Source organism: Nicotiana tabacum, chromosome 15 (genome assembly GCF_000715075.1).
Source record: "Nicotiana tabacum cultivar K326 chromosome 15, ASM71507v2, whole genome shotgun sequence".
NCBI lineage: Eukaryota > Viridiplantae > Streptophyta > Magnoliopsida > Solanales > Solanaceae > Nicotiana > Nicotiana tabacum.
In genome coordinates, this window is record NC_134094.1 from 82,714,142 (window position 1) to 82,786,230 (window position 72,089).

General features: G+C 39.1%; 2 protein-coding genes and 2 long non-coding RNA genes across 5 annotated transcripts in view; 1 reads left to right on the forward strand and 3 right to left on the reverse strand.

The window, feature by feature from the left end:
* Positions 1-17,078: 17,078 nt before the first annotated feature.
* LOC107778004 (putative ribosome biogenesis protein RLP24) lies at positions 17,079-22,579 on the forward strand. 2 transcript variants are annotated; one of them, XM_016598178.2, is made up of 5 exons: positions 17,079-17,243; positions 17,483-17,578; positions 21,784-21,897; positions 22,019-22,155; positions 22,246-22,579. In XM_016598178.2, the coding sequence occupies exons 2-5, from the start codon at positions 17,498-17,500 to the stop codon at positions 22,406-22,408; spliced, it is 495 nt and encodes a 164-aa protein (XP_016453664.2). In that variant the 5' UTR covers positions 17,079-17,243; positions 17,483-17,497; the 3' UTR covers positions 22,409-22,579. The 2 variants fall into 2 exon arrangements, with proteins under 2 accessions (XP_016453664.2, XP_016453663.2); XM_016598177.2 differs by having other exon boundaries at positions 17,104-17,243; positions 17,461-17,578.
* An 851-nt stretch (positions 22,580-23,430) lies between these two features.
* LOC142169902 (uncharacterized) lies at positions 23,431-24,420 on the reverse strand. Its single transcript, XR_012699536.1, has 2 exons — positions 24,260-24,420; positions 23,431-23,950 (listed from the first exon to the last, which is right to left on the reverse strand). It is a non-coding gene; the product is annotated as an uncharacterized LOC142169902 (long non-coding RNA).
* Positions 24,421-26,783: 2,363 nt separating this feature from the next.
* On the reverse strand, positions 26,784-27,834 carry LOC107778003 (uncharacterized). The gene is made up of 2 exons (XR_001646303.2): positions 27,678-27,834; positions 26,784-27,238 (listed from the first exon to the last, which is right to left on the reverse strand). It is a non-coding gene; the product is annotated as an uncharacterized LOC107778003 (long non-coding RNA).
* A 32,517-nt stretch (positions 27,835-60,351) lies between these two features.
* The window catches only part of LOC107778002 (disease resistance protein RPS5-like), a 17,307-nt gene continuing 5,569 nt past the window's right edge, over positions 60,352-72,089 (reverse strand). The window contains 3 exon segments of the mRNA XM_075230927.1: positions 60,352-65,745; positions 66,064-66,149; positions 71,122-71,637. Coding sequence (XP_075087028.1) covers positions 66,132-66,149; positions 71,122-71,637 — 534 coding nt within the window. The 3' untranslated portion in view covers positions 60,352-65,745; positions 66,064-66,131.

Consider the following 72,089-nt stretch of genomic DNA (forward strand, 5'->3'; position numbering starts at 1 on the left):
TGAATCGACAACGACGCATAGATGCTCGTTACCTCACCTATACATCGTATTTAACAACCAAACACGTAGCAAATGAACACATAATACCTATTCCCTCATGCCAAAGTTAGACACGACACTTACCTCGCTCCGAAGGCCACTTAATTCTCAATCACAGCTTTTTCTTAGGAATTAACCTCCAAACCACTCGTATCTATTCAAAAGTGACTCAATAATATCAAATATTGCTAAAGAAATCAATTATATTGCGTAAGTTAAATTTTTTCAAATTTTCCTCCAAAAAGTCGAAAAATATCGACCCTGGGCCCGCTTGGTCAAAACCCGAGGTTCGGACTGAAATTCTTTTACCCATTCACCCCCGAGCCTGAATATGTAATTAGTTTTGGAATTGACCTCAAATTGGGGTCTAAATCCTCAAATTTCGAAATTCCTAAGTTCTACCCAAAAATCCGAATTTCACCATAAAAATTCTAGATTCTAAGTTGAAATCTTGTTATAAGATGTAAAAGATTGAAAGAAAAGAGTTAGGAATCACTTACCTATGATTTGGGGAAGATTTGGTCTTTGTAAAATCGCCTCTTAAGGTTTAGGGTTTTGAAAATATGAAGAATGAATGAAAAATCTCGTCTAAGTCAAAAGTTATCAGCTGCGGATGTCGCATTTGCAACCTGAGCTTCGCAATTGCGAAGCTCGCAAATGCGAGATCCTTCACATTTCCGTTGCCTTCGCATTTGCGAAGAATATGTCGCATTTGCAGCAACTGGCCCATCGCATTTGCGGGTAGAAATTCGCATTTGCGAACATACCCTTCCCCAGACCCCCATCGCAATTTCGAGAACATGCTGGCCCAGGCCTTCTTCGCAATTGAGATAAATACCTCGCAATTGCCAGGCCTACTTTGTTCGCATTTGCGAAGCCTGATCTCGCAATTGCGAGATCAGAGGCTTGCTACAGACACCAGTTACACCAGCAATTCTCTACGTTCTAAAATCACTCCGTAGCCTATCCGAAACTCACCCGAGCCCTCGGGGCTCCAAACAAAATATGCACATAAGTCTAAAAATATCATACAAACTTGCTCGCGCAATCAAATCGCCAAAATAACACATAGAACTACGAATTTAGCACCAAATCAACTAAAATTCTCAAGAACACTTTAAAATTCATATCTTCTCAATTGGACGTCCGGATCACGTCAAATCAACTCCGTTTCTCACCAAATATTACAAACAAGTCTTAAATGTCATAATGAACATGTACCGGGCTCCGAAACCAGAATACGGACCCGACACTAACAATGCTAAACATCAATCAATTCTTAAAAATAATTAATTTTCATCAAAAAATCATAACTTGTGCTAGGGACCTCCGAATTTGATTTCGGGCATACGCTCGGGTCCCATAATTCGATACGGACCCACCGGGACTGTCAAAATTTGGATTCGGGCCCGTTTACCAAAAATATTGACCGAAGTCAACTAAAATTAACTTTTAAGGTATAAATTCTTATTTTCATCAATTTTTAACATAAAAGCTTTTCGGTAACCTGCCCGGACTGGGCACGCAAATCGAAAAGGGTAAAAATGAGATTTTTAAGGCTTAAGACCGCAAATTCGAGTTTTAAAACATAAGATGACCTTTTGGGTCATCACAATAATTTAGCCAAAGCATCGGATCACATGAACTATCTTAGCTTGCACTTATTCTCTTAAAGTCAACCACTGTTAAATTTAAGAAAATTTTATCCTCAATGTTAGTAATTAAAGATCCTAAGTATGATAAATACTAAATTGGGAGGAATGGGAAGAAGATAGGGGTATAAATAAAAAGGAACACCGACACTTTCTTGTTGCTTTTAGAACCAAGTATATAATCTAAAAGAAAATGAAGATATATCGTTATAGCATAAATACTCATTGTTGGCAAATGAATAAATTTATTACAGTAATATTTGTACCCCTTTTTGAAAATGCATACAGATTAAAGACCCATTGGAGAAGTTCAACCTAGAATCCTTAAATTTTTAAGTTCTCGAGCTTTTAATCCTTTAATTTGTGCACATAGTCCTTTGGATATGACCTTATTTCCTAGATTTTAGATTAAAAAATTCCAAACCAACAAAATTGTTTCTTAAAGTATATAGAAGAAATTTCTATTCAACTATTTTAGTATAGGATGGATCGACCTGAAAGTTTTACACAGCCCCCAATTCTAAGAGAAACTCATAACTTTAATTATTGGTTCTACATTAGCTTTAAGTCAGTACTTTTAGGTTTGGTGGGTTTTCATAGTGCTGTTACTTTGTGCTATTTTTTATTATGCTAATATACCACAACTTCTGATTGGATTAAGATTAAGTTTTTGGTAAAGACAAACTCCTATAAACAAAATTTAAGAGAGAACAGAAGCATATTTGTTGTAGTGCCGGACCAAAAAATTAACATGCTTATAGTATATTATATATAAATAAAAATAAAATGAAAAAAGTAATTTCTGTTATATTTTTGCTATATTTCTTTAAAATCTCAGAGCTCCTACTCATGAGAAAAATGAAAAATCTTTCCCGCAAATATGAACGCAAAACAAAAATCAAAAAGAATATATATGATAGCCTCGAGAATTACTCAAGAGGAAGAGATAAAAAGAAATAAGAAGCTTGTGTTGGAAATACAGAGAGAACAACCTAATTAAATTAGAAAAGCAAAAAGAAATTATTAAGGAAACAACAATGAAGCAAAAGAGAGTGGAAGCAAAAACCTAAAAGTAGAAAAATCGAAGTCAACAGAAAGAAATTTGAGCAAAAATTTAAAGGAAAACATACCTGGATGAGAAGATTAAGAGAAGAGTTGTTACTGGTTGCGTCTGTTTTTTTTTTCCCGGTTAGAGATGAAAAACAAAATCGGATCCTTCTAGAGTTTCATTTTAACCATTGATGATACAATTACTATTTTGCCCCTAAATGAAGCTAGATTTGCAAAGATATCATTGGCCGACCATATTCTCTCTTCCATATAATAGAATTTTTTTCCCTGGTTAGAAATTCTTTCCCCTTCTCTCTTCTATATAATAGAAATTCTTTCCCCGATTAGAGATGAAAAACAAAATTGGATCCTTCTAGAGTTTCATTTTAACCATTGATGACACAATTACTATTTTGCCCCTAAATGAAGCTAGATTGGCAAAGATGCTATTGGTCGACCATCTTCTCTCTTCTTTATAATATTTAATAATATAAATTATATATTTAATACACACACACACACTGGAGTACTTTTTACACTATAAATTAAACTTTATCTATTTTTGTTCTGCATTTTCTTTTCCTTAGCAGCTTTATCTTTCATTTTCTTCTTTTAATTTATTGTTCTATTACCGTTCGTATCAGTGGTATCAGAGCAGATCTCGGGCTTTGCGGAATCCATGTCGACTGAAATGAATGAGGTCATAAATGCTTTGCATAAAATATCCATGGACGTGTCAAGCTTTGCTGCTCGGCAACAACAACTGGAAGCTACACAAGAACAAATTAGTAGAAATCAGGAGAAAGCTTTGAGGGAGATTAGAAAGGTACTTAATGAGGTAATACATGGTAGCAGACGATCTGAAAGAGATAAAAACATAGCTCTCAGTGACGTAGGACAACATGGAGGTGAGATCTATGCTCCTCATGATAACCCTTTGATGAAAGGTTATAATTACGTATTTTAGTCATTTATTACACTCTAATTTACTGTATTTTAATTGAGTTTGAGCTTTAATCCCTAGTGTTTTGTACTAATTGTGTGTTTTATGCCTTATAGGAGTGATTTCGAGCTATGTAGATGTTAGGGAATGAATTCAAGTGATTTGAATCTTTGAAATCTGAGTAAAAACCCAAAAAATTAATCCGAGATCGTGTTCGGGGATCAAATTTGATAGTTAAGAACGAACGAAGAATCGAGTAGGCATATTGCGCACTGTATAGTAAAATGCACATAACTTTTCACTAAAACTCCATTTGAGCTCTACAATATATGGTTGGAAATCTAATTCAAAGGAATACAACTTTCAAGTTTTACGTTTTTTCAAATTCCAAACATAACAGGATCAAAAGTGCGCGGCTGCGCACTGGCCGCGGATGTGAGGCAGAAACTGGCCAAAATCCGCGGCCAAATCCGTGGTTGAATCCGCGGTCGTGGACGTCCTGACCTGGAAAAGTATCCTTTTTCACGTAGGAGAAGGTATAATTATTTGGAACCGACCCTACTTGGTATATATACATGGAAAAATGGTATTTTGAGTACTTTTGATATATTTTTTGACAAACTTTAGACCTAAGGAGGCAAGAACACACTAGGAGCAAGGCGGAGAATTCTTTTACAAGTTTCTCATTTCCTTCTTCCTATTTCTATTATTGGTTATGAATTCTAGTATTGTAGTTATGCATACTATTATGAATAGCTAATTTTTTATCTACGGTTTTGATGGAACCTTTTGTAGGATGAATTCTTGTTATGTTTTAATATAATTTAGCCTTTGATTGACTGTGCCTATTTATTATGTGTTGCTTGAGAAAGGATACATATTTAGGTGGTTGTTGAACAACGTCACTCCTAACATATGTGAGAAATTAATACAGTGAGTTTAAAGGTAGGTTTAGAAATAACAAAGCCTTGACATGGTCATAATGAGCAGTTAGATAAAGCCAACTAGCGTAGTTCGAGAGAATATGTCTAGTAAATTATTATAGTTGTTCGAGAGAGAATTACGGCACCTAAAGTGCTCATGATCAGTAGAGAATACATAGGTGAATTTGTAGGAAACATAGCGGGAAGGATTCCAACATTTGGAAAAATCATAACTCTAGACCTCCTAAATTTAATCTCCAACCCTTAGTATCTTTAGTTGTTAATGTACTGCTTTAGTTTCTTAGTTAATTAGTTAGATATAAGAATCTTAATCTTTATAACTTAGAAATTTATTCAAGCTTGTCTTCTTAGCGATATTGAACAATTATAACGAAACCTTAGTTCTCTGTGGAATTCGACTCCGGACTTTTAGACCGGATTATATTTGCAGCGACCGCTTATCCTTTTTAGGACTAGAGTTGGGCGTGATCACCCTTCGATCTAGGTGAGCTTGCAACTCCTAGTTTCTCTAGAAATAATAGTACTGCTGTAAATGTCTCCCATTTCCCGGCTATTTCCCAAGTTAATTCTTTAGCCCCAAGCACTATGCCAACCGGAGCTCTTGTAGCTTCAGTAGCACCACTTAGTCACACTCTCATGACTCAAGGCTCCCAAGTTCACCCTAACTCTAGTAGAATACTAATGGTGCCCCAACCTCCTATACAATCCTATATGTTTTACACCCAAAGATCATAGAATTTCAAATCACCCTACCCTAGAGCTGAAACATTTCAACCACAACCCTTGAGCATTCCACATAGCCAGGGCATTAGCTACCCTGCTATTCAGCACTTGAGCCAAGGGTCACCAGTAGGATTTCAACCTCCATACACTTCTTTTTACCAAACACAGCCATACCCCACTACCTATTACACTCAGAACACACATATACCACCACCTTAATACCACCAAATTCCTTATACAACAACCACTCATCATTATCAGAATAATCCTGTTACCAATCCCAATGTACCCTTACCTAACTTACCCTTTACCAAATACAACAAGGTTGAATTTTTAAAGTTTAATGGGGAAGACTTGAGGACATGGTTGTATAAGGTAGAACAGTTTTTTGCTGATGAGGAAGTCACAATTAAACAGAAGATGAAGTGGTGTCATTGCACATTGAGGGTGATGCCCTACAATGGCATCTAGGGTACATGAGGAGTAGAGGACATATGCCTATTCCAACATGGGAAGAATACTTATGGGCTCCATGTGATAGTTTTGGAGCTGAATCTCAGACCCCAAGACAGAACTTATAAATGTTAAGCACACAGATTGAGTCAAAGACTATTAAAAAGTTTTTGTTAGTATAAGGACCGGGATTAATTTGTCTGTGGAGCATGCTATTAGTATCTTTTGAATAATTTGAAACATGAGCTTAGCAATGCAGTGAATATAGGAAATCCTTGTAGACTGCCCCAAGCTAACTATCTAGCCATACATGAAGCCAGCTTTGTTACACAAAGCAAGGCTATCAAAGGTGCATATAAAGGGCATGCTTCCTCAAGAGGCTCTCAAGGTCAAGGATCTGGAGGAATGTCTAGAAGTAATTTACCTAACTACAAGAAACCAATCATTACAGCTTTTGTTAATAATAGAAGAAGGAGACTAACACCAGCAGAAATGGATGAGAAGAGAGCCAATGGGATATGCTTTTTTTGTGATGAAAAATTTGTGTCTGGCCACAAATGTAAGGCAAAAAGGCAAATCTATTCGCTAGATATAGGAGAAGAAAGCTTCACTTCACAATAAGAGCCAGGGGATGAGAAAGAATGCCTTGAGGTTCAAGAGCTTGAAGAAGAACCATCTGAGAATTGTGAGATCTCTCTAGAAGCTCTTAATGGTTCAAAGGGGTATAGGACACTCAAGATCCAAGGATTCACTGAGCAAAATCCAATAAATATTCTCATTAATTGTGGTTCCACCCATAAGCTTATCAATGAGAAGGCAGCTATGAGGATGTGGTACAAAATTCATCAAATAGGATGTCTCATTAGCAGATGGGAGAGTCATTCAATCTATAAAGGAAAGTAAGCAGTTCAATTGGCTAATGCAAGGAACCATGTTCCAATATGAATTCTTAGTACTTTCTATAGAAAGTTGTGATGTAGTACTTGGTATCCAATGGTCGAGTAAGCTGGGAGACATCAAGGTCAATTTTGAGAAGCTGTGGATGCAATTTGTGTATCAGGGGAAAACTATGACACTGCAAGGGATCCAACTTTCTTTTAAAACTGTAGATGCCAAGGCACTTCACAAGATATCAGTGTATACTGCTCAGATTTTCATGATTAGAGTTTGCATAGAGAAAAATGTTGAAGTTGAGCAACCAGACATAGCTGCGGAAAGGACAGTGGAAATTCAACAGGTGCTAGATGGATACAAGGAATTATTTGAGGAGCCTAAACAATTACCTCCTTCCAGGGGAGTATTTGACCATCATATTCCCTTGTTAGAAGGCAACAACCCTGTGAAATCAAGGCCTTACAGGTACTCACCTATACAGAAAGATGTGATAGAAAAGATGGTGCAAGAAATATTAAGTCAATGCATAATTTAGTATAGTTCCAGCTCATATGCATCACCTGTGGTTCTGGTGGGAAAAAAGATGGCTCTTGGAGATTGTGTGTGGATTATAGGGTTCTAAACAAGGTCACTGTGAAGGATAAATTCTCAATATCCATCATTGAGGAGTTATTGGATGAATTAAGGGCTTCACAAGTCTATTCCAAGATAGATTTAAGAGCTGGTTATCACCATATTAGAATGGCTCCCTCAGATGTCCACAAAATAATATTTAAAACTCACTCAGGATACTATTAGTACCTAGTGATGCCCATTGACTTAACTAATGCTCCTTCCAGCTTTCAGGGGTTAATAAATCATATTTCTTAAGATTCGATTCCCTTCTTTCCTTTATTGAGGACAAGGAAGATTTCAACAAGGGGGATCTGATACGAGCTGAAGAATGTATAGCTTCCGAAGGTTGTACATTAGGTTTAAAAGATAGGGTGTGGCAGGTAAGTTAGTTATCGTTATATGTTGGGACTAGGTTTTGAGTTATTCACTTAGGTCTCTTTATATTTACTTTATAGTTATCAGTAAATGCATATTGACCGCGACAATTATCCTTGTCTGTTATTAATGGGGTCCGATAGGATGATAAGAATTGCCACACAGGAGCATAGGATATTTGTAGATTCCCTTTCTTCTTTCCTTTATAAGCATTGTATTGGAGTCCTTTTTGCACTATGAATTAAACCCTACCTATTTTTGTTCCACATTTTCTTTTCTTTAGCAGCTTTATCTTTTCTTCTTTTAATTTAGTGTTCCACTGCCGGTCGCATCAATGTAGAAGAAAAATCAAGCTTCTTTTTCAGTGAAGATCCAAAAACCTCCATACTTTGCACGAAGTATTTTAAATCGATCTCATAAGAGGTCCATATATATTGCCCTTCATTATAATGAATCATGCAGGATGAGATTCACATAAAAGAAAAGTCAAACCTTTGATTAACTTGATAGAATGATGGTTTTGAATTGGGGTGATTAGGGTTTTAAGAGGAGAGGAGCATTAGAGTTTCAGATGCGACTGAAAGGATGGGCTCGGATCAAATAGGTAACCGACCGGGTCAAGGTTTTGGGTGGTTTGGTTTGGGACTAAGGTATTGGGCTTTGGCTTATTGGACCATTTTGATCCAAAATTTGGCCCTTTTTTGGGCTAATTATAAAAATACCTATTATTAACATATAAATAATTTATATAATATCAAATAAAGATATAAAATATTATTTCATACAAATACTATGGTATAAATATAGTTCATTGGGACATAAAAATATAAAATCTTATTTTGTCAAAGAATGGTAAAAATTATAATTAATTGTAATAGACATAGGCTATTATTGTAAAATGATACGAATAATATAAATTATGATAAAATCATAAAAGTCTCATTCTTAATTTCATTATATATATATATATATATATATATATATATATATATATATATATATATAAAATACTTCAAATATTTTAATATTATTTTGTTTGACTAATCATAATTAATTTTAAAAGTACAATAAATTACTCTGATATTATGCAAAAATACTAAATTAAATCATTTATCTACCCAAAATAATTACATAGATATAGCAACTATTTGTAAGACAAGTTGCTTTTTTGATATTTTTGTTATTTAACCAAAAGTATCCATGTACAAAACGCTTGCTCTTTGGACTCTAGAGTCAGGACTAGTCAAAAATACCCAAAAATATATTAAGCATTTTCTATGACAAAATAGATCATTGGCCTATGACACCTAGTAGTAGGGATAACAATTCAACTTATCAATAATTGGTTTTCACTTGTAATAAACTTGCCCTACAACGTGAAGTTGTAGAGTTATTTCTCTAACTCTAGCGGCATTCTCTCCGCTTGTCTGCTGGAACTGACGACAATTTTTTTCCATCCATATATGATGAACTGCAGCTGCAAACACAAATGCCAGTATAAGAGAAATATAATTTCTACTTTTCACCTTGATGGATAGCTAGTTAACCTCATCATTCCATTGACCAATTTGCCTATTGATTTCTAGACAATTTAGGAGTTTCTGCCATATAAACCTGCAATAAGAGCACTCACAGAATAAGTGGGAATGTGTTTCTTCTACACCATCTGTACATAGGACTCATATACCAGAATCTTGATACCCCATCATGATAATCTTTCTACTGTGGAGAGTTTGTTGTGGATCACCAGCCACATTATAAACTAGTGCTTAGGGACCACTCATATACTGAGAGCTATTGCTTTCCAAGTAACTTTTGAAAACTGAGGGAGACAACTAAGGCATGTTTTTTATGCTATATTGTCCACCTATAGTATAAGAGTGTAGAGTTGCCAGGCCTCTAGGTAGCCAACTTTTAGCCTCAATGATCTTCCTTACAACCCAGATAGCTTGCTTTAGTATTTCCATGATATTCATTTTTTTTTGCCCTTTATGTAGTGCAAAAGCTTGTCTTTCTTATTTTCAACAGCCCATAGTAGCTTCATGATAGCAGCTTTGTTCTACAAGGCAAATTGAGAATGTTTAGACCTCCAATTGATCTAGGTTGGCATAGTATGTCCCAAGCATATGGGATTGTTTTGCATTATCCTTTGCACCCTGCCAAAGAAACTTTCTACATATACCAGTCTCTACCTTAATCACCTTCTTGGGGAGAAAGAAGATTTGAGCCCAGTAGATTTTATTTTCAAATAACACACTTTTAAAGATTTATAATATGACCTATGTTTACCCGAAAAACGGATGGAGTTAAATTTGTACGTAGTTCTAAGGATATGTGGCGCAACTTAATACAAATTATAAGGATAAATAGAAATAGAAATATGGATTGCAAAGAGTACAAAATAGATAAGGTTGTAAAGAAGATGAATTTTAGGACTTAACAAGTGGAATCAATTTAAGAAGTTTGAAAGAATAATTCTTTACTATGGGAGAATATAGTATTTTGATTACAATGTAAGCCTGAAAACTTGCCTTTACAGAAATGATAATCATGCCCTTTATAGTAGAGGGATCTTGCTCTAAACATAATTAAAAATACTTAGTGGGAGACCCACGATAAATCAGCTTTTCCACAATTTTTGCCAAGATTCTCTCTAGTGGGATTGCAACGGCTTTTGTCAGCGAGCTCGATCTTGACTTGAGCTCTCGATCTTAGTTTGACCTCGATTCTGACTCAAGCTCTCTATCTTGGCTCGATTCTGACTCGAGCTCTCGAATTGATTCGGGGTCAATGTTGGTTGGTCTGTGGATCATAAGCTTGATAGCTTTACTTTGCATCATAGTTTGATTTGGATCCGAGCTTGACAATGATATCGAACTCGACATTGATCAGCCCCTTGGATTCGAAGCTTGTTTGTACTATCTTCGGAACTCATATCAAGGTCTCACTTCGATCAATTATCTTTCGAACTCGATCAGACGTACGAAGGCTGAAATCTATTTCGACCGTATACAGATAGTTCCCTCGTTTCTCAGGAAGAATGTGGTAAGAAACGATATGATTTTTTAATGGCTCGATCGGATTATAAGCTGACGTCTTCATCAGGCTCGATCATGATGCACGCGATATCTGTCCCATCGATTTAGTCTTTCAAGGCATTTAATGCATGTCAGACGGTGGTCGGCCACCGTTGATACTAAACCGCCATTGCTTAAACCTATAAATAACCCTTTCTTTTATTATTTACCACTTTTACCTCTTCAATCTTCCAAATTTCTCAAGTCCTTTTTCGTATTCTCTGGCTTACCCGCAAATCTGTGATTTCTCTTTGCAAAAAGCCCCCCTTCAATTTTACCAAATCTTTGTCACTTTATTTGAATTCGAAAATGGCAAAAATGTCACAAACCATTCCTCAGAAAGAGAAGGCTTCATCTTCACAGTGTGTTGCCGATAAGACACCGGCAGAACCACAACCTGAGGAGTGCATTCCCGGGGTATGTGTTCTTACTTTTGATTTTAAGGTCGATAAAGGATCATCGGTCCCTGGCCGATGTGAGCCAGTATCGAGGTACATGTGTTTGAAAACCGAGAAGCACCTCAAACATCTAAATAAAGATTGCAATTGGGATAAAAAAGAAATAATAATTCCTACTTCTGGCGAAGATATCACCATTTACGTGAAAGGGTTTTTGAATGTGTATACTTACCCTTTCAAGTTAGGTCCCCTCGATTATGTTATTATTGATTTCTGTCGTCAATACCAAATAACTCTAGGACAGGTCCATCCTTCTTTTTGGCGGATCGTTATCTTGATCCGATACTTTGTGAACAAAATCGAAGGGATGTCGTTCACCCTCGACCATCTTATCCGATTGTACAGTCCTCAACTTTTTTGAGGAGGGTTAATAAAACTTCAGTATCGGGCTACCAAGGCTCTGTTCTCGAGCATTAACGAGGACAGGGAGCGGGGCTGGATGGGTAGGTTCGTTCGAGTGAGGACTTCGGACCTGATTCCGACCGAAAAGATGCCCTTTCCCGAGGAGTGAAATATGAAACGTAAGTGTGATCCTATTATTACTTCCTTCTATTTTGTTCTTTCATTTCTTTTCTCATCAATACTCTTCTTTTTGTGATGCAGCGGTTTCATGGATGCCTGGAGCAGTTCCCGATCTCAAGAACTAGGTACGAGCTCTTGTTTCGACCTCCACATACGCCGAGCGCTCATGGCGTGATTTGTCAAAGGGTCGGTAGGAGGCCAAAAATCACGGTAAGCCCCTTTCTCGTACTCTTTGATAATTCGAACGAGATGCCTTCCAAATGCTAAGCGTGAAAAAGGTCGTGGCCATGTTCGTGGCCGTGGTTGTGATCGTGGCCAAGCAATATTCTTTTTTTCTTATGTGCTAATATTATATTATTCCACTTAACATAGAAAATTAGTACCAAACAAACGTTGGATTTTTTTATGTCAACATGACTTAATTATTTAAAGTACCAACAGTATCAATGCCGCACTTTGTTCAAGCAATTGATTTGTAAACCTAGTAATATGAGTTCTAATAAAGCGTCATTAACCTTTTCTTCAAGAAGGATAACAATTAAGAGGTTACATGTATAACTTTGACCATTTTTATTTAGCATATTTTAGGAAATCTTTTTGATACTTAACCATTGTATAATATATTATTTATGGTAATTCGGCTATAATATTTCATCATTTTATTTATTATATACCTTAAGAACGTTGATCCTGTTTTTAACGTTTATACAATTTATTGTCTACTTTTGTGTTTAGTTACCTTTATTTGCACACTTATTATTTCATGTGTATTAATATGACTATAAGGTTTTCGTGTTTTAAAATCATATGAGAACCTAAAAATAATTGCATTATTTTTAGCTATGGAATAATTTGTATCATAATCAGAGTTTGCTCGAAATTGCATTAAAGGTCAATGTTGAGTTATTGATTTAACTTTATTTCTTTTTCTTTTCTCTAAAAATACTAATATTTATTCATATATTTCTTTTGTATGTCAAACCACGGGAAGAAAATATGGATATCTCACAAAGAAAACTTGAGTCAAAGTTTAATTGTAAAGATATTTATTTAATTGATTCATGTACGGCATATACAATACTCAAAGAGAAGAAATATTTCTCTTATTTAAATATGTGTAAGGCAGATGTTACTACAATTTCTGGTAGTAGTAATCTAATTAAAGGCTCTGGAAGAGTTGTTATAGGTCTAGGGGAACAATATTTATCATAGATAATGCAATGTTCTCCTCTAAGTCCAAGATGAACTTGTTGAGTTTTAAAGATATCCGTCGAAATGGATATCATATTGAGACAATAGATGAGAATAACCTTGAATATTTCATCGTTACCAAAAATGTCTCTGGATAGAAAAGGGTTATTGAGAAGTTCCCATCTTTATCTTGTGGCCTGTATTGGACAAGAATTAGTACAATTGAGGCACATCCTACCGTAAACCAAAAGGTTACTAATTCCAATATTTTTGTGCTTTGGCATGATCGATTGGGATATCCCGAATCAATTACAATGAGACGGATTATGAAAACTCAAATGAGCATCCATTAAAGAATTTAAAGATTATTTTAAATAATAATTTTTCTTGCACTGCTTGTTATCAAGGCAAGTTAATTATTAGATCATCACCAACAAAGATTGGGTTTGAGTCCCCTGTGTTTTTGGAACATATACAAGGGGGCATTTGTGGACCTATTCACCCATCTAGTGGGTCATTTAGATATTTTATGGTCTTAATAGAGGCATCTTCTAGATGATCTCATGTATGCCCATTGCCATCTCGCAACCTGGCATTTGCAAAATTAATAGCACAAATAATCCGATTACGGGCACAATTTCTCGATAATCCAATTAAGTCTATTCGACTTGATAATGTTGCTGAGTTTTCATCCCAAACATTTAATGATTATTGCTTATCAATTGGGATAAAAGTAGAACATCATTTAGCTCATGTGCACGCTCAAAATGGCCTTGTAGACTCTTTGATTAAACGTCTTCAATTGATAGCAAGACCACTACTCATGAAAACGAGATTACCCACTTCTGTTTAGGGTCATGCCATTTTGCATGCATCAATGCTAGTTCGCCTTAGACCAACAAATTATCACAAATATTCCCCGTTGCAATTAGTTTTGGGTCATGAACCTGATATATCCCATTTAAGATTTTTTTGGTGCGCATTATATGTGCCTGTAGCACAGCCATATCGCACCAAGATGGGTCCCCAAAGAAGGTTAGGAATATATGTTAGGTTTGAATCTCCTTCCATTATTCGCTACCTCGAAACATTAACGGGAGATTTATTCACTGCTCGATTTGCAAATTGTCGATTCGACGAGGTATTTTTCCCAAAATTAGGGGGAGAAATTGGTGAAATCAAACGAAAAATTTCGTGAAAAAATTCATCATTGTCTTATCTTGATCCACGTGCCACTATTTGTGAAAAAGATATGCAAAAGATTATTCATTTGCATAAAATAACAAATCAAATGCCAGGCGCATTTACATATCTGAAAAAGAATAACAAAATCATATATCCCTATAGAGAATATTCTAATCCGTATCGATGTCCATGTTGAACAATCTTCTAGTGTCATAGCTAATGAGTCAAAAACACGCCTAAAATGTGGCAGACCATGGGGTTCTAAGGATCGAAATCCTAGAAAAAGGAAAACAAATTATCAAGATGACACTACGAAAGTGCCTCACAAAGAAATCCACGATTTAACCAATCTTCAGATTCATGAGGAAATCATTGAGTCCAAGACTCAAGAAAATAAGGAACTATTAATAAATTCAATCGATATCGAGACAAATTTGAATCGATTGGATATAGTGGTGGATTATGTCTTTGCATATAATGTTGCATCTAGAATTATATAAGATAGTGAGGATCTTGTACCTCAATCTGTTGGAGAATGTCGACAAAGATGTGATTGGCCAAAATGGCAAGAAACAATCCAATCCGAGTTGGATTCACTTGCGAAATGTGAAATTTTTGGGCCCGTAGTCCAAACACCTAATGGTGTTAAGCTTGTTGGCTATAAATGGTCTTTGTACGTAAAATGAATGAGAAAAATAAGGTACAAAGATATAAGGCACACCTTTTTGCACATGAATTTTCACAAAGGCATGGTGTCGATTATGAAGAGACGTATTCTCTTGTTATGGATACAATAACATTTCGTTATCTCATTAGTTTTGATATCCATGAAAAGCTTAACATACATTTAATGGATGTGGTAATGACTTAACTTTATGGCTCACTTGATAATGAGATATACGTGAAAATTTCTGAAGGATTTAAAATGCTTGACGCACATAATTCAAAGTTCCAGGAAATATTTTCAATCAAATTACGAAGATCTTTGTATGGTCTAAAACAATAAGGAAGAATGTGGTATAACCACCGTAGTGAGTATTTATTAAAGGAAGGTTATATAAATGATGTCATTTGTCCATGTGTTTTTATAAAGAAAATAATATCGGAATTTGTTGTACTTGCCGTATATATTGATGACATAAATCTTATTGGAACCCCTATAGAACTCCAAAAAGCAATTGATTATTTAAAGAAGGAATTCGAGATGAAAGATCTCGGAAAGACAAAATTATGTCTCAGTTTGCAAATTGAACATTTGAAAAACGGAATTTTTGTTCATCAATCTACCTACACATAAAATGTATTAAAACGGTTTTACATGGATGGAGCACATCCATTAAGTATTCCGATGCTGATTCGATCACTTGATGTGAATAAGGATCCGTTCCGACCTCAAGAAAAGAATGAAGAGCTACTTGGTCCTGAAGTACCATATCTTAGTGCAATTGGTGCACTAATGTATCTTGCCAATACTACAAGATATGACATAATTTTTTCAATTAATGTATTATCAAGATATAGCTATACTCCTACAAGGAGACATTGGAACGGAATCAAACACATATTGCAATATCTAAAAGGGACTACCGATATGAGCTTATTTTATGGCAACGAATGTAGTCCCGATCTTGTTGGTTATGCCGATGTTGGGTATTTATTCGACCCACACAACGCTCGATCTTAAACAGGCTATGTGTTTACCTGTGGAGGAACTGTCATATCTTGATGATCGACTAAGCAATCAATCGTGGCTACTTCATATAATGATACTGATATAATTGCTATTCATGAAGCAAGTCGAGAGTGTGTGTGGTTGAGGTTTATAATACATCTTATTTGAGACAAGTGTGGTTTGAAATGTGACAAACTACCAACGATTTTGTATGAAGACAATGCAGTATGTATAGCCCAATTGAAGGGAGGATTCATAAAAGGAGATAAGACAAAGCACATTTTAGCGAAGTTATTTTTCACACATGAGCTTCAAAAGAATGGTGATATTAATGTGCAATAGATTCGTTCAAGTGATAATATGGCTGATTTGCTCACCAAATTTCTACCAACGTCAACCTTCAAAAAACTGGTGTACAAGATTGGGATGCAAAAGCTCAAGGATGTGAATTGATGCTCTCATCAGGGAGAGTTAATATGCGTTGTCCTTTTTTTTCCCTACAAGTTTTTGTCCCACTGAATTTTCCTTCTAAGGTTTTTAACGAGGCACATTATTTGTTGAATAGACACTCAAGAAGGAGTGTTATAAATAGAATTATATTTAAGGTGAATGTCTATATTTTAGAGATATCTTAGGGTTTGTTATTTGATGGCTAAGCCACTTTTTTTCCTATAAATAGAGGTGTTAATATTCTATTGTAATTCATTCCAAATCAATAATAATTTCCCTCTCTACTTTTCTCTGTAATACTTTTTTTCTTTAATGGTTTTATAACAAATCGTTGATTATAGAGAAGGGCACTAGAGAAGTGAAGTCACACTTATTATTCTTCACCTGTAAGAATAGGGCCCGTTTGGCCATAAATGTTTTTCGCTTTTTTTTTCGGAATCATGTCTAGCCATGAAATTTCAAATCCAATTTGAAGTTGAATTCCGTAATTTTTCCAAAAAACTATTTTTTATAATTTTCACTTTAGATCAATCACAAAAAATTTAAAAATAACTCCAATATGTATTCATATCCAAATACAATTTCAATTTTCAAATACCATTTTCAATTTGAAAAAAAGCTTCACTTTTTTTCTTTAAACTTCACAATTCTTATGTCTAAATGCACACTTAAAATTTTGAAAAGAAAATTTATCTATAACTGACACGGAAGTCCAAAATGGGAATAGAGAGGAAAAACAGATTATTCGTAAAATAAAAATAAAAAAACTGATTAGTCGTAAATCGCAATTGGACTTATATTTTAGTAGGATCGACTTATAATGCTAATGCGATTTATAGCTTGCATAATTCCGAGGCCTCAACCCTATATTAATTTCTGCCGCCATTCGGAGGCTCAGTGGTCATAGCTGCTCCGCTCTCCACTGCCCACTTGCTCCCCTCCGTTACCGCTGCCACCGCCGCCACCGCCACCGCAGTCTCTTCCTGTTTGCGTGCTCGGAGTAATTCTCTCTCTTCCATTCCCCTTTTTCTAAGCTTTTTACCATGCTCTTTTTCGCTTATTTTCTTATTAATGAATATCTTTGTATTTTTCATTCCCAGTAGTTCCTCAATAGTTGCGCTGGAACTATTTATTGAGTCGATGCTTTTATGTTATAAAGATCTTATCTTTGGTGTACAACTCCAGTTTTGCTTATTAAATCACTTTGTCCTTGTTAGTTTCATGGTTTTTATTTAACAGGAGGAGGAGGACACAATGAGATTGGAGAAATGTTGGTTTTGTTCCTCAAGTATATATCCAGGCCATGGTATTCAGTTTGTACGAAATGATGCAAAGGTAGGATATGAATCTTTCCTCCATTGTTACTTACTTTATGATATGCATACCATAGTTATGGTTTAAAGAAAATTGGTAATTTGTTGGACTCAATGTGTTTTCCGCTGCGAAATCATTGGATAAGTGGAGCCCTAGAGGCTCCGGTCTAGTGGTAAGAGCGCGACTCTGAATGTCTGGGTTAGACGCACGTGACGGGTTCGACACTTACCGTAGACTAAACCCTGGTATTTAAGTGGAGAAGAGTAGAGGGGTGAGCCCATTATCTATCGAGTTTCGAACCTATGCTGGCCCTTGGGATTTTTTTTTCTGTTTATAAAAGAATATCATAGGATACATAGATTTTAAGTTTTGAGTATTGCCAAGGATCTTTGACTTATAGCATGTTTGATCAAGCATCTTCAAAGCCAAAAGTACTTTCTTTTTTCCAAAAGAAGTGCTTTTTCCCCCCAAAGTTGAAGTGTTTGGCCAAGCTTTTAGAAGAAAAAAAGTGCTTTGAGTAGAAGTTTAAAAAAGTAGCTTCTCCCCCAAAAACATTTTTTTTTTGAAAAGCACTTTTGAAAAAAATAAACTTAGAAACACTTTTTAAAAGCTTGATCAAACACTAATTGTTGCTCAGAAGTACTTTTCAAACTAAGTAACCAAAGACAGACTGCTTCTCACCAAAAGTACTTATGAAAAAAGTATTTTTGAGAAAAAGCGCTTCTCAAAATAAGTTGAATTTAGAAGCTTGGCCAAACATGTTATTAATATCGAGCTATAATGCATACTAGTTTACAGTCTGATTGCTGATTATCTAGTCTGAGACTAGCTTTGAGTTTATAGAAGGTATAATCTAACTTTTCTGTGACTATATATTTAACTACTTTTATGTTTGCGCTAGGGTAAGTATGAACTTTCAGGCAGACTTGCACTAGGACCAAGTGTTCCAAATGTGCATCGATAAATTGAGCTAACCATTTCAATTTGCTATTACTATGCCCGAGCTCTTGTTTATGAAAGTTTGAAAAAATTGAAAAAAAAATTAAATCTTCTTTGTGCTAAAATCTTTGGGTGGTGGTGGTGGTCCTAAAGCGAGGCAGTCTTGACCTTTTTATTCATGAAAAGGACACTAATTTAAAGTATACTCTCATGAAGCCAAATTGAAACTCATTCATATAGGTCTGCAGAAAGAACGGTTCACTTCATCTAGCCTAACAACAAACATCAACAATAACATATCCCATGTAATCCCACATAGTGGGGTATGGGGAGGGTAGTGTGTACTCCTACCTTGTGGAGATAGAGAGGCTGTTTGCAATAGACCCTCGGCCATCTAGCCTAACAACTACAGGTTTTATTCCGCATCACTATAGATCAGACATAAGTACCATTAACATTTAGATTTTTTTGATTAAGTAAATAATTTATCGAATAAACAATTGAACTCTATAAAGGAAAAGAGGCAAACTAAGATTTAGGCATGTCTTATGAGAAGCTTAACATTCATATACTGTAATCATCAACAGTATAACATAATCTGTAAACATTACATAAGGATTATGGAACGACATAATTTTCATTCCCTGGGCACATAATCGGGAACTTAATCAAGAAAACATACCTGACCCGCCTTGTTAGTGAAGTTTACTTTGTTTCTTATCCAAAAAGTCACAAGGCTTCTTGGGGTGTGTAGGCGATAATATTGGCCTAGGCCGGATGTGAAGTAGGTATTTGTTGAAAAAGAGAACAGTATTCATGCTTTTTCTCACTGATTAGCGATTCCTATTCTCGATCTCGATCAGTTGGTTATATTCCTTTTGTGAGGAACAATTGTTGAGCAAATGTTTTACTTCTATCCAATAGACCCCCTATCCTTATCCATCAGAAAATGCTATTGGTATTTTTCATTGCTAATATCCTATTTATCATTGATGACTCCAAGGCTATACTGTGATCGGGGGCCAGGCTCCTACAGGACCTGGAGCCCGAATAAATCTTCCGACTACTAGTTCTTGAGTTGTAATGATCCTAGATGCCACTTTCTTTAAGTTGTGAGGAATTCTGATTTCTCTTCCTTTCCCTTTTCTCTTACAATTAGCATTTGGTGGTGCACAATAACTTGGTTTCTGGGCAAGAAGAAGTCTTTCTTTTTCCAAAAATCCTTTTATTTCTCACATTCCATCACGTGAGTAAACACTTAAATATTATTTCAGAAAATAACCGCTGTAGGTTTAAGTGAGCTTTTATTTGTTGGCCAACTTTAGATCAGATTAAGATAGATTTAGTCCCACAGTAACTATCACGTCACATGGGCTGCATCTTACGTGTCATTCCGTTAGTTATGCAGATTTTTTTTCTTCTTGAGCTTTTGCTATGGTAGCACCCTTTCAATTTTTCATTGTCATGGTTTTCATGGTGTTTCTCTAGTTTCTACCCAAGAAATAGCGTAACAGATGGAGCTTCCCTTCGTTCTCCTCTGCTGAAGATCCTTGAGTTTAGAATTAATACAACTCCAAATTAGGGTTTTGGAAAATCGTCTCCCTCTTTTGCTTCCAACCTTAATTTTGTGGCCATTTAAAAACTTAATGAGGGGTTTTCTACGAGTAGTACTGCCCTTGCATAGCCACAATTGGGCAGAACAGGGAGAAGTGTGAGGAGCAAAGCCTAGAACAAGAGAGGAAACATTGGTTGCAAGCTTCCATAACAACTGCTGATGTGGGACGGGTTGCAAAATGTTCCACCTTTGGGCTTTGGGTCCTGCCATGGGTCCTTTAATGTTTCTTTTCCACAGGCCCTATAATGATTTGAGCGATTAATTTTAGACAATACTCTACTCGGAAAAGGGCCAAAAAACCCCCTATTGTTTCATATATGGTTTATTTTTACGCTCCGTCCACCTATTGGTCCAAAAATGCACACAACGTTATTTCTGGGACTAAGAATACCCCTACGACTAACGGCAGAATTTGTGGACCCCACTTTTAATGCGTTGGCATCATGTAATTGGACCACGTGACAGTCCATTCATATGGGTAGAATATACCCACCTCTTTTCTGACCCGCCCCATTTATTTTAGTCCGACTTCATATCCTTTATCTCTCTTATTGAAGCAATGGAAACCACTCCCTGAAATAAAAAAAAAAACATATGGGCAATCCATCTTTTCCTGCAACCTCTAAAACTTTTGATAAACTTTGCCCTCATTTACAACACCATCTCTCCTTGTTCACTTCCTCAAAGTCTCAAACCCATAATTTATCAAAAAATCTTCACTGCCAAATTAACACCATCTCTCCTTGTTCACTTCCTCAAAGTCTCAATCCTAGAAACAATTTACCAAAAAATCTTACTGCCAATTTTTTTTTTTTTTTGACCGGCCTGTTTAGGGAAAGAAAAAGTACCCAAACCTCCTATAAAAGTACACTGGCACTTGTGTGATGATGGATTCAACTACTGCAATAAGTTGATTTTGCGAGAGAGAGAGTAGAAAACCAACTTCTTAGCCCATGTAAGGGCTATGGATACTTCTAGAAATTTTGATTCCTGGCCTTACTATTTTCTGTGCTATTCTCAGATTATATGAGCTTAAATGGAGAAATGTGCAGGTCTTCTAGACGAAGAAATGGAAAAAAGAAGAAAAAGAATAAAGAGGGCCCTGGCTATAATAGAGTTGGGGTGGGTCAAATAATGGGGCGGGTAAATCTGAATATAAGGAATAAAATAAGAAGCCATATGGTCCGATTACATGATGCCAGTGCATTAAAAGTGGGGTCCACAAATTTTGCCGTTAGTCGTAGGGGGTACTTTTAGTCCCAGAAATAACGTTGTGTACAGTTTTGGACCAAAAGGTGGACGGAAGGTAAAAACAAACCATTTATCAGACGATAGGGGTATTTTTAGCCCTTTTCCGTACTCTATTTAACCTTGAATAAACTGATGTACTGGGTTCGAAGCCAACTAAATAGCTGTTCAATCACAAATTGAGTCTCATGCAAGAATAGTAATTAAACTCTTTCACCTAATGCTCAATTGCAGTTGTGTCGAAGAGTGTTTTGGTACTAGTCATTGATTTATAATCTTTCTGGTTGTCTCTTTTATGGTACACCTTATTTTCCTCATTGCTTTTCTTTCCAGTTTCACGTGGTTTTCTTGAAAGGGTTGCTAGGAAATGAGTTCTGAATTCTAGGCTGTTCATCAAGTAACAGAAAAGCTTCTCTCTGTGCAGATCTTTCGGTTCTGTAGATCTAAGTGTCACAAGAACTTTAAGATGAAGAGGAATCCACGTAAAGTAAAATGGACAAAAGCATATAGGCGGCTGCATGGAAAGGACATGACTCAGGTAAACGGTGCCACTCTTTTTGTGATATGGTATATGCTCTGTGTTGAATTAAACTTCATTTACTTCTTTGGTTTTTTGTGATACTGAAATTTCTTTTCCTGCTGCTAATTCCTAATTGAAGGACTCGACATTTGAATTCGAGAGGAAGCGTAATAGGCCGGAGAGATATGACAGGAATCTAACTGAGAACACTTTGAAGGCCATCAAGAAAATTGATAAAATCAGAGTCGATAGGGAGGATAGACATATCGCAAAGAGGTTCCTTAGATTGTGCTTCATTAATTTCCATCACTTTTTATTTGTCATATGCCTTTAGTTGCAATTAACATTAGTTGGCAAATCGGACAGGATGAAAGGAAAGAAAGCCAAGGAGCAGAGAGAAGCAGCGAAGGAGCTCGAGCAGAGCATTCACATGGTCAAAGCTCCGGCTGCGCTCAACAAAGAGCCATCTCTTACACTGCCAATCAAGGTTTCGCAAAAGCAGTCAGAGGAAACTCGCATGGAGGAATGAACAATTCACTTCCTATATTCTATATTCTCAAACTAAAACATATAATGCATTCTCATTTCAGTATGTTTAACTTTTTTATTACATATAACTGTCTTAATCTTGTATCCATAAAAAAAAGAAAACTGCCATAATCTTGTACTGCCTTGAAGTATTAGAAAACTTCTCTGACTAGATACAGACACACACAGAGATTCTTGAATTTGGGTTGATCACAACTAGGATAGGTCGAAGGTTTGTCGGAAATAGTCTCTCTATCCTCTCCAGACCCCACCTGTGTGATTACACTGGGTTTGTTGTTGTTACAACTAGGATAGGTCCATCTTCTCTGACTAGATACAGACACACAGAGACTCTTGAATTTGGGTTGATCACAACTAGGATAGGCTGAGGGTTTGTTAGAAATAGTCTCTCTACCCTTCTCAGACCCCACCTGTGGGATTACAGAGTTTGTTGTGTTACAACTAGGATAGGTCCGTCTTTTGATCCAAGTTCTCACGTTTTTTTTTTTATAGATGATACTTCTCATACTAATATCGGCTAGATGAATTTTTTAGATTCATTTACAGGTTTGGGGTACAATATCTATTTACTCATGAAATTAACATAAAAGATCTCCCTTACTTTTCGATTTTGTAATGGTTTGGCAACTTGTCGAGTGAGGATAGCAAATTCTCACATATTATATTACTCAAGAAACAGAAATTTTTTCGCTCATGTTCTGTACCCCCAAGGAAAACTCAATTTTTTTTTTTCATAACAGCATTTATAATCGATATCTTTTAATGCCGGATAAATGAAATAGCATATATCAAATTCTAAAACTTCAAATGTTGCATTATCCATGAAATACTCTAAATAACTTTAAAAATATTGTACATACAACATTCAAAGTAATAAGACTTTCCCTCTCTTTTTACTTGGATGCAAGCCTATTAAACAATCATAAATCCTATGCTTTTGCTCGTTTACAAACTTACTATAAGAGGATAGGCAACGGAACAGAAGAACAATACAAGCACCTATGACAGAATAAAAGATCACACTACTAGTAATTTGTTGGGAGAAAAAGGGACCACTTTGTTGCTACTAGTTTCACTAATAATAAGCAGTTTGCACTCCACTAACTTTAGACTAATGGAGGTCGCATGTATCCATGAAATTAGTCACGGTGCGCAAGCTGACCTGGACACCACAATTTCTCCCAAAAAAAGGACTTTAGACTAATGGGAGTCAAAAAGTAGATTTTCATAATCATGGATTGTTTCTAGTTCTCATCATGAATGAAGCTCAATGATATTGAATCTATTGGTTACCATCTTGTCTGAAATCAGGCAAGTACAAATGACTTATTATTTTTAACAAGGTTCTTAGTTTGTCTTGACCATGGAATTATTGTCTTGGAGCATTCTGTTACCCTTCTCCTCTGTCATCAGAATCTCTTTCTTGTCTTTGTTTTGATCAAGAACTACTATGTTGTTTTGTGGTGGTTTAGTTTCTACTATTGGCCTTGGCGGCTTCCTTGCAGTTGTGTTTATGCATCTTCTGCAAATCAAACAATACAAATGCCAACAAATTCCAGAAGAAGTATCAATAAGAAATAACTCATAAATTTAAGGAAATGATAGAATCTTGCATGGCTGCATGCATGCCAGATAAAAATTTAACTTATACACACTGATAATGTAAAGAACTTTTGCATCTTCTAAATTATCAAATCAGTGCTACTATATGCAGTTACATTTTGTTCTAAGTTACTTTAACTTGACAGTATAAGAAGTTAAACTCAATAAGGATAAATGACTTGCACAATTACATGATGGGAAAGATAAAAGTAGGTAGTTGTTAGCTTACATGGCAATAGTTTTAAGCAGACAAGTTTTGGGGCTGGGAAATATTTCCATGATTTTGGGAACTAAGCGCCTAGACAAGAATGCCATTAGAAAAGAGTATGGATTAATTACTTGAGAATATGAGATGAAGCTATAGCTAGTCTTAATTATTAGAATGTGCCCTGACTGAGGCAAGGAGATGTGGTATATAAAGAGCAATCAGAGAATGAAATAATGTAGGCAACTCATGTTGACTTCAAAACTCAAAGAAGAATTTGACATTAGAATATCCGATTAAATTCGGATTCACATGGTTAAGTTTTACTATAAGGTAAAGCGCTTTCTATCAAATACGATTCTATATCCAAAACTTAAATTCGATACCTATTTTTAACGAAGAAAACCAGTGCTCCATCACGATCGTTGTTGGTAGAAAGACTTCAATTTAGTGAAAGATGACAAGTCTTCAGTTCACATTCTAAAGCATTGTTTTTTCTTCTTGTTTTTATATGCTTATGAATATTCTTGTTTTCACGATTCCTTATCCATCTATTGTCTTTTTTCTTTTTAAACTTTTCCAACTAATTTTGGTCAAGGCTACTTTTTTCACACATGGCTGGCTTATTGGAAGACAAGACAAATGAGATTTTTTTTTTCAGAAAAAAGAGGACTTTGAATATGCAATGAGTTTAGTCAATTAATTATGGAAGATAAAATTAAAGGAATCTTGTGTTGGTTTTGCTCTAAATATAAGTTGTCTTTTTCCATATATAAAAAGGGATAAATAAATCAATCAAATTTGATTCATGAAGTGATTCTTTAGGAGTTAAATTTTTATTTGTCCATATTTCAGAAAAAAATAAATATTTCAGGATTTTTTGTGTTTAAATTTCCATTTCTATGACTTCATATTGTTTTATCCAAATTCTGTGTTATCATCTTAACAACTTTTTGCGTTGTCCAAACTGTAAAATTTTGTCTGTCGTTCTTTTTCCGTTACATGAATATCTAGTTTCCACACTCGACGAAGCAAGTTGTTTGGACTGAAATCCCTCCTTTGATTTAGTACTACTCCCTCCGTTTCAAAAAAATTGACACTATTTCTTTATTAGTCCGTTAAAAAAAAATTACCACATTTCAATATTTCCTTAATAAAAAGTATTTATAACCACGCAATGCTCTAGCAGATTTAAGACCACAAATTTCAATAATTGATATGGCCTATTTAAGACCATATATCTCAAAATTAAAGTCTTTTCTTCTTTATTAAAGTTTGTGCAAAGACAAACTAGGACAATTTTTTTTAAAGCGGAGGGAGTAATTATATACTCTATAATTGGTTGACGATGAAATATTTTTATTGCATCAACATTCAGCGGGAGATCTAGAAGGAGTTGTATCGATTCAATCGAACTCCTTGTTTTTTTATCGAACTATGTAAATATTTGCAAAAAAGTGAAAATTAGTAAGATAATAACAAACCGGCTATATACCAATTTTATATTTTTAATTCGCTTTTTTCGACGTCACCGTCGTATATGCTATGTGAGTTCTTTTTGGTTTTTTTTTTTTCAATTTTAGCCCGTGCCAGAAACTATTTATATTCAGTAGCCGAATATATATATATATATATATATATATATATATATATATATATATACTTCATTGAAAGCGACTATACAATATTATTTTTTTTATCAGCATAGTACGCCTAATATACGTTTGTCTGTTCCTGCAACATCCTACACCTAATGCATTTTTGTCCGTTGTTGCTGTTGGGTGACAACCTCAACTTGAATTTTATCTCTTCTCCTCCTTATGCTTCTAATTCTTCTATACCTCACCCTTGTTATTTTTGTTTTTAATTTCTTTTATATATACGTATATGAATCCTTTCTTTTCTTGTTATTATCTTGCTGCATCTTCCAATTGATTGAAAATTTGTAAGTAAACTGAGCGTGAAACGTCTTTTTGCTAATAACAAGCTAATCTTCGTTCAAATAAGATTATTCCAAGTGCGGGATGTGTTATTCAAAGTAATTATTTGTAGAATAAAATAAGACAAAAGCTAAAGCAACTAACGGCCAATTCTCTTTTATAACAACTATATTTTATAATAAATGCTAGCAATGAATTTCCTCCCAGCTTTCAACTTAAATTTAATAAGAATAAAATGAAGTGTGATCGATCTAAAATAATTTAATTGCGCCACATATTTTCTCCTATATATCAGTTGTATAAACTCTAATCAGTTCCTATTCAATTTATGATGAAGGCCTCAAAGCCTGTTCGCATACGAAAGACTTTTCAATACCCGACGCTTATTATGCACATTTTCAATTTCTTTTTAGATGTACATTTCCATTTTCTTTTTCAGATGCACGTTTCAAATTTAAATGCCAGTCGTCGCAAAAAGTAGCAGTAAGATTTCATTGCGATTTTCGCCATTACATGCATAAGGATATTCCGCCAAGGTTACTATATACCCTTTCAATGACATTACGAGGTTGAACTTTTAGATCAGTCAATGTGTTACAATTAATATATGTCAGTAATCCATGCATTATAATCCGTATATTACAATTTCTGCATTACAGATCTTATATTACAACTTTTGCATTATTACGATCCATGCATTACAAACCCTATATTACAATCCCTAACATGATAACCAAAGGAAAATAGGAAACAAAAGGACAATACAAGCACCTACGACAGAATAAAATATCATACTACTCCTAAATTCTAATATGCTGCTACTGGTTTGATTAGTCTTTTAGCATTGTACTAGAGTAATAACTTTAGACTAAGTACGATTGACTTGTTAAGAAACAAGATTCCTAGCTAGTTTGATTTGACCGTGGAATTATCGTCTTGGAGCTTTCTCTTACTGTTCTCCTCTGTCATCAGAGTCTCTTTCTTGTCTTTGTAATTGTTGTTTTGTGGTGGTTTAGTTTTTACCGGTGGCCTTGGCGGTCTCCTTGTTGTATTAAGGCATCTTCTGCAAATCAAACACGAAAAATCCAACAAATTAATCAAGAAGAAACGTGAGCCAAAAGTAATTCATGAATTTAAATAAAGGAAATGCACAAATTTACTACTCTTCTGCTAGACGAAATAGCTTCCATTATAATTTGAGATCATTCATACCCTTTCTGTTAACATATTGTCTCGTTACATCTTTACTTTTGATTTATGGTTTAAAATTGTCGTCTGTTAAACTTCAGTTTGGAACTCCTTAATGATTAATATATGAGATGATTTTCTAACAGAAAGGTTATTATGAGTTATGACTCCAAAGTATAATGAAGGTAAATGAAGATATTTTATATAGTAGAGGAGTATTGTTACCCTTTTTCCTTTAAATAAAGATGATAAAATCTTGCATGTTGGCATGCATTTTTGAAAGAAAAAACTTAGGATGTTAGCTGTTAACTCACATGGTTATTATCTTGAGTAAACACGGCTTGAAGCTGGGAAATATTACAATGGTTTTGGACACTAAGCTACACGAAAAAGCCATTAGAAAGAGTTTCTGAAATTGACTTAGAGAATTACTGAGAGGAAGCAGTAATCTTGTTATGGTGTTCTGCTCAAGGCATGAAGATTGTGATATATAAAGAGCAATATCTCACACTGTGTGATCAATGTATAGGGCAATCATTCACCACTAAAAAAGAAAAGAAAGAATTACTCCTAAAGAAAGACTTTACTTTTAGTGAAAGAGACATTAGTCTTTAGTGGCTTTCATTTTCGAAAGGCTTTAAATTTTGTACAGCTATAATGTATAGATTTCTTACGCCATCAAGATATAACAACAGGTAACATTTCATATAACTTGACATGTAATGTTAAATCAAACTGATGGTATAAATTTTTTTACATTGTTTCGATATATATAACTTAAATTATTTGTCGACTACTTTCCCTTTGTTGTATTTATTTATACGTCCACATACCACAATTAAGGATAAGCATGTTTCACGAATCTCCTATCCATTGGTTGCCTTTCTTTTCCTTTTTATATCTTCCAAATAATTTTGGTCCCATGCAGCTCTTTCCAGACATAGTGGCTTACAGGAAGACAAGAAATTGCGGCATTTGGTCAATTATGAGAAGGGATAAGGTTTCATGTTTAATTTGGCCAACCGTGCCATTTTTCTTTTCCTAAAAAAGGCACTAGTACTTGTTTTGTGACAATAGTGGGTTCGATTGTTGTAGCTGTATGGGCTAAAAATTGTATTATAATTATATGTGGGCCAAGTTAACATTAAAAGAGCAAAGCTGTCACACGTCATCGATGCGCTTTCAACAGAGGACGAAGGCGAGGTCGAAGTGACTCGACAAAGGACGAAGACGAGGTCGAATTGACTCAGCAGAAGGACGAGGACGAGCACTTCCTTTAGCAAGGCAGTAACGACTAGTTTTAGAGATAAGACCTTATAGAGAATATTCTCAGGAATATTCCTCCCATTTGTACTATTAGAGTTTTTGTGGCCTATGTGCCCTTATAAATAGAATGAGAAAGAATGGTAGAGGGGATTGGACACTCATTGTAAAAAAATAATACATTGACATTCTCTGAAGATTCTTGTTTTATCATTAACATACAAAATATACCTTTTCTTTAGATCGGTGTCAATCCTTTCTCCCACGATCCAAGGAGGATCTGAATATTCTAAGGCTTAACATCATCCATCTTTGTCAGAGGGAATATCATAGAATCTTACCCCTTTCCGGGTGACTCACTTGTATTTATTTATATAAATGCCATTTATTATAATTTACTACTATTTAATGCTATTCTATTTGTTCTTTGGCTATTGAATATTGCTTTATTGTTGCTATTTATTGCTATTCGAACAGTACTCATGACATCTTGATACAAAATCCGTTAAACAATCTTTTGGATATTAATATTAGCTAAGAGTAACTCCATTCTATTAGAAAATTCAATTGTTTAAACCTATATCTAAATTTTGGGTCAAACAGTTTGGCGCCATATGTGGGGATTTTCTCAATCAATTTTTTAGTTTCTATTAGATATACAACTCACGCGACTTGTTAATCTAACAAACCATAAAGTTTATCTATTCTCTTCGTGCGTACAAAAATTTTCATGGCAGGTAACCAAGGAAATGGAATTAGGGTAACAAATAACGTTCCCCTCAACCTCATGGCTGTTATCAACGAAGGCTATGACACCCAGGGCAAGGAAGTGACACCCACTGCCTCCCCTAGATGGGAGAGATCGCCTACCCCTTTCTGCATCACAAAAAAACCAAATGGGAAAGGAGCCTCCGCGTCTACGGGAGAAGGGGCGTCACTTGCTATGAAAAAGCTCCTCGAAGCATGACTAACTTATACTCTAGTCAGCGTACTCAGTAAACAATCCATGCATGACCATAGAAACCACGAGAATCCATGCAACACAACGTGGCAATGAATAGGATGACCAACCAGACCCTCCGACTCCAGGTAAAACTCACACTATTACTGACAATGCAGGTGACAACGTCCTTGCCGCCGTGCTGAAAAGAATGGAGTAAATGAAAAATGAGAACAAGGTGCTCAAAGACTAAATGAAAGAGCACCAGGAACAGGTAGACAAAATACCAGGTGCCACTAAATTATTACCAAAAAGGGGCGCGTGCAGGTTTGTGGAACAAGTCGTATAGCGAGGAAGCAACCCCACATGCCATACCAAAGACCTTCAAGATGCCTCCATATCTTAGAATCTACGACGGGACGACCGACCCCGAAGATCATATGACTCACCGCGTTTCCGCTGTGAAAGGCAACAACCTTACCAAAGAGCAGGTGTCCTCCACCTTGCTGAAAAGATTTGTCAAAACCCTCACTAGAGGGGCGTTGGCATAGTATTCATAGTTACCTGCTCGTTCCGTAGAAACATTTGAAGAGATAACCGACAAGTTCGTGATGGCACACGCCGGGGCAAAAAAGCTGAAGCTAGAGTAAATGACATCTTCGCCATTAAGAAATCCCCAGTAGAGGGACCGAGGGACTTTCTCGCCCGATTCAACAGGGTGAGGCTGACCTTACCAAATATTTTCGAAGGATGGCCGTGGCAGCCTTTCAAAATGGGTTGAGCATAGAAGGTTTGAGGGCTACAGAAAGCTTCCGAGTCGGCTGATAAAGTATCCACCGGCCACTTGGGATGAAATCCATAATGCCTACTATGGCGAGGTCAGAGCAGATGATGATGACCTCAATGGACCAACTTGACGGCTCACCTCGGTACAGTCTGAGCCTAGGAAAGAATGCACAGATAGTATGAGGAAAGACCACCTAGTCTCACGGTGGGGCAGGGAACGACACCTACCCTATGTCAGGACACCCGTTCCCTACTTCCGTTATGAAGATGGACTGTCTAGTCCGGGATCAGACACTCACAGGAATGATCGAGGTATGCCCCTTTGTTATTTGCTCACAATATTTGTGTTTCGCCTACAGAAGTGGTCTACCCTTTCGAGAAGCTCGAAACAAAAGTCAAATGGCCACCCAAGATGATGTCGGACCTAAATACAAGGAAATATGATGCCCTCTGCGAGTTCCACCATGAACGTGGACACAAAATAGAAGATTGCATTGCCTTGAGGTTAGAGGTGGCAAACTTGCTGCAGCAAGGGCACCTCAAAGAACTGCTCAGCGACAAAGGCAGGAACACCTTGGCAAAGGGTCGAGAACGTCCAGGCCCGCCAAAGACCCCTTCACCAACTCGTACCATCAATATGATTATTGGTGGCAGCGACGACGCCTCTATCAACGACATCAAATTCACTACCACCCACAAGCTCAAAAGATTGATCACCCACGAACGGTATGTCGAATTCGAAGAAAGTATCTTTTTTATGTGTCAGATGCCGATAATTTGATTTTCCCTCATAATGATGCACTTGTTATTACTTTATGAATTTTAGATACCGATGTTAAGAGAATTATGGTAGATGACCGAAGTGGAGCGTGCATCATCCATCCCCGAGTCCTCGCACATATGAGACTTGAGGATAAGATAATGCCTCATTGTATTACACTAATCGGTTTTAACAATGTAGTTGAGCGGACTTCCTGAGAAATCACACTTCACATTCTCGCTAACGGAGTAACTCTAGAGACGACATTCCATATCATGGACCAGGACACAACATACAATGCCATCATGGGATGACCACGGATACACCCTATGAGAGCCGTCCCCTCCAGTTTATACCAAGTGATCAAATTCTCAACACCTTGGGGAATATTCAACATACGAGGGGAACATACATCTCGGGAATGCTACCGAATCACCATGGACAACACAACAACTCAACAAAAGAAAGAAAAGGAAAAAGAAGCATAGCAATCAGCAGGGTCGAGGTCGCCATAAGGCGATGAGAAGGAAGTCATTATGGATCCCGAGATGATCGAAGCCGCTGAATCAACCCTAGAAGATCTCTACCCCGTTCAACCAGATCACAACGACCCTAACAAAAAGGCCTACATCGGCTGGAAACTCTGAGAACCAGGTAAATTTAATCAATTCTTAATAACTAACGCATATTTGTTTGCCTTTAGTCATGAAAACATGCCAGGTATCCCCAAAGAAATCTCCACACACAAGCTGAATGTCAACCCCTTCTACCCCTCGGTAAGGTAGGTCCGACGAAAGTTCAACCCTGCTATCAATGAGGCCGTCCACAAAGAAGTAGAGAAGTTATTGGCAAATAGATCCATTAGGGAGGCGAAGTACCCCAAACGGATAGCTAATGTGGCGATACTTAAAAAGAAAATTGGGAAATGGAGGTTGTGCGTGGACTTCACAGACGTAAACAAAGCATTCCCAAAAGATTCATTCCCACCACGACACATCGACCAACTCATTGATGCGACGGTCGGGCACGAGCTATTAAGTTTCTTGGATGCCTACTCAGGTTACAACCAAATACTCATGGAAGAAGAGGACCAAGATAAAACCACGTTCATTACCCATAATGGAACATATTGTTATAGAGTCATGCTATTTGGGTTGAAGAACGCAGGGCCTACCTATCAAAGGTTGGTCATAAATATGTTCAAAGATCAACTCAACAAATTCATGGAGGTATATATCGACGACATGCTGGTCAATACCGCGAAGGAAGAGGATCATATTTACCGGTCGAATTGCCTCCCTATCCAGATTCATCTCGCGGTCGTCCGATAGATGTCACAGTTTTTCAGCGTACTCAAAAAGGATAACAACCTCAAGTGGACGCACGAGTGTGTACAAGCACTGCAAGAACTGAAGGCGTACTTGTGATGGTAGGTTATAATCATGTGTTTTAGTTATAGTTTGCACTCTAATTACTGCATTTTACTTGTGTTTGAGCTTAAATGTTAGTGTATTGCACTTATTATGTGTTTTATATCTTGTAAAAAGTGATTTCGAGTTAAAAGGATAGTCGGGAGCTAAATTGAGCAAGTTGGATCTTTAAAATCTGAGTAAAAGACCAAGAGATTAAACCGGGATTGCGTTTAGGGGTCAGAAACTAAGTCTGGATTTCAAGACGCGAAGAAAATGAAATACTCTATAAAAACTTCACTGCCGCGCCGCATGGAGAGGCACAACATTGTATTGCTGCTGCTGCCCGTCAGAACCTGCTCTCTGAACTTCCCAACTGATGCCCCGCATGGGGCGGCGTAAGGCGCAGTGTGTCTTTATAATTTTCTCAAAGTACTTTCCTGTTTCGGCTTGGAAAAGTTAATTTTGCCTAGGCCCACTCCGACAGGGTATAAACACATCAAAAAGACGTTTTTGAAGGGACTTTTGACCTGGGAATCTTTGGGAGAGTATTGGAGGCTACAAGACGCAAGATTTCATCATTTTCCCATCAATTCAATACGAGAGTTTGGATTGTAACGTTAGATTGATGCTTTCTTACTCTTTAATTATATTTGTGATGACTTCCTCCATGATTATGGAGTAGTTTACCTTAGGGTTTGACGGATATGGTGTTTTGATAAATATTTGTGGATTATAACTCTAGTTCTTCACATTAATTCGTTTATGGAGCTTTGAATTGTGGCAAATTTATTCACCAGTTTATTTAATCGAAAGAGGAATATTTTGGTTATTATCTTTGCATTATTTTATTTGATTTAATTCAGTGATTCTCTTAATTAATCAATATAGCTTGTTGAATTATTGATTAAATCAAGTTAGGAGAATATTCGAGAGACGTTTTCCTAAAGACTAATCCATTAAGCATGCTTGCAAATTTTTACAGTGCTTATATTAGTTCACCTCGTAGAGCTAAGATTTAATCGAGAGAGGATTCTTGACTACATGTTTGAACTAATCATTGAGTGAATTTGTGAGAATCACTAGAACATTAGAGTGAATTAAATTAGAGTTAAATCCCAAATAGCTATATTACACCTATCCTGTCAAAACCCTTATTTGTCACATTGATAAGAAACCAATTCTGCTAATAGTTCTTTGCAGTCAATTGTCAATTTCTTTACTTTAGTAGTTAATCATAGTTGTAATCATTTAACTCAAGTGGTGATCCCCGTGAATAGCAATTAAGCCAGAATTTACTCAAATATTATTTAAATCCAATCCATATGGAGATGATATTTTACTATACTATCTTTGATTAACGAACATTAATTTTGTGTTGTGTTTTGCGCTCGTCAAATTTGGCGCCGTTGCCGGGGATTGGCAATCAATAGTGTTCAAAATAGTTTTTGGTGCTAAATCAAAAATTTATTTTTATTTTATTCTTCACTTATGTGTGTAGGCAACAAGTTAAGTTCGTGGTGTATGACGATCTTCTTCAAAAGAGGTAATATCCTACAAACCGGAGTTGGAAAAACACCTGCGGCAACTGAGGAAAGAGAAAGAGTTCACTGGAAAGTTGTTGGGGCAACCTTCAACCCCAGAACACATGGCTAAGAACGGTGAGGATGAAGTAGATTTAGCTTCAAGAGAGGCAGCACAACAGAGACAAGAAGATGCACGGATAACAACTGAGGCAACCCGTAGAGCTACTGATGAGACCATCGACGATGATGGGGGTCGAAGATTCAATCTAAATCGTCCCTTGGCTGAAGACCAGTTCGAGAATGCGGTACCCAGGCCTGGTAGAACATTGGGTGATTATGCTAGACTAGTCTATAATAAGGAACTGTCTAATGTCAGAACTCCACCAGTAGCAGCGAATAATTTTGAGTTGAAGCAAGACTTGCTTCAAACTATTCAGAACAACTGTGTCTTCAGAGGGAAGGTGAATGAAGATCCTAACACTCACTTGATGGATTTTGAGGAAATCATGAACACCTTCCAGTACAACGGAGTATCAAAAGATGCAGTATACTTAAGGGCATTCCCATTTTCACTGAAGGATGACGTGAAGCACTGGCGTCGTAGCTTACCAACGGGGTCGATCAAGACATGGAAAGATATGACTAGAAAGTTTCTTGACAAATACTTCTCAACTGCAAAAATAATGAAGTTCAGAAGGGAAATTCACAACTTCTGCCAAATAGACACCTAAATAGCTTTCAAGGCTTGGGAAAGATTCAAGGAGATAGTGAGGAAGTGTTAGCATAATGGGATTGAATTGTGGATGCAACTCCAGGACTTTTAGGATATACTGACACCTCCCTCACGACGAACTCTGAACACTGTAATCGGAGGTCCTTTAATAAAGAAGACTCCTGAGGAGATTGTGGCAATTTTTGATGAGCTCTCTGAAGATTCTAACCAGTGCCCTGCTGTGAGTAATGATAAAAAAGATCAGTTGGGTTCATGGAGTTCACCAAGTGGTGGCCTAAACTCATGGACAACTAGACGCCATGGACAAAGAGATAAGAAAGTTGACCTTAGCCAAGGTCTAGAGCCAACCATCATCAGTTTGTGATTTCTGTGGAATGGGTCATCCAACACATCCTTAGCTGCAAATGAAGTGGTAAATATTATGGGAAGATTTGATAGAGGCAACTACCAGAGTGGTAATAATTTTAATTCTATGAGACAGAGGCACCCAGGCTTTCCTTGGAGTTCACCAAGTGGTGGCCTGAACTCATGGCAGTAAAATAACTCCAGATCCTAGGGACAAGGAGCTCCGTGTGTTAAAAATCAGCAGAGGCAGCAATATCAGCCTCCACAGTCTAATTAGTCTAGCATGGAAGATCTAATGAAGGCCTTTATTATTAAGACAAATGAGAGGCTTGAAACCCATAGATCAGCTATACGAGAACATGACGCAACTATCAAAGAACTGGGCACGACTTTTTGAAACCTAGAAAGAGAGGTTGGGCAACTAACTACTCTATTGTCTGAGAGGGTTCCAGGGACACTCCCTACTGATACTGAAATAAATCCAAAAGAGAAAATAAATGCAGTGTCTTTGAGGAGTGGGCACGAGTTGGAGAATTCCATAGCAAAATAAGAGGATAAGCCGATTGAAAGATATGTGGAGATTGTGGAAGAGCAGAAAAATGATGACATGCAAAAAGGTGCAGGAATGATGGATGGTGGTCTGAAGAAGAAGGGGAAGACTAGATCTCAGAAAAAGGAGAAGGATGACAATGAAACAAATAATGAGACTGAAGAGAGAAAATACATGCCTGCTCTACCTTCTCCCAAAAACAAAGAAGAGAAAAGCTGGACAAACAATTTGAGTGCTTGATAGAAGTGTTCAAGCAGGTGCATGTAAATATACCTTTCACAGAGGTGCTTTCACAGATGCAAGCTTATGCTAAATTCATGAAGGAGATATTGTCCAAGAAACTAAGAGTGGAAGAGACATCGGTGGTCAAGCTCATGGAGCATTGTAGGCCATCTTGCAGAATAAGCTCCCTAAAAAATGTGGAGATGCAGGAAGTTTTACTATACCTTGCTCTTTAGAAAGTACTAAATTTAAAAAATCTTTGTGTGATTCAGGTGCTTCCATTAATCTTATGCCTTTGTCTATTTTCAGGAAATTAGAGGGAGAGATTGGAGAGATCAGGTCGGTACCTATGTCCCTGCAGCTGGCGAATCATACCACAATTATATCGGAAGGAATAGTGGAGGATGTGCTAGTTCGGGTGCACAGATTTGTGTTCTCGGTGGACTTAATTATGGTGAACATGGAGGAGAATATGGAGGTCCCTCTTATTTTAGGAAGACCTTTCTTGGGTACGGGCAGAGTAATTCTAGATATTCAAGAAAGGCAGCTCATGCTTAGAGTGGGGGATGAAAGGTTGATCTTCAAAATGGAAGGAGAAAGGGGGGCCCTAAAAGAGCAAATTGGAAAGAGTGAAACTGATAATTATGGGGTGTACCCAAAGAAGGCAGAAAAGAAGCTCTCAGTATGGATGTGTGCATTCGGTCGGGCGTGCAAAGGAGATCCCAACTTCGATTCAGATCCCAACTAGATAAATCAGGGAAATTTCCTTTACCCCTTGCTTTTCATTTGTGTGTCATGGGGACATGCCACAATTTAAAATGTGGGGTGGGGGATGATGTAAATATGTACATGTGTGTTTTTTATTTCGTTTTTTTTTTACTTTTCCCGACAATGGATTTCCGCGATTGTCTTCTTGATGGATCAAAGTCGAAGAAGAAAAATAGTTTGCTTTTCTTAGGTAGTGTAATAATTTCTTCTTGGTTTTTCTTTGTGCCATGATTCTTTTCTAAGGGTTTTGCTTGAACCGTGTGTAGTTGATTTTTCTTTTAGTAGGAGTAGTGAAGTATTGTGCTATGTATTAAATGGATATGACTTTTGACTTTGTTGTGCCTTGAGAGGAGTGAGTGCCTTAGTTGTGACACCTAGGCTTAGTTCTTGATTCTTAAATAAGTACCTTAAATTGTTTGATTGTAACTTTGCTTAACTGCTTTGACTAGATTCGATCCTAAGTGAGTTATGTGCCAATGTGTGTGTGAGATTTTGTTGATATTTTGTGCATGTCGGTTGATGGCTAGAACTTTCCCCGTGTGTTTACAAAGCAAAATAATAGTCTTGTTGAGTCTAGAAAGTGATATAGGCATTTCTTTGTTGAGCCAGATATATGCTTTTACCCACCTAATTGTGAAGTATCTTAATTAGCCCTATTGAGCATGTATTCCTATTTCTTTGGCAACCACACTATAAGCTTGACCCCTTTGTTTGAATTGTCTATCTATTTAAACTTTTTACCTCTCGTGGGCACTTGAATTTGTATGAGCTTGTAAAATCTAAGTGGGGTATGGTCGGATTTTGAGTGGAACTATAAAAAAAGGAGAAAGGTAAACTATTTGAAAAAATTGTGAGAGCCACTTGTAGAGAATTGAAAATAAAAAGAGAGTTTGATTGAAAAGAAAAAGAAATCAGAACTTAGAAAAGAAAAAAATGGATTCCATGCTAGTGGTAGTTCTCATCTTGTTTGCGCTTAAAGATATTGGGAGCTTGATGCTATTATGCATGAGGGTTGGGGTTTGGTTTAACATAAGTGTGGGGTTTGAATTGTTAATGTATATGTATTAATGTGCTCAGGGAGGTGTAGTCACTATATCCAAATCTATCCTACCCGTCCCGCAGCTCACATTACAACCAAATTAAGTCCTACTTGATCCTTGATTGAATGAGCTCAATTAGTAGAGTGTTATACTACGGGCAAGCATATGATACATTCTCTATGGCGCACGAATTTTATTCCTGAGAGTGAGTTAATCCTGTTTATCTTGAGTTCCTATTTGTTCCTGAATTTCATTGTGTGCGGAACTAATCTCTATTGTTTGTGTGAGGGCACATGACTTGCGAAGGTAAGGTGAAATCTTTGACCTCTGTGTTAGAGTAAGTGAGCAGGTTGTGAAAAATGTGTGGTGCTCTTGTGTCGAGTCTTAAGGTTAGAATGTTATGAAATAGTGCTTAGTCTATTTTAAATATTCTTGGTTAGCGTTAGGGAAGTTGTCACATAAGAGGGCCATCTCTATGTGAAGTGCAGTTTGATTGCTCAAGGACGAGCAATGATTTAAGTATGGGGCGTTGATGGAAGACTAGAATCACATGTTTTAGTCATAGTTTGCACTCTAATTACCGTATTTTACTTGTGTTTGAGCTTAAATGTTAATGTATTGCACTTATTATGTGTTTTATGCCTTGTAGGAAGTGATTTTGATTTAAAAGGATAGTCGGGAGCTAAGTTGAACAAGTTGAAGTTCTGAAGTCTGAGTAAAAGCCCAAGAGATTAAACCGGGATCGCGTTCGGGGGTCGGGAGCCAAGTCTAGATGCCAAGACGCGAAGAAAACGAAACACTCTGTAAAACTTCACTGCCGCACTGCATGGGGCGGCACGACATTGTATTTCTGGTTCTGCTCGTCAGAACCTACTCTCTGAACTTCCCCACTAATGCCCCGCATGAGGTGGCACAAGGCGCGACGCGTCTGTATAATTTTCTCAGAGTACTTTCTTGTTTCAACTCGGAAAAGGTAATTTCGCCTAGGCCCACTCCTATAGGGTACAAATACATCAAAAAATATTTTTGAAGGGACTTTTGACCTGGGAATCTTTGGGAGAGCATTGGAGGCTACAAGATATAGGATTTCATCAGCTTTCCATCAATTCAATACGAGAGTTTGGATTGTAACGTTAGATTGATGCTTTCTTACTCTTTAATTATATTTGTGATGACTTCCTCCATGATTATGGAGTAGTTTACCTTAGGGTTTGACGGATATGGTGTTTTGATAAATATTTGTGGATTATAACTCTAGTTCTTCACATTAATTTGTTTACGGAGCTTTGAATTGTTGCAACTTTATTCACCGGTTTATTTAGACGAAAGAGGAATATTTTTATAATTATCTTTGTATTATTTTGTTTGATTTAATTAAGTGATTATCTTAATTAATCGAAAGAGCTTGTTGAATTGTTGATTAAATCAAGTTAGGAGAATATTCGAGAGACGTTTTCCTAAAGACTAATCCATTAACGCATGCTTGCATATTTTCACAATGCTTATATTAGTTCACCTCGTAGGGTTAAGATTTAATCGAGAGAGGAGTCTTGACTACACGTTTGAACTAGTCATGTGAATTCGTGAGAATCATTAGAATATTAGAGTGAATTAAACTAGAGTTAAATACCAAATAGCTATCTTGCACCTATCTTGTCAAAACCCTTATTTCTTACATTGATAAGAAACAAATTCCGATAATCTCTAGTTCTTTGCAGTCAATTGTCAGTTGATTTACTTTAGTATTTAATCGTAGTTGTAATCATTTAACTCAAGTGGTGATCCTCCTAAATAGCAATTAGGTCAAAAATTACTCGAATATTGTTTGAATCCAATCCCTGTGGAGACGATGTTTTACTATACTATCTTTGATTAGTGAGCATTAATTTTGTGTTGTATTTTGCGCTCGTTAATTTGTCATCACCACCCTTGCTCTCAAAACGATAACCAGGATAGCACCTCCTCGTTTTCCTCGCCGTCTTGGAAGTACCAATAAGTGCGGTCTTGGTTCGAGAAAATAAAGGCACACAATCTCCAATTTATTATATCAGTAAAACACTTGTCGGTGCCGAGATGAGGTACCCACACCTCGAGAAACTAGCCTTGGCCCTGATCGTAGCTTCATGAAAGCTTAGACCCTATTTTCAGTGTCACCCTATCTCAATCATCACCACTTTTCCTTTAAGAAGTATATTTCATAAACCTGAGCTGTCGGGGAGGCTAGTCAAATGGGCCATCGAGTTAAGCGAGCACGACATCACTTATCAGCCTCGCACAGCCAATAAAGTCGCAAGTACTCGCCGACATCATCGCAGACTTTAGCACAAAAGTAATGCCTGAGGCTGAAAAGGAAGCCACTCAACCTTCTCTTCAGACACATGACCTTTGGGTCCTGTACACCGATGACACATCCAATACATGCGGGTCCGGGATGGGACTCGTACTCGAGGTTCCCGGCGGTAAGATAATTTGCCAATCCATAATATATCCGAACATGACTAACAATAAGGCCGAGTATGAGGCCGTAATTACAGGATTAATACTGGCACTCATGTACGGAGCGAAGCGATTAAAGCTTCATTATGATTCTCAGCTCGTAGTCAACCAGGTTAGTGGGACTTTCCAAATTAAAGAGCAGAGGTTGCAAAAATATCAGACCGAGATCTGCATATTATTACCCAGTTTCGATGAGTGCCAGCTGAACCAAATTCCACGAAATCAGAACGTCGAAGCAGACGGTCTCGCTAAGTTGGCCACCACCACCGAAAGTGTAACCCCTGGGGATAAGAATGTAGTTCACCTCCTCAGCTCGACATTGGAACATATCGATGTAAAATTTGTAGATCTAACTTGGGACTGGCACAATTGTATTATAAACTATTTGCAGAACGGCACCCTCCCAACAACAAAATGGAAGCCAAAAAGTTGAGAATGCAAGCTTCCAGGTACAACCTCCTTCACAATGACTTATACAAGAGTACGTACGGCGGTCCCTTGGCAAAATGCTTAGGCCCAAACCAAACCCATCGCGTCCTCGAGAAAGTCCATGAAGGTCATTGTGGCAGTCACTCCGGTGACCGAGCACTCGTTAGGTGCCCCATACGGGCCAAGTATTATTGGACCACCATAAAAAATGATGCTCTAGGATTTGTGAATAACTGTGAGCAATGTCAAAAATACGTCCCGATAATTTACCAGGTAGGCGAGCACCTCCACTCCGTCATTTTTCTGTGGCATTTCATTAAATGGGGAATGGACATTGTGGGACCACTTCCACCAGGACGAGGTAACGTAAAATTCCTTTTAGTTTTAACTGACTATTTCTTCAAGTGGGTGGAAGCAGGAGCATTCACCCAAGTGCTTGAGCAAGAGGTAATCTCCTTTATATGGAAAAACATCATTTGCCAATTCGGCCTACCTAAAGAGATAAGCTGTGACAACGGGCCCCAGTTCATGGGAAGAAAAACCACCGAGTTCTTCGAAAAATATCATATTAAAAGGATACTTTCAACTCCTTACCACCCAGCCGGCAACGGACAAGCAGAATCCTCCAATAAGTCTATACTGAACATCATGAAAAAGAAACTCGAAGAGGCTAAGGGAATGTGGATAGATGTACTCCTAGAGGTATTATGGGCGCATAGAACTACCTCGAAGACGAGCACACGAGAGACACATTTTTCTCTAGTCTTCAGAATAGAAGCAGTTATACTAGTCGAGCTCGGAGAACCTAGCGTGAGGTCAATGAGCGAAGATATATGGCATAGATAAGGATGGTCGCCCAGAAACAACAAGCAGAGCGTTACTACAACAAAAAGGAAAAGGTCCAATTGCTCAAGACGGTCTCGCTAAGTTGGCCACCGCTACCGAAAGTGTAGTCCTTGGGGATAAGAATATAATTCACCTCCTCAGCTCGGCATTGGACCATATAGATGTAATATCTGTAGATCTAACTTGGGGCTGGCGCAATTGTATTATAAACTATTTGCAGAACGGTACCCTCCTAACGACAAAAAGGAAGCCAAAAAGCTGAGAATGCAAGCTGCCAGGTACAACCTCCTTCACAACGACTTATACAAGAGTACGTACGGCAGTCCCTTGGAACAATGCTTAGGCCCGAACCAAACCCATCGCGTCCTCGAGAAAGTCCATGAAGGTCATTGTGGCAGTCACTCCGGTGACCGAGCACTCATTAGGTTCCTCCATACGGGCCAAGTATTATTGGCCCACCATGAAAAACGACACTCTAGGATTTGTGAATAAATGCGAACAGTGTCAAAAATACGCCCCGATAATTCACCAAGTAGGCGAGCACCTCCACTCCGTCACTTCTCTGTGGCTTTTCATTAAATAGGGAATGGACATTGTGGGACCAGGACGAGGTAACGTAAAATTCCTTTTAGTTTTAACTGTCTATTTCTTCAAGTGGGTAGAAGTAGGAGCATTCGCCCAAGTGCGTGAGCAAGAGGTAATCGCCTTTATATGGAAAAATATCATTTGCCGATTCGGCCTACCCAAAGAGATAAGCTATGACAATGAGCCCCAGTTCACGGGAAGTAAAACCACCAAGTTCTTTGAAAAATGTCATATTAAAAGGATACTTTCAACTCTTTACCACCCAGCAGGAAACGGACAAGCGGAATCCTCCAATAAGTCTATACTGAACATCATGAAAAAGAAACTCGAAGAGGCTAAGGGACTGTGGACAAATGTACTCCTAGAGGTATTATGGGCGCATAGAACTACCTCGAAGATGAGCACATGAGAGACACCTTTTTCTCTAGTCTTCAGAACAGAAGCAGTTATACCAGTCGAGCTCGGAGAACCTAGCGTGAGGTACTCCCATGAAAGCGGCACCAGCAATGGCGAGAGTAGGAGGAAATATCTCGACCAGGTCAATGAGCAAAGATATATGGCATAGATAAGGATGGTCGCCCAGAAACAACAAGCAGAATGTTACTACAACAAAAAGGCAAAGGTCCGATTGCTCAAGATCTGGGACTACGTACGCAAAGCCAAAACCCAAGCAAACAGGGATCCACGAGAAGGCAAGTTGGGATCCAACTGGTATGGACTATATAAAATTATAGGCAAAGTAGACAAGGGTTCATTCCAACTGGAAACCATGGAAGGGAAACCCCTGCCAAACAATTGGAATATCAGCCATCACAAGTACTTCAACTTCTAAAAAATAAGAAATGCCCTGTAAGTCATACTATTTTTTCCCTCACTTGAGGTTTGTCCCAATTGGGGTTTCTCAAGGAGGGTTTTAACGAGGAGACGAGTGGGACACTTCGAGTTGAAGTACACGAGAGCAGACAAATGTTTCATTGCTCGACTCCTCAAGATTCTCCAAGTCGAACAATGAAGGGACTAGATATACTGAGACTGGGACTGGAACACCAGCCAACACCCGAAACTTGTAACTTTCTCCAAATATTGCACAAAGGCAAAATAATGTAATCAGAGCAATGCCGTCAAAATAATAGAAATGCACGTTTATCGAAACTGCTCTCATGAATGGTTAAGTTCGATCAAGCTCGAACAACACCTATCGTCCCTCGGCCACGACTTAATAAAAGATTAAGTTCGACCAAGCTCGAACAACACCTATCGGCCCTCGACCACGACTTAATGAAAGGTTAAGTTCGACCAAGTTCGAACAACACCTATCGGGCCTCGGCCACGAATTAATGAAAGGTAAAGTTTGACCAAGCTAGAACAACACCTATCGGCCCTCGACCGTGATTTATGAAAAGTTAAGTTCGACCAAGCTCGAATAACACATGTCGACCCTCGACCACAATTTAACTTAAAAGTATATTCAATCGAACAAATGCCGATACACCCATGATTAATCAACTCCATGGCTATCGCGACTTAGAAAATAACAATGAAGAAAACACAAAAGGAAAATACAAGTACAAAAACAAGAACGCACAAAGACAGAAGGCATATACAAGACCAAAAGAACATTTATATTCATAAAGAAAGTTTATACAAAGACATTCGAAGACGCCAACTATAATACAAGAGATTAGCAAACAACACAATAAATAATCAGTGGTCGTCACCTTTTACGACCCAAAATTTCCCACCGACGCGATCGCGATGGCGCCTAACATTTCACTTGCTAGGCAAGCCAACATTATAGAATCATTAACCAATTCCTTATTTCCATTTAGTAATTAACAATAACTAACTAAAATAAAATATAATAAGTGCGAAATATCATAAAATTGTATTAATTACTACCACCCGGATCTGGAGTCACAATTCACGAGCATTCTAGAACTTACTACAAGTAATAGTCTGAAAGAAACACAACTGTCTGAATGAAAGAAAATAGTAGGACATAAAAAGATAGACGGGGACTTCAAGGTCTGTGAACGCCGACAGATCTACCTTGAGTCTCCGGACAGTGGACCAATAGCAAATCTCGATCAACCTGAGCTGGTATCAAAATATGCACAGAAAGTGCAGAGTGCAACATCAGTACAACCAACCCTATGTACTAGTAAGTGTCGAGCCTAACCTCGACGAAGTACTGACGAGGCTAAGGCAACGCACTTACAATCAACCTGTACAATTTAACAGTGTATATACAAATAACAGAGATGAAGCACTAAATAGGAAATGTCGGGAGGGGAACATACGGATGGGAATACAAGATAAAAAAACTACAACAGAATGATCACCGGAGTAGTCAATATACCATGAATCAACAGGAATAGTGAATACAGTAAGACAAAATGCACGGCATCACCCTTCGTGCTTTTACTCTCAATCTCACCATAAAATTAATAGAAATGGCACGGCATCACCCTTCGTGCATTAAATCTCATATCATGGCACGTCATTACCCTTCGTGCATTAACACTCACAATATGACACGACATCACCCTTCGTGCATTAACACTCACAATATGGCACGGCATCACCCTTCGTGTATTAACACTCACAATATGGCACGGCATCACCCTTCATGCATTAACACTCACAATATGGCACGGCATCACCCTTCGTGCATTAACACTCTCCCTTACCATAATGCAATGCATAAATAACAACAGGGAGATAGATTAACAAGTACAAACCTTACTTCAACATTTGGTTCCATAATATCAATCTCAACTTTGAAATAAAAACTCAATTATTACCAGAAAATCCGTAAACAAGATAAAAACGATAAATTGAACAACACTAGTATAACACGTAGCAATTTGGCATAGGAAAGAGACAATATCAGAAAAATAGAGAAACATGGAAAAATAGGTAAATTGGCGGCGCATAGGTACTCATCACCTCACATATACGCCGCTCACATGAATTTCACTTAGCAAATAATCTAAGGTTCCTAATTTCCTTAAGTCATGGTTAGACACAACACTTACCTCGCTCCGAAGACCACTTAATTCTCAATCACAGCTTTTCCTTTGGAATTCACCTCCAAACCACTCGTATCTATTCAAAAATGACTAATAATATCAAATATTGCTAAAGGAATCAATTATATTGCATAAATTAAATTTCCCAAATTTTCCTCCAAAAAGTCGAAATATCGACCCCGGGCCCGCTTGGTCAAAAACCAAGGTTCAGACCAAAATACTTTTACCCATTCATCCCCGAGCCCAAATATGTAATTAGTTTTGGAATCCCACCTCAAATTGAGGTCTAAATTCCCAAATTCCCGAAATCCCTATTTTCTACCCTAACCCGTAATTCTACCATAAAAATTCTAGATTTTAGGTTGAAAATTCAAGAAATGTAATGGGTAATTGAAAGAAAATGCTTTAGAATCACTTACCAAAAATTTGGGGAAGGAATGACACTTGAAAAATCTCCCCTTACCGTTTGATTTTTGAGAAAAATGAGTTTTTTGGAAAAAAATCCGTTTTGGATTCTGTTAAGTTCTGGGCGACAGTGTTCATTGCGTTCGCGAGAGCACTGTCGTGTTCGCGAAGGATATTGGCTGCCAAGCCTTCGCGTTAGCGAGACCCAGCTCGCGTTCGCGATGATCACTCCCCTCTGGCCTTCGTGTTCGCAAGGAATGGCTCGCGTTCGCGCTGAAGGAACGACCCCCCCAGGTTCCCACATGCTTCGCGTTCACGTTGAGTCGGTCGCGTTCGCGAAGGGTAAATCCCCCATCACTTCGCGTTCGCGACCAGGCCTTCGCGTTCGCGAAGAAGAAGTCTCAGCCTCATCAGATTACTCTTCGCGCTCGCGAGAGGACTGTCGTGAATGCGAAGAAGGATATGACAGACACCAGAATCTGCAGAAAACCAGATTTTTTCCAAATCCAAAACATCCCGTGGCCTATCCGAAACTCACCCGAGCCCTAGGGGCTCCAAACCAAATATGCACACAAGTCCAAAAATATCATATGAACTTGATCGCGCGATCAAATCGCCAAAATAACACCTAGAACTCTAAATTTAGCACCAAATCAAATGAAATTCTCAAGAACACTTTAAAACTTCTAATTTCTCAACTGGACGTCCGAAACACGTCAAATCAACTCCATTTCTCACCAAATTTCAATATCATAATGAACCCTTAACGGACTCTGGAACCAAAATACGGATTCGGTACTAACAATGCCAAACATCAATCAATTCTTAAAAACAATTAATTTTCAGACTTTTAATTTTCGTCAAAAATTCATAACTTGAGCTAGGACCTCCGAATTCGACTCCGGGTATACGCCCAGGTCCCATAATTCGATACGAACCTACTGGGACTGTCAAAGCACAGATCTGGGCCCGTTTACCAAAAATGTTGATCGAAGTCAACTAAAATCAACTTTTAAGGCAAAATTCTTATTTTCATCAGTTTTCAACATAAAAGCTTTCCAGAAATCTTCCCGGATTGCGCACGCAAATCAAGGAGGATACAAATGAGATTTGTATGGCTCAAGAGCGCATATTCGAGTTCTAAAACATAAGATGACCTTTTAGGTCATCACATTCTCCACATCTAAAACAACCGTTCGTCCTCGAACGGACATAGAAAAATACCTGGGCTGGTGAAAAGGTGGGGATATCTACTCCGCATATCGGACTCGGACTCCCTAGTAGCTGCCTCAATAGGCTGACCTCTCCACTGTACTCGAACTGAAGGGTAACTCTTTGACCTCAACTGACGAACCTGCTGGTCTAGAATGGCCACCGGCTCCTCCTCGTAAGTCAAATCCTTGTCCAACTGGACAGAGCTGAAATCTAACACGTGGGATGGGTCACCATGATATTTCCGGAGCATAGACACATGGAATACCGGATGAACTGAGGATAACCCTGGAGGCAACGCAAGTCTATAAGCTACCTCCCCCACTATCTCGAGGATCTCAAATGGCCCGATATACCTAGGGCTTAACTTGCCCTTCTTCCCAAATCTCATAACACCCTTCATGGGCGATACCCGAAGCAATATTCTTTCTCCAACCATGAATGCAATATCACGAACTTTACGGTCACCATAACTCTTTTGACTGGACTGAGCTGCATGAAGTCGATCCTGTATAATCTTGAACTTGTCCAAGGCCTCCTGAACTAAATCTGTACCCAATAACCGAGCCTCCCCCGGCTCGAACCACCCAACTGGTGACCTGCACCGTCTACCATATAATGCCTCATAGGGAGCCATCTGAATGCTCGACTGGTAGCTGTTATTGTAGGCAAACTCCGCTAACGGCAAAAACTAATCCCAAGAACCTCCAAAGTCAATAACACAGGCGTGGAGCATATCCTCCTAGATCTGAATAGTACGCTCGGACTGCCCATCCGTTTGAGGATGAAATGCTGTGCTCAACTCAATCCGCGTACCCAACTCATGCTGAACTGCCCTCCAAAAGTTTGAGGTAAACTACGTACCTTGATCAGAAATGATAGACACGGGTACACCGTGAAGACAGACGATCTCACGAATATAAATATCTACCAACCGCTCCGAGGAATAAGTAACTGCCACAGGAATGAAATGCGCTGACTTAGTGAGCCTGTCCATAATGACCCAAACTGCATCGAACTTCCTCTGAGTCTGTGGGAGTCCAACAACAAAGTCCATAGTGATACGCTCCCACTTCCACTCATGAATATCTAACCTTTGAAGTAAACCACCAGGTCTCTCATGCTCACACTTTACCCGCTTGCAATTTCGGCACCGAGCTACATAAGCAACTATGTCCTTCTTCATTCGCCTCCACCAATAATGCTGCCTCAAGTCCTGATACATCTTGGCGGTCCATCCACATTAGGCACAAAAATATGACCCTGCATCCTCAAAATCCGTCATCTCCAACAGTAACCTGCTTGGCACCACCGTGCCGCACTGTGTCTCTAAGGACAAGTAAATGAGGATCGTCATCCTGCCGATCTCTGATGCACTCAAATAAAGAAAGCCGAGCAACTGTACAAGCTAGAACGCGGTTGGGCTCAGAAACATCTAACCTCACGAACTGGTTGGCCAAGGCCTGAACATTCAATGCAAGCGGTTTCTCAACGACTGAAATATATGCAAGGCTACCCATACTGACTGAATTTCTACTCAAAGCATCGGCCACCACATTGGCCTTCCCGGGATGATACAATATGGTGATATCATAGTCTTTCAATAGCTCCAACCACCTCCTCTGCCTCAAATTGAGTTCCTTCTGCTTGAACAAATGCTACAAGCTCCGATGATTAGTGAATACCTCACATGGCATGCCGCAAAGATAGTGCCTCCAAATCTTCAGCGCGTGAACAATGGCTGCCAGCTCTAGATCATGAACAAGGTAATTCTTCTCGTGAAACTTCAGCTGCCGTGAAACATATGCAATAACCTTGCCACCCTGCATCAATACCGCACCCAGACCAATACGAGATGCATCACAATATACTGTATAAGATCATGAACCTATGGGTAATACCAATACCGGTGCCATAGTCAAAGCTGTCTTGAGCTTCTGAAAGCTCGCTTCACACTCGTCTGACCACCTGAACGGGGCACCCTTCTGGGTCAATCTGGTCAATGGAGCTGCTATGGATGAAAACCCCTCCACAAATCGACGGTAATAGCCTTCCAAACCCAGGAAACTACGGATCTCTGTAGGTGATGTGGGTCTAGGTCAATTCTGGACTGTCTCAACCTTCTTAGGATCCATCTGAATACCCTCTGTTGATACAACGTGACCTAAGAAAGCAACTGAACTCAACCAAAACTCGCATTTTGAGAACTTAGCATATAACTGCCTATCTTTCAGAGTCTGAAGAACGATCCGAGGGTGCTGCTCATGCTCCTCTCGACTATGGGAGTAGATAAAGATATCATCAATAAACACAACCACAAAGAAATCCAGGTAGGGTTTGAACACCGGTTCATTAAATCCATGAATGCTGCTGGGGCATTTGTCAGCCCAAATGACATCACTAGAAACTCATAATGCCCATACCGAGTCCGAAAAGCTGTCTTAGAAATATCGGATGCCCTAATCCTCAACTGATGGTGGCCAGATCTCAAATCAATCTTTGAAAACACCTTGGCACCCTGAAGCTGATCAAATAAATCATCAATCCTCGGCAATGGATACTTGTTCTTGATGGTGACTTTGTTCAACTGCCGATAGTCTATACACATCCTCATCGATCCATCGTTCTTATTTACAAACAACACAGGTGCACCCCAGGGTAAGACACTAGGTCTAATGAAGCCCTTATCAAGCAAATCTTGCAACTGCTCCTTCAATTCTTTCAACTCTGGCGGGGCCATGCGCTATGGCGGAATGGAAATGGGCTGAGTGCCCGAAGCCAAATCAATGCAGAAATCAATATCCCTGTCGGGTGGCATCCCCGGCAGGTCTACAGGAAACACCTTTGGAAACTCACGAACAACCAGCACTGAATCCATGGAAGGAACCTCCGCACTAGAATTGCGTACATAATCCAAATAAGCTAGACACCCCTTCTCGACCATATGCCGAGCCTTCACATAAGAGATAACCCTGCTGGCAGAATGGCCAAGATTCCCTCTCCACTTTAATCGAGGCAACCCCTGCAAGCCTAAAGTCACTGTCTTGGCGTGACAATCTAATATAGCATGATAAGGTGACAACCAATCCATACCCAGTATGACATCAAAATCAACCATGTCGAGAAGTAGAAGATCTACACGAGTCTCAAGACTTCCAATGGTGACCACACATGAATGATAAACACGATCTACAATAATAGTATCTCCCATTGGTGTGGACACATACACAGGAGCACTCAAAGAATCATGGGACACAAACAAATAGGAAGCAAAATAGGATGACACATAGGAGTAAGTAGATCCCGGATCAAATAGAACTGAAGCATCTCTACTGCAAACTGAAACAGTACCTGTGATAACAACGTCAGATGACTCAGCCTCAGGCCTAGATTGGAAATCATAACACCGTGGTTGGGCCCCACCACCCTAAACTACATCACCGGGACGGCCTCTAGCTGGCTGGTCTCCACCTCTAACGGCCTGACCTCCACCTCTAACAATCTGGCCTCTACCTCTGGCTGCCTGACCCCTGCCTCTGGCTGGCTGAGCAGGTGGTGCAGCAACTGGTGCCAGAACCATGGCACGAGAACTCTGATGCTGTGAGTTGCCCATTGCCCGAGGGAAAAATCTAGCAATGTGCCTCGGATCACCACAGAGGCCCTGGGATGGCCTCTAGCTGGTTGATCTCCACCTCTAACGGCCTGACCTCCACCTCTAACTGTCTGGCTCCTACCTCTGGCTGCCTGACCCCTACCTCTGGCTGGCTGAGCAGGTGGTGCAGCAATTGGTGCCAGAACCATGGCATGAGAACTCTGATGCTGTAAGTTGCCCGAGGCCAAAATCTAGCAATGTGCCTCGGATCACCACAAGTATAACATAACCTCGGCTGCTGTGACTGCTGACCCTGAAACTAACCCTGTCGACCTGAATGACCACCCTGATAACTCTGGAGTGGAGGTGCACTAATAGGAGCTGGTGGTGCACTGTAGGGTAGCTGGTCGGAATAATGCATCTGAGGGCCACGACCACCTGAGGCACCGTGGGATGCCTGGAGTGCTGAATGAAACGGCCTGGGAGGATGGCCTCTACCAAAGGTACTCCTGCCTCTAGATAAGGCACCGCTGAACTCACTGGAATGACGAGGCCTCTTGTTAGACCCCTCACCTCCCAGAGTAAGAACCATCTCGACTCGTCTGGCGACATTAGCAGCCGCATGAAAAGAAATCTCACTCCCAGTCTCCTTAGCCATCTGCAATCTAATAGGCTGAGCAAGTCCATCAATAAACCTCCGCACCCTCTCTCTCTCTCTCTCTCAGTGGGAAGCAGAAGAATGGCATGACAGGCCAAATCCACAAAATGGGTCTCATACTGAGTAACAGTCATACCGCCCTGCTGGAGACGCTCAAACTGATGGCGACGCTCCTTTCTCAATGTGATAGGCCGAAACTTCTCTATGAAGAGCTGAGAGAACTAGTCCTAAGTAAGAGCAGGCGACCCAACTGGTCTGGTCAACAAGTAATCTCTCCACCATTTCTTGGCGGAACCAGTCATCTGAAATGCAGCAAAATCGACCCCATTGTTCTCCACTATACCTATGTTCCGTAGAACCTCGTGACAGCTGTTAAGATACTCCTGGGGATCCTCTGAAGGAGCACCACTGAAGTGAATAGGAAAAAGCTTGGTAAACCTGTCCAATCTCCATAAAGCCTCAGAAGACAGAGCCGGCCCATCTCCGACCTGTGCCGCAAAAACTGGCTGAACTAATCCGACTGGCTGAGCTGCTGGAGCCTGATACTGGGGGAGCTATCTGCTCCGGAGCGGTAGTGGTAGGAGTTTGGACTCCTCCTCCAGCCTGAGAGACTGCTGGTGCCATGGGAAATGCGCCAGTCTAGGCCACACTCTCCATAAGGCCCACCAAACGGACCAAAGCGTCTGAAGTACTGGGGTAGCAATGAACCCCTCCGGAACCTGAGCTGGTCCGACAGGAAAAGTCTGGGCTGGAACCTCCTCGTCAATCTCTATCTGAGGCTCCACTGCTGGGGCTACTGCTCGGGCCCTAGGCTGAGCCCTGCCCCTGCCTCGACCTCTGGCATGGCCTCAGCATCAACCTCTGCCCCGCGTAGGAGCTATCACTAGAGGCTCTGGCTGCTGCTTAGCTGAGGAAGCAGTACGTGTTCTCTCCATCTGCGAGAGAATAAGAGTAGAAGGGTTCAATCAGTATTGAGAAAGAAAAATTGCACGACAAAGAAGAATAGAAGTGAAACTTGTTCCTAAACTTCATAGCCTCTGGAAGATAAGCACAGACGTCACCGTACCGATCCTCCAAACTCTACTAAGCTTGCTCGTGAATCGTGAGACCTAGGCAACCTAGTGGTCTGATACCAAATATCATGACCCAAAATTTCACACCGACACGACCGCGATGGCGCCTAACATTTCACTTGCTAGGCAAGCCAATGTTAGAGAATCATTAACCAATTCCTTATTTCTATTTAGTAATTAACAATAATTAACTAAGATGAAATATAATAAGTGCGGAATATCATAAAACTGTATTAATTACTACCACCCGGATCTGGAGTCACAATTCACGAGCATTCTAGAACTTACTACAAGTAATAGTCTGAAAGAAACACAACTGTCTGAATGACAGAAAATAGTAGGACATAAAAAGATAGACGGGGACTTTAAGGTCGGTGAACACCGACAGATATACCTTGAGTCTCCGGACAGTGGACCAATAGCAAACCTCGATCAACCTGAGCCGGTATCAAAATCTGCACAGGAAGTGCAGAGTGCAGCATCGGTACAACCGACCACATGTACTGGTAAGTGTTGAGCCTAACCTCGACGAAGTAGTGACGAGGCTAAGGCAAGGCACCTACAATCAACCTATACAATTTAACAGTGTATATACAAATAATAGAGATGAAGAACTAAATAGGAAATATCGGGATGGGAACATACTGAGGGGAATACAAGATAAAAAAACTACAACAGAATGATCACCGGAGCAGTCAATATACCATGAATCAACAGGAATAGTGAAAATAGTAAGAAAAAATGCACGGCATCACCCTTCGTGCTTTTACTCTCAATCTCACCATAAAATTAATAGAAACGGCAAGGCATCACCCTTCGTGCATTAACTCTCATATCATGGCACGGCATCACCCTTCGTGCATTAACTCTCACAATATGGCACGGCATCACCCTTCGTGCATTAACACTCACAATATAGCACGACATCATCATTCGTGCATTAACACTCACTATATGGCACGGCATCACCCTTCGGTCATTAACACTCACAATATGGCACGACATCACCCTTCGCATTAACATTCACAATATGGCACGGCATCACCCTTCGTACATTAACACTCTCCCTTACCATAATGCAATGCATAAATAACAACAGAGAGATAGATTAACAAGTACAAACCTTACTTCAACATTTGGTTCCATAATATCAATCTCAACTTTGAAATAAAAACTCAATTATCACTAGAAAATCTGTAAACATGATAAGAACGATAAATTGAACAACACTAGTATAACACGTAGCAATTTGGCATAGAAAAGAGACAATATCAGAAAAATAGAGAAACATGGAAAAACAGGTAAATTGGCGGCGCATAGGTACTCATCACCTCACATATACGCCCCTCACATGAATTTCACTTAGCAAATAATCTAAGTTTCCTAATTCCCTCAAGTCAGGGTTAGACACAACACTTACCTCGCTCTGTAGGCCACTTAATTCTCAATCACAACTTTTCCTTTGGAATTAACCTCCAAACCACTCGTATATATTCAAAAATGACTCAATAATATCAAATATTGCTAAAGGAATCAATTAAATTGCATAAATTGAATTTCCCAAATTTTCCTCCAAAAAGTCAAAAAATCAACCCCGGGCCCGCTTGGTAAAAAATCGAGGTTCGGACCAAAATCCTTTTACCTATTCACCCTGATCCCGAATATGAAATTAGTTTTGGAATCCGACCTCAAATTGAGGTCTAAATCCCCAAATTTTCGAAATCCTTATTTTCCACCCTAACCCCTAATTCTACCATGAAAACTCTAGATTTTAGGTTGAAAATTCAAGAAATATAATGGGTAAATGAAACAAAATAGTTTAGAATCACTTACCAACAATTTGGGGAAGGAATGACTCTTGAAACATTGCCCCTCACCGTTTGGATTTTGAGAAAAATGAGTTTTTTTTTAAGCAAAAATACCGTTTTGGATTTTGTTAGGTGCTGGACGACAGTGTTCATCGCGTTCGCGAGAGCACTGTCACGTTCGTGAAGGATACTGGCTACCAAGCCTTCGCGTACGCGAGACCCAGCTCGCGTTCGCGATGATCACTCCCCTCTGGCCTTCGTGTTCGCGAGGAATGGCTCGCGTTCGCGCTGAAGGAACGACCAACCCCCCTGGTCCCCACATGCTTCACGTTCGCGTTCGCGAAGGGTATATCCCCCATCACTTCGCGTTCGCAAATAAAAAGTCTCAGCCTCATCAGATTACTCTTCGCGTTCGCGAGAGGACTGTCGCGAACGCGAAGAAAGATATGACAGACACTAGAATCTACAGAAAACCAGATTTTTTCCAAGTCCAAAACATCCCGTGGCCAATCCGAAACTCATCCGAGCCCTCGGGGCTCCAAACCAAGCATGCACACAAGTCCAAAAATATCATACGAACTTTCTCACGCGATCGAATCATCAAAATAACACCTAGAACTCTAAATTTAGCACTAAATCAAATGAAGTTCTCAAGAACACTTTAAAACTTCTAATTTCTCAACTGGACGTCCGAATCACGTCAAATCAACTCCATTTCTCATCAAATTTCACAGACATGTCTTAAATATCATAATGAACCTGTAACGGGCTCCGGAACCAAAATACGGACCCGGTACTAACAATGCCAAACATCAATCAATTCTTAAAAACAATTAATTTTCAGACTTTTAATTTTTCTCAAAAATTTATAACTTGAGCTAGGGACCTCCGAATTCGACTCCGGGCATATGCCCAGGTCCCATAATTCGATACGGACCTACCGGGACCGTCAAAGTACGGATCCAGTCCTGTTTACCAAAAATATTGATCGAAGTCAACTAAAATCAACTTTAAAGCCAAAAATTCTTATTTTCATCAGTTTTTAACATAAAAGCTTTCCGGAAACCTGCCTAGACTGCGCACACAAATCGAGGAGGATACAAATGAGATTTTTAAGGCTCAAGAGCGCAGATTCGAGTTCTAAAATATAAGATGACCTTTTGGGTCATCACATCACCGCCTCAACCTCCATTGTCCTCTCCTTCCTCATCTCGACCGTAAACGAAGTCGCACCATGCACTATCTGCGAGATGGTCCACATCTCCCTCATTACCTGCCTTGGATTCAGCCTGAGGCGTGGCGGGGTCATATTCACAAGCACGCTGGGACTCACGATCTTTGACTCAAGCCTCCTCGATAGCCATCTCATAGACAAAGCACATCTTATTCAAATCATGAATCACGTCCCACCGGGCTTCAACGAGGATCCACTCCTCGTACTACTCTCAAGGAATATTAGGATACTCAGAGGCAGTAGAAGTAGAGGGTTGCGCAAGTAGTTGGGCATTTTCGGCCTCAAGAGCAGCAATTCGATCATACAACTCAGAGTTCTCCTAACCTAATTCCCCAACTCTCTCCTCGAGCCTGGCCTCCTTAGCTTCTGCCGCAGATAGACTATTGTCACGCTCGAAACAGAGAGCCTTGTTCGCAAACTCCAAAACCACCATCTCCCTTTGAGCCTCTGATCGAGAGGACTCTGCCTCCTCGAGCATCTGCTGCTTCTCGGCTACCTCCCCCCTGAGAGTGTCGATTTCGAGCTAGCATCCATCCAACTGGCTTCATAGTTGAACCATCTGAGTCTGAAGGTCGTTGCATTGGGCCTCCATGCCCTTACTTAGCTCGAGCTCTTCTTCTTTTCTCTTCAACGCTCCCTCAAGAACGCCGAATCTATCCACGGCCACCATCAGGTCCTCGTCCTTTTTCTTCAGCTCTTTCTCAAAGCCAGCACATCGCCCTTCTCGCGAAGCCGCCTCCGAAGGTCCCGGTACTTTCCAAGGTTCTCCTCATACTTACCCTTTAAATTCACATAAATTTATTTCCATCTCATCTCCATTCGAGCACTCTCAACTTCTAGAATGACCATTTGCAAATCTAAGAAAAGGCAAAGGTTAAAACTCATAAACGAGTTAAGAAAAGAGGAAAAGAACGAACAACCATAATTACCTTGAGAGTAAGACTGACAATGTTCTTTGACAAGGTACTATCGTTTATCTTCTTGATATTTTCACGCTCAGCCTTGGAGCAAAGAGGACCGAGGGTAGGAACCACCTCATCGGTATTTCTCAGCAAATCACGATCCATTGGAATCGTGATTGTCCTTGAGCCTCCCTCCATCCTCGCTTCGATATGAGTGAGCCCCTAATCAAGCATCCTAAGATCGTCAGGGTCCATGTCGAAACCTGACTCATCGTCCCCATCAATGACGTTTTTCCTTTGTCCTTGTCGGCCGGAGAAGCATCCGCCGCCGACCTGGATGATGAGGCCTCCTCTTGCCTTGCAGGCGCGGACAGACGACAAGCATCCTCTCCACAACCATCTCCTCCTCGGGATGCAAGGGCACACCCTTATTAGCCTCTTCCGGTCGTGGTACCTCGGAAGTAGCCCCAACGTCATCTCCAAAGTGTATTATCGCCGTCTCCCGAAGCGTGAAATCACTCTCTACTGAATCGACAACCAAGGGAACTCCCCCTCCTACATCTACAGCCTTCCTCTTGCGAGGCCTTAGGTCCCCATCACAAGGAGAGACTTCATCATCTTCATCGATGAGTGAAAACATTTGAGGAGCTTGCACAACAGTTGAGATGGGGGCGGAGGCGGAAGGCGTAGCGGCCCTTCTCCTCCTAAACGTGGGCACGAGCGCCCTATTCCTTCTTGTAGTCCCCCTGACTGAACCTAAAAAGAAGAAGCATAGAGGTTTATAATGACACAAGCTAATATAAAAAACTCATAGAGTTTTGAAAGAAGCTCGGCCAGTCACGAATCTGAACTTCTGAAAGAAGCTCGACCAGTCACGAATCCCCACTGTGTAGGGGAGAACCTACTTGAACCAATCATCAATACATATCGCCAAAGGAGGAGGACGACTAGTGGCTGCAGGGAGAGAAGAACTATTCGACCAATTTGAGATGAACAAAGTGCTTCATAAAAGCAAAAAAACTCGAATACTTACGTGTATGGTTCCAGGCCTCGGGGAAACCATCGACATTAGCCACAACAATCTCAGTTTTAACATAGAAGTAGTCGAGCCAGAATTGCGGACTATCCCTATCGTCCATCTTCACCACCAAGCATTTTTTCCCCACGATGTCGAAGGCTCAACATCGTCCCTCTGTAGAATGTAGGTGCGAACAGATGCACCAAGTGCCGCACCGTGACCTTGACCCCGGCAAATTCAGTTAATTTTGATCGCATCTTGATGACCTTATAAACATAAGGGGCGAGTTAAGCGGGGCAAACACCATAATGGCGGAAAAACTCCTCCATCCGTGGGAGAAGAGAGAGCTAGTAGCCAATGATAAACGGGCAGGCATAGAGAACACAATACTCGGGACGGTGAATGTGCACTTCGTCCTCACCAGCGAGGATCAATTCTACATGGATGAGAAAGCTAAACTTGGTTTTGAATTCAGCCAAGTGCTTAGACATCATCGACGATTCCGGTCATCACGTCAGGCGACCGTTGAAAATCGGACATAGTCTTAGGGTTGCGGGGAATGATCTCCTCTACTGAAGGAAGAGCTTCATCTTCTGCGGCAGCGACATCGTCCATCCCGTGAGCAGAGAACACAACAGCCAAAGGAATGGTATGGCTCTCTTCATCAACATTAGAAGGAAGATTAGACATGGTTATGAAGTTTACAAGAATATGAGAGTGAAAGAAAGTTAAGATTCAGAAGGCAAAGAAGACTCAAGAAAATGAACGGAGTTTATGAAGAGCAAGGATGGTATGAAATGAAGTAAAGTTTAAATAATGAGGAAACAATCCCTATTGATAGAGATTAAGGCACCGAATCCGAAACGGTTCATCATAATTGACACTAGAATCGAAACGGCAGAGCCAATCAAGGGTCACACGTGAATTGACACAATGTGTCGGGAATCAACATCATGATGATGCATGACGTCATGACGTCACTTCTTTTCTTGGATCAGATGGTTCCAACAAATCACCTAGGAAATTTAGGGGTTTGAAATATGAAGTCCACAGAGAGCCACATCGCCTGTTTGTCTCAACGATCACGAGCGATGTTATCTCTTTATTGAACTCGCCTACGAAAACGACCATGAATGTTATTATTCGCTCATTGAACTCGCCCATGAGGACGACCTCAACGAGCGTAGGGACTAACTGTATGGGCTAGAAATTATCATAATTATATGTGGGCCAAATCAACATTAAGAGAGCCTTCGAAGGTTGCCACGCGTCATCCATGTGCTTTCAACAGAGGACGAAGGCGAGGTCGAAGTGACCCGACAAAGGACGAAGACGAGGTTGAGTTGACTTAACATAAGGACGAGGACGAGTACTCCCTTTAGCAGGACAGTAACGATTAGTTTTAGAGACCTTATAGAGAATATTCTCGGGAATATTCCTCCCATCTGTACTATTAGGATTTTTGTGACCCATGTGCCCTTATAAATAGAAAGAGAAAGAATGGTAGAGGGGATTTGACACTCATTGTAAAAAATAATACATTGACATTCTCTTAAGATTCTTGTTTCATCATTAACATACAAAATACACCTTTTCTTTAGATCGGTGTCAATCTTTTCTCCCACGATCCAAAGAGGATCTGAATATTCTAAGGCTTGTCATCATCCATCTTTGTAAGAGGGAATATCAAAGAATCTTACCTTTTTCGGGTGACTCACTTGCATTTATTTACATAAATACCATTTATTATCATTTACTACTATTTAATGTTATTCTCTTTGTTCTTGGACCATTGAATATTGCATTATTATTGTTATTTATTGCTATTCTAACAGTACTCGTGACATCTTGCTACAAAATCCGTTAAACAACCTTTTGGATATTAATATTGGTTAAGATTAACTCCATTATATTAGAAAATCTAATTGTTTTAACCTAGATCTAAATTTCGGGTCTAACATTAGCTAGTTTTAACTTTTCAATTTTTGGGGTCAATTTTTAGCTTCTCCAAAAGATATTCTTAAAATTCTGTCAATAAATCCACGTATTAATTGGATATTCAATAAAATGAAAAAAAGAATTATAGTATATCAGGTACGTCAAAAAATGAAAAACGAAGAAGAAAAACATGTAAATTTCTCACTCTTATATTACTGATTTTAGTCCCAAACCACCAGATGTGCTAATTAAAATCTAATTTTCATCTTTGGATCAGTAAGTTTGGATACATGTATAGGTATTTTCTCAAAATGTTAGATCTTTAATTCAAATACCTAAAACCATAAATAAAAGAAAAAAGAACACCATCTAATTCTCAGGAAAGGATCAATCGCAATTCTCAAATTATTTCTGCTAGACCAATATATTTCCTTGGAGAACCGATAAATATTTCTGCTAAGAAAATAAGTCGTGATAAGAAACGCTTAATTTTTCGCGCTCTTGGTATGAGTAACGATCCTCTTTCCAATCCAATTATAGCTATAATGTTAGAAGTTTTTTGTAATGTTGTAAAGTTTTTTCAACTTTTTACTCTTGAAGCATGGTTAATGTTGAAAGAATAGATATGCTATCAAATCTGGCAGTTTAATGTCAAATCAATTTTTATACGGTTTCTGTTCATGTAATTCGTATATCAACAATCTTTAAAAAATTTTGTGGCGTCTGAAAAAGAGACTAAAGTTCCTTTTTCGTCATTCAAGTATTTGCAAAATGAAAACGTTCTATGAAGACTTTGACTAAACAACTAAACGAGCTTAAGACTTCAACAGCGTTATTTTTTGAAGGTTGACTAAGTTAACTAAACAAAAGTTAAGACTTCAACAGTATCAATAATGGAATGCAATCGATTATTAAAGGTTGCAAAGTACACTTGGGATAATTATAACCCTAACATACGTGTAGAATTGGTTATTTGGCCTCAATTAAATTAATTATTTGTCATAGTGTTCCTGCTAAGTTTGCTTTAGTTAAATTGATAGTTTTATCCAATTAAAATTTAGTTAATTTAACTCTAGAAATAAAATTACGTACATTAACCACAAATCACATGAGTTAGATGCTCCAATTTCATTACACAAAATACGAGGTCGAGTTTACAAATAAAAAATAAAGGAACAAAATTCACAATAATATTAAGATAAACGGCCCTCAATACAAGCGTTCGTCGTCTTTTCTCTCGCTTTATTTCTTCTTTAATTTGTATTTTCGCACAAATAGAAAGGTTTATTGATATTTTATTTATTTATTTGGAATCTTCTTACAGTTCTGATAATTCTATATATTGAACGCACACTTAATTATTACCTTCATTAGCATAGACATCAAGTGAGAAGTTAACTTGTGGGCACATCAACTAATTTTTTTTGGTAATTGACATCTTTTTATTAATCACTAAAGTAGTATGAAACAGTATTACTTCAGCACCACCAAACTGTATTGATAAACAAGGAACTAAGTGATTACAATGAAAGCAACATGAACGACTCAAGTTGGAAAATAACAATAACTGGAAACTAGAACAACAGAGAAGAAGGGGATGAGAAATTAGAAGAATATTGAGATGAGAAAATCAGAAGGTTCACACCACATATTGCCTGCCTATTCCTTAGTAGTATTGCCTATTTAACTAACTCTCCTTTCCGGCAAATTCTTAATCACGTGTTCAGCCCTTGCCCACTACGAAATCTGTTAGCTTTGTTGGAATCTTCCTCACGCGCGTGCTTCTACGCATAGTGTCATTTTGCCAATGCTTGCTGTCATCCCTCGTGGCAACTTGGTCAGCATCCTTATCAGCATTTGACTCTACCTGAACTGGTTCAGAACAATACCCCCATACACAAAAGGAACCTTGTCCTTAAGGTTCAGAGCAGGTGGAAGTATATCAGAAGAGAAATCAGTCACTGAAAACGGGGTGATCTGTTCAGAACGTTCCCCAACACACTTCTTGAGCATAGAGATATGGAAAACCGGGCGAATCTTGGTTGCATATGGTAAGTCCAGCTTATAGGCCACTTTTCCAATTCTTTTGATGACTTTGAATGGTCCAAAATATCTACGGCCTAACTTATGATGTTGCTGGGAACGCAAGGAGTGTTTAGCGATATGGCTTGATCTTCACAAACACCAAGTCTCCTGGCTGAAACGTGGCTTCTTTACGACTCTTATCAGCATTCATTTTCATCCTTACCTGAGCCTTGGCCAGATTATGTTTCAATAGGTCCATGACTTCGTCTCTTTGCAAGAGAAACTGCTCCACCAAGTCACTGGGATTGTCGTCGATGACATAACGAGTCATAGTAGGAGGCTTTCGGCCATACAATGCCCCGAAAGGTGTCATTCCAGCTGAAGTTTGTAGGGAAGTATTATACCAAAACTCTGCCCATGGAAGCATGGCAACCCAATCCTTAGGAGTATCAGCCACAAAGCATCGTAAGTATTGCTCCACACATTTGTTTAGAGCCTATGATTGCCCATCTGTCTGTGGATGATATGCGGTGCTCATGACTAGTGTAGTTCCCTATAGGCGGTGTATTTCTTGCCAAAAGAGGTGGATGAACCTAGGGTCACGGTCAGTGACTATAATGCGAGGAGGACCATGTAATCTGATGATTCCAACTACAAAGGCAACATCAACAGAGACTGCGGTAAAGGACGAGGGCAGAGGAATAAAGTGCACGTATTTGGTCGGTCGGTCCACTACTGTCATTATTGTAGTCTTCCCTCTTGAACTCGGAAGGCACGTAATGAAATCCATAGCTATGTCTTCAAAAACTAACTACGAAACTGGTAGGGGTTGAAGCAAACCCGCAGGGTGGTGATGGGTATTTTTCATTTGCTGGCAGGTTTGGAAAGAAGAAACAAAGTCCTGAACATCCTTTTTCATGTGTTTCCAGAAAAATTTAGAAGCTAGACGGTGATAAGTTCGAGCCAACCCAGCGTGCCCTCCTATAGAGGACGAATGAAATTCAATTAGCAGTTGTTGGCGCAGAGGTGAATCAGTAGGAATAACCAAGCGCCCCTTAAAAAATAATAAACCATCGCGGAAGCTGTAACCGTTGGTCAAGTCTGGATCTTGAGCAAGAGACTGTTGGAGGGCTATTAGTTCCGGATGGGTCGTGTTGTGGAGCCTTAATTCCGTCAGTAGATCTGGAATACACCCCGTAATAGCCATACATGCCGCTTCCGGCACTTGTGACAGAGCATCAGCTGCCCTATTTTGCTTTCCTGGACGATAGATAATAGAGAAGTCATATCCAACTAACTTGCTCAACCACTTCTGTTGCTCAGGAGTTTGGATAGTTTGGTTGGTAAGGTTCCTAAGGGCCTGCTGGTCAGTGTAAATTGTGAACCGACGTCCTAGAAAATATTGGCGCCATTTGCTTACTGCTTGAATGATGGCAAACATTTCTCTGTGATATGTGGAAGCTTGTTGCATCCTAAGGCTAAGTTTCTGGCTGAAGAAAGCCACAGGATGTCCTTTTTGGGATAAAATTGCTCCTATGCCTACTCCTGATGCATCTGTTTCTAGAGTAAATTCCTGGCAAAAATTTGGAAGAGCCAAGACAGGTGTGGAGCTAAGACACATGTTGAGCTTATCAAAAGCAACCTGTTGGTCTGGTGACCATTGAAATGCATCTTTGCTCAACAAATCAGTCAGAGGGACTGCTACAGATGCATAATGATGAATAAAACGACGATGGTATCCCGCGAGCCCCAGAAATCCACGCACCTCTTTCACCTAACGGGGTTGCGGCCATTGTTTCATGGTAGTGATCTTTGCTGGATCATCTGCTAAGCCATTGTGCGAGATGACATGACCCAAATAGTCAACAGATTGTTGACCAAACACACATTTGGATCGCTTGGCCACTAATTTATGATCCAGCAAGATCTGCAAGACATTGCGAAGATGTTCTAGGTGTTCCGACCAACCGGGGCTATAAACCAGGATATCGTCAAAGAACACCAAAACAAACAACAACAACAACAACAACAACAACCCAGTATAATCCCACTAGTGGGATCTGTGGAGGGTAGTGTGTACGCAGACCTTACCCCTACCCTGGGGTAGAGAGGCTGTTTCCGATAGACCCTCGGCTCTTTCCCTCCAAGAACTCCCCACCTTGCTCTTGGGGTGACTCGAACTCACAACCTCTTGGTTGTAAGTGGAGGGTGCTTACCACTAGAGCAACCCACTCTTGTCTAAAGAACACCAAAACAAAGCGACGCAGAAATGGCCGAAAAATATCATTCATAGTGGCTTAAAAGGTTGAGGGGGCATTGGAGAGTCCAAACGACATAACTAAGAATTCATAGTGACTGTCATGTGTGCGAAGTGCTGTCTTCTCCACGTCCTCAGGCCGGACTCTAATCTGATGATACCCGGATAGGAGGTCCAACTTGGAGAAAAACTGGGCACCATACAACTCATCAAACAGTTCGTCAATAGTTGGAATGGGAAATCTATCACGAATTGTGATGCATTCAATGCCCGATAATCTACACAAAACCACCAAGTTCCGTCCTTCTTACGAACTAGGAGGACTGGCGATGAGAATGGACTGGTGCTAGGATGAATAACCCCTTCTCTGAGCATGCCACTTACCAATTGTTCAATAACATGTTTTTGAAAATACGGATAACAGTAAGGTTTGACATTCACTGGTTCAACTCCCGGTAATAGATGAATGGCATGGTCCTGCGGCCTAGTCGGAGGAAGACCTTATGGCTTTTGGATAACCCCAACAAATGTATCCAATAAGTCCCCTAAGTCCGGTGGTGGGGCATCTGTGGCCATAACAGGTTCGACAACTAATTCAATTGGAAAAAGGAAGATATGGCATCGGTGGCCGTCATACGCCGGATAGTATGCAATTGAACATGTTGGATATCTGTTGGTAGGTCACCTTGCCAAGTGAAACGATGGTCATTAAGAGTGAATTCAAAAACTCGAGCACCGTAATCAGTGACAACCGGCCCCAAGGTTGCTAGCCATGACATGCCGATGACCAAATCCGATCCATGGAGGGGTAATACATAGAAATCCATAGTAAGGTTGCAACCCTGAATGGAGAAGGGAACTTGGCGATAGACACCATCACAACTTAGTCTCTGGCCGCTGCTCACCATCACAGAAACACGAGGAATAGGCTCGATGGGGAGCTGAAGAAATTTAGCAACTCGAGATTGGATAAAGTTATCAGTAATTCCACCATCAAGGAGAACTTGCACCGGTAAACCATTAAAACGAAGAGTGTTGGAGGAAACACCACCCGCTAAAGCATGATACGAAATCGAGGAGTGCTCCTGAACTTCCAAACACTGCAGCTCCTCAGCGAGAAGATCATCTGGAACGAAATTCTCTGGTATGGCTACTTCATCCTCTGGGCCATCAGTTAAGAGGAACAACTGGGGCCAGTCTTACAACGATGGTTAGGGGAGTATTTTTTATCACAATGGTAGCAAAGGCCCTTCTCGCGTCGACTCTGCATCTCCGCCGTGGTAAGGCGTTTGAAAGGCAACCGAGCAGGAGGAGCCGGAGAAGGAGCTGCGGGCAAGGTGGGTGAAGAATGATTGGGTAATATGGGCTGGGAGAGGGCAAAAGCGGGTCGAATAGGCAAAATCCTTTGTTCATGCATATGGGCCGAAGTAATGGCCTGGTCCAAGGTGGTGGGCTGATGAATGGTAACAAAAGACAAAATATCAAATCTAAGGCCCGATAGAAATACCTCACCCAAATACCACTCCGGCAACGAATTGGTTTCATTCAACAAAGCCTCAAAACGACTCTGAAATTCAGCCACTGTTGAATTCTGGCGGAGCTTTGATAACCGGCCGGCAGGTGACTGGACATGGCGTTTACGAAAGAGGATGCGTAATTTCTCGGTAAAACTGGTCCAATCACTGAGTTGTTTGTTCCGGTAAAGCCACCTGTACCATTCCAAAGCTTCGCCGTTATGATAGAACAAGGCAACAATGAGTTTCTCCTCTTCAATAATACCATAGAAGTCGAAGTAACGATCAGCCTGAAAGATCCACGCCTCCGGCACGTCACCATGAAAACGACTGAAATCCACTGGTGCCGGCTTGTGGCGAAGAGGAGAAAAACCCTTTGAAGAAGCAACGGGAAAACCCACTGGTCCTGCACACCTTTGGAGCGAGAAACATCAAGTAACGATAATCGAGTGATGGGAGTAGCCACCTGAGTGACTAGATCCTGAATCACCAACTGTTGGCTAACCATGGCAGCACGAATATCTGCATCCGATGAAGACGGTGCAAGCAGACCATCAGAGGCTTTGAGTTTTGAGTCAGCCGACATAGTAGTCGAGGAAATGTAAGCACCAATGAAACAGTATTACTTCAGCACCACCAAATTATATTGATAAACAAGGAACAAAGTGATTACAATGAAAGCAGCATGAACGACTCAAGTTGGAAAATAACAATAACTAGAAACTAGAACAACAGAGAAGAAGGGGATGAGAAATTAGAAGAATATTGAGATGAGAAAATCAGAAGGTTCACACCACATATTGCCTTCCTATTCCTTAGTGGTATTGCCTGTTTAACTAACTCTCCTTTCCAGCAAATTCTTAATCACGTGTTTAGCCCTTTCCCACTACAAAATCTGCTAGCTTTGTTGGAATCTTCCTCACGCGCGTGCTTCTACGCGTAGTGTCATTTTGCCACTGCTTACTGTCATCCCTCGTGGCAACTTGGTCAGCATCCTTATCAGCATTTGACTCTACCTGGTTCACAATATAGTAAATTACAAATCTTTGTTGTAGCTACCTCAACTAGCTATCTAAAGAAGCATTACCAAACAAACTCCTCTATGACTATACTGAGAAATATGAAGCACACCTACTAGGGAGGTTTTCTTCCATTACTCAAACAAAGTAATGAGTACTAGAAAACAAACAAGCCTATCAATTACAACCAGAAAATTACATAATCCATGACAACACTAAACATCTGTGCTCTAATATTGCAAATGTATGCAATGTTCCGGGAAATGGAGTCAACTTCTTTTCTAGTCTTCGACTATTTCATTAAGTACTTATTACCTTGTTAGCTGCAGACTTGTAGACAGCACTATCTTCGGCCATTACTTGCTTCAACTTCGTCACTATCACTAGCTTAATCCTGGGTGCTGAGATTGCCAAAGGACAGAGATCATTACTAGCTCAGAAAGTACAATTACTTGAAAAAATAAACAGTACACTGATGCTTTAGAATTCAAATTGAAAATATTTGGGTATGTAAAAGAATATTGCTTTAAGTGACAAAGATAAATGGCTCATACTCCCGTTATCAAAAAAAAGAAGAAGAAAGAAATGCTCAAATTATCTAGTTTCCCGCGCGAAGCGCGATCGTAAAAGACATTTTAAATTTACTAAATATATTATTTTGTTAATAAAACATAAAATCTTCAATACAAGGATTAAAAAAATAGCTCTCTATATCTTCAATCTGATAGACTTGATAAAAAGTATCTATTGTCGAATCAAGTGAACATTCTCTTGAAACAGAAACATCAACTTAGTTTGAAACGGCAATTCAAGTTTTAACTTTGAGAATTAACTAAATCACTATCATATCATGATAAATACACAGTGAAGAATCAAATATAGCGTAACAAAGATCTTAGTACTTTAGATGGTCCATCAAATTGTACGATCTCTCAACATATTTCTGATCTACGCTTGGCACGGTTTTTAAAGACATTTCATCTCGCAAGCATCAATCATAAACGAAACTTAATTTTTAACAAAAACGAACAAAATTATAATAGTCAACTTAAAATTGTTGTTCACTTAAATATGATAATGGACAATCAAAGCAAATTCAAAGGAGGTTAGCACGCGCTAAGTGCCTTCTTCTTTCTTTTCTTGCAATGACTACTGTCTTTGTTCAAAATTTTGAAATAATCAAAATGTCAAAAATTTTGAAAGGAAAAGAACTCAAAAACCTTATTGCATTCATGGACATAGACACACTTATATTAGATACTAACATGTGCTTTTCTTTAAAATATTTATAAGGAACAAAATAAAATAAAAAATATATACTGTGGCCCAAATATACCAACTCTCAAAATCATAAGACAAAATACAGCCTTGTTTTAGCAATCAAAAGAAAACAAACGAAAAGTACGCAAAATGGAAAAAGTGTATTACAACTTGGATGCCTTAATTTCTCTTGCTTGTCCACTATTTTCTACCCTCATCCATTCTGCATAAACAACTTACATCATCTGAATTTTCTATAGCAGGGCTCAATGGTGATTAATTCTATACCTAAGAAATAGACAACTGTAAAAGAACAAAAAATGATCGAACGTTAAGCCTGAGAACTGCTAACTGAATTGATCTAAAAAAATTAGAGAATATGTTAGGGAGACCTGATCATATAAGCATTGTCTTTTTGTTTCTATGTGGTTGCTGCTGAGTCCATTTTTTTATGTTATTCAGACTCCCACTGAAGCCTGAGAGATGACAAAGTATTATGGCTCTCAAATGGTTTTTGTAACGACCCGACCGGTCGTTTTGAGAATTAGCGTCTCGTTCGGTGGCTTAAAATTTTGAGTAGCTTCATGTTATGTATTATTACTTGCGTGTGTGGTCGAGCTCAATTTTTCGGATGATTCGGGATTGATTTGGAAGAACAATTCTTGTTTTAAAAGTTTGTGTGAAAAGAGTTTATCGGAGTTTGACTTTTGTGAAGACGATTTCAAAATGGTATTTTGACTTTGTATGGTGATTTTGGACTTAGACGTGTGTCCGCATTTGGATTCGGAGGTCCTTAGGTTGATTTGATGCATTTTGGCGAAAATTGAAAAGTTGAAGGTTTGGAAGGTTGAAAGGTTTGACCGGGAGTTGACTTTATTGATATCAGGTCCGGATTTCAATTCCGGGAGTTGGTATAGCTCCGTTATGTCATTTAGAACTTGCATGCAAAATTTGACTTCATTCCAGATTGATTTGTTATGATTCGGCGTGAGTTGTAAAAGTTGAAAGTTCATAAGTTCATTAAATTCGATTTGAGATATGATTCATAGTTTTGATATTGTTTGATGTGATTTGAGGCCTCGAGCAGGTCCGCGTTATATTTTTGGACTTATTGGTACGTTCGAACAGGGTTCCGAGGGGTTTGAGTGAGTTTCGGATAGGTTTGAGATGTGTTGCGCTCGTTTTTGATGTTTCGACTTCGTTTCTTCTAGCATAAATGGTACCACATTAAGAAAATGAACTCCAATTTCTATTTTGATTGAAGCATTAGATCTGTATCGTAATTACGAAGCCATAGCAAAAAGAATTGTCAGATTTGGACATCGTATGAGGTAGTTATGCTCATTTTAGTGTCGGAAAAGAGAGTTGGTGTTAGTGCTTCGCATATGCGGAGTTGGTTCAGCATCTGCGACCCCGCAGGTGCGAGAAATGATCCGCAAAAGCGAAAATGACAGTTGAAAATGCGCAGGTGCGGATTTTTGTCGCAAAAGCAAAAATCCCTGTGTATAAAAAAAATCAGATCGCGTTCTTTTGGTATTTTGAGCATATCTTGAGTTCTAGAGCTCAAATTGAGATGATTTTCACGGTGTTCTTCTCGTCTTTTCATGGGGTCAGTATCTAACTATAATTTTTGTATTGTAATATGATTACAGAAGTTCATTTTTGAATTAATCCATATTTTGATTGGAGAATTGAGGGTTTTTATCAAAAACTTTTCTAAAGAGAATAATTGAGTTTTGAACATCGATTCGAAGTTGGAATTAGATGAAATTAGTATGGTTGGACTCGTAATTGAATGTGTTGTTAAAATTTATGAGTTTTATCGGATTTCGAGGTGTGATCCCAGGGTTGACTTTTTGGGTTGACTTTTTAGTTTTCATTAAAGATCGAAGCGTTATTTTTCGGAGTTGTTTCCTATGGCTTTTATTTATGATATCAAATTATTTTGGCTAGATTTGAGTCGTCCGGAGGTTGTTTCATACGAGAAGGTCATTTTAGAGTATCAATTTAGCTTCTTTGAGGTAAGTATCTTGCCTAACTTTGTGTGGGGAACTACCCCTTAAGATTTGAGTCATTTGTGCTAATTGTGTGATGTGAAAGCCGTGTACGCGAGGTGACAAGTACGTACTCGGGCTTATTTTTGAAAATTGACCGGTTTAGACTCTTAGCCTTCTTTTCATGTATTTATTTGGAATTGTTAGCACATGTTATATTTTTTATTCGCCATGTCTACTATCACATGCTATATTTGAAGTTGTCGTTACATGTCACATCCTTTACTTGTTGAGCTAGCTCTTATATGATTTATCTGAAGTTGTTACCACTTTTATCATTATGTGATCTCTTTTATTGTCGAGTTATTCTTAGTTGAAATTATTGTACATGATATCCTTTTGTTGTCGGGTTATTCTCATGCATTTAGACGTAGTACTAGTTCGTGTCATCTTTCTTTCATTGTTAGCCTAATTCATACACTAGAACCCAGAGTTTGCCATTTCATGAAGATACTTTCACTATTGAGTTTATCCTTAAACAATTAAATAGAATTGAGGTTATCGAAAGTCATTAATCTATTTTAAATTGAAGTTGTGTTTAAAGGGGGTGTTGTTCCTTGTGAGTTACTTTCCCGCTCGTTTTGTTGTTATTAAGATTTTATACACATTGTGTTTAGCCGTGGGCTTTTTGTTGTGAAAATAATGATATTGTTGGATCTTTGGAAAGGCCGTGGCCTATGGGCACTTGTGTTATGAGTTGATACGTCGTGTTATTATGATGTTAGCATTTATGAATTGTTGTGTGGTTTGGTTGTTGTTATGCGGAGTATAAATGTGGTATTTCACCGTTGTTATGCGAGGCATAAGGGTGGCATCTCACTGTTGTTGAATGTACGAAGTGATAAGGGTGACTTGTGTTATTGTCAGGGCGGAATAATACAAGTGGCTATTATACGGAGTGATACGATGGCTATCAGAGAGATAAGCGTGGCTAACGATATTGTTAGGGCGGGATGATACGGATGGCTATCGGAAAGATAAGGGTGGCAATGTCAGGGATGATGTGTGATGGCTTAGAGACATTGTGTTGGTGATTTTTGTGTGATGGTGTGCTTTTCCTTGTGTCTGTCACACACCTTACGTGACTTGTTTTGTTGCTTCGATGAACTACTCGAAATAATTGATATTACCTGTTGACATGGGCTGTAGTAGTGCACTCGCACAAGCATACAGCGTAGCATGCCACTTATACTAGCTCAGGAATATGAAACTTGACATTTATTGATCATGCCCATGTGTTCTTGTATTATCCGTATTTATGTTCGCTATTGAGCATGTGACCATACCGGGCGGATTGTGATTGTGAGCCTATGACCATGCCGGGTGGATTGTGATTGTGAGCCTGTGAGCGCGCCAGGCGGATTGTGAATGTGCGCCTGTGATCATGCCCGGAGGATTGAGATGTTGGCACGTGAGTTGTCCGTGCGTTTATGATTCGAGATGCGGGCACGAGGTACCGTGGGTATATATGATGGTAGGTTGAGACCCGTGACTTGTGACTATGAAATGAGGTATCACAAAATGATTTCATTGTGAATCTTATGTTAGAACGACTTGATTAATTGATTGTCTTTGTGTTCCTTATTCGGTTCCTTACCCAAATAAGAAATCAGATTTGAGGAGGAAGAGATTCAATGATAAAGAATGTATTTACATAAGAAAGGAAAGAGAGAGTTGAGGTAAGGGGAAATTACAGGAAGAAGACAAAACCAAAAGGAAGGGAAACATAAGGAAGGGTATTAAGGGAGGGGCAAACGTATTGTAACCGTGGCGGAGGGAGGGCAAAGAGTTGTGTCTATTTAATATAAAGTTAATGACAGTTAATGTTTGATTTGCAAAATGAGGGCAAAGGATTGTGTCTATTAGAAATAATTTAACGGTGAAATAAGAGGGGAAAGAGAAAAAACTGTGAAAAAAAGAGAAATGCAATTCCTGCTAAATGAGTCTGCCACGTCACCGGACAAATGGCTCTCCATTATATAGATATATAGAATATAGATATGTAAAAAGGGAATGTATGAGCCAAATATAGTTAGTCATACAGGGGCCAAAGACAAACCTTAGAATCGAAGATATTCTGTATCGCCTTATTCAGATCATTTTTCAACTCAGAATCTTTGATGGTATTACCTACAATCAACATTTTCAAATTCGGTGTACTCACAGATCCCTGCTGGACAAACGTCTTCATTTCTAGGCACCTTTTAATCTTCACTTGTTTGAGATATGGGAATTCTAGAGCACGCTCCGTCAGAAAGAAATGCCCCAGCTTTGGTAGCTTTATGAGTTCCAGCTTTACCAAATGGGGAAATATGGACACATTAGTTATTTCTACTCCTTGTTCCTCTTTTGTGATCACTTCTTCCATTGATGGGCAATTTTCTATCTCTAGTATTCGGAGATTCAGCATACCTCTGGTCACTGATGGAGGCACCAAGTTTCTCAATTTGTCACACCCAAATACTTTCAATTTGTCAAGTTTGCTGAAGTCAACAGTTGGAAATCTGTGAGACCATAGAGCACTTATGCTATCAGCCCCAATGACTTCTAGCTCTTCCAAGATGGGACAAGAAACCTGCCAAAATTGAAGGCGTTCAATATCTTATAAGGGATGAAAACTCAATCTAGCTTCAAGTACAAATGGAAAACTGAACCATATCTCATCTTATATCAAGGTACGTAAATGGAAGTGCAAAATTAGTAATTAAATGAAATGGTGGTATTAGAATTAGTGTGATTTTTAAATTCATGAATATTACTCCAAGTACAAACTGACATAAAATTATCATGCTTGGTGGCTCTAACGTAGGGTTAAACTTTACTCAATAACATATTGTAATAATACAATCACAAAACTATCTTCTGTGGCGTTAAAGTAACTATATTAATTAAAGTTACAAATTATTTTTTTAGCATTAAAGTAATTGAACTATGTGGACTATGGAGCTGCTTAGAAAATACCAATGATTGCAAGGTCAAAATTTTGGCAACACGCCACTTGCCACATAAGTGTTTTGCCACTATAAA

Coding starts and splice junctions, on each gene's coding strand:
- LOC107778004 (XM_016598178.2), top strand. CDS start 17,498: ATGAGATTGGAGAAATGTTGGTTTTGTTCCTCAAGTATATATCCAGGC. Junction 21,898..22,018: donor ATGGAAAGGACATGACTCAG/GTAAACGGTGCC, acceptor TCCTAATTGAAG/GACTCGACATTTGAATTCGA. Junction 22,156..22,245: donor GATAGACATATCGCAAAGAG/GTTCCTTAGATT, acceptor CAAATCGGACAG/GATGAAAGGAAAGAAAGCCA.